We start from the raw sequence: 72089 nt of genomic DNA on the forward strand, positions 1-72089 counted from the left end.
TCGATACTGCTTTCCACAGTGGTTGAAAAAGTTTACACTGCCACCAACAATATAGTAAAGTTCCCTTCTGGGCACACCCCTCCAGCACCTGTTGTTATTAGAGTTCTTGATTATAGCCATTCTAACTGGGGTGAGGTGGTACCTCAATGTTGTTTTTATTTGCAATTCTTTTATGGCTAGAGAGGTTGAGCATTTCTTCTTGTGTTTATTGGACATCCTTCTTTACTCTTCAGAGAAGTTTCTCTTTAAGTCTTTAGCCCACTTATTAATTGGGCATTTGTTTCTTTGAGGATTTGTTGTTGGGAGATTTAATTTTTTGTGTTCCAAGTATATTTTAGATATGAGACCATTGTCCATTGTATGGCTAGTGCAGATCTTCTCCCAATCTTTGGACTTTCTAGTGATCTTGCTAGCTATGTCCTTTGCCATGCAGAAGCTCTGCAATTTCATGCAATCTCATTTGTCCCATTTATCTTTGTTTTGTTTTGTTTTGTTTTTGTATTTCTGGGTCTCTATTAAGAAATTTCGGCCTGTGTCAAGGAGAACTAAGGTTTCTCCTATTCTGTCCCGTAATGTTTTCCGAGTAAGACTTGAAACTTTTAGAGTTTCAAATATTACAGGAAGATCTTGGATTCATGTCGAATGGATGTGAGTAGATTAAGCTCTTGCAAAATTCGTGTGTGGGGAGGGCAGGTTATGTTTATTATTGAAATCAAGGATAAGGAACTTGGTTCCTTTTTCTGAGATATACATTATGGTGTATCTTTGTTGGTGGTAGGCTCTGCTTGCTTGCCTTTTCCTGACGTGTACATTCCAACTCTATTTTTCAATTAAAGTTCTTTAATTATTATTGAACTTATAGTGCTCTGATATTGCTTTGTCTTTAGTCTGCCATCTAGGATCTTCTTTTCCTCTTAAATGTTAACATTCAATATAAATTTTATCTCCTGACTGATTTCCCCCTTTAATCTGCATTTTGCAATAAGTATTATAATACCTTTGATCTCTGTATTCATGAAGAAAAACCGTTTCGAATTCTTTGTTTAATGTGATAACACCTGGACAGAGTTGTTAGCACCAAGACCTTAAATTTTCTTTTGTAGTTTTAGTTTAAAATAACCTTCCTGCATGTTTTTAGCATAGGTAGACAAAGAATTCCCACAATGCCTCACAATTTTTATATTTCACTTTGTCTATGTGTCTTTGTCCCTGCTAAATTTTTCTGGATGCCTGTGTTAGCTACCACAACCCCTGCAAAGCTGTTGCTGCTACACAATTTCCTGCCATTGCAACTCAGCAATTACAGTCACACTTACCCTTTCCCTGGTATTCCCTTTCTCTGGTACTCATTTTGCTACCCATAAATCGTATCACCATGATTCCAGCCACCTGATCCCTGACACCCTTGACTCTGCTACCGCATTCCCAAACAAAGCAAGGCAAGAGTAGGCACAGACAGTCGACTTGGGTACTCCTCTTTCAAGTACAATGGGACGTTATTCCTCAGGTATTTATTATGAGGGACTAACTAGTGGTGAAAAGAGAAGAGGTTACTCAGAGGGGACTAAAATCCAAGGATATCAACTTATAACTTGTTGCTAAGAAAAGCAGACCCTAAGGTGAAAGTTAATGAAAAAAGAAAATTTGACAAAAATATTGGCGATGATATAAAAAGTTTAGCTGAGTCTCTTGTACCAGTGATATGAATTATTTTATGACATAGATATGTAACTACTTTGCATTTTAAAAAGTACATGAAGATGCACATTTATGTGATACTTATATTAATTTATGGAATAGTTGCATATGATCATGTTAATGATATTCAATAGTTTATGCTTTATGATATGCTGATTACTCTGCCTTTAGCAATATGAATTGAGCTCTCTAAAAATAAATGGAATTGCAATGTCAACTACTACAAGGAGATTACTGAGGCTAATACCCAAACGAAAGCTGATAAAGAAAACTGAAAAAAGCTACACGTTTGAAGGGAAGGGACCAGTGCTATATTACTAGCTTTTTAAACATTCTTAGAAAGCAGAACATGATTTTTGATTCTTGCATTTTGGAACCTCTTTAATGAGTAAAACAAACAATTATCGAAATGACTGAAAATCCACTGACATGAATTATTAGATTAACATTATACTCAAAGTTGACTTGAGATGCAGGCAGGCTTTATTCTTTTCCTATTAAATTAATGGAATAAGCTTACTTTTGAATGGTTGGACAGTCCATGACACTTGTTCCAAAACAAGAAAAGATACTGGAGAGAAAAAAAAGAGGAAGGAGACTCAAGGCTTCTGAAATTAGCATATTTCCCATTTGGACTTTAATGGGTTGTTACTACAAAGAATTAGAATTTCATCTTAAGATAATAATTTCAAATGGATGTGCTAAAGGATAGCTTCGAAATGTAATATTTAATGCTGTTGGATTACTTAAAGACAAAGGTTTACAGAAAACTTTAAATTCCAGAAAAACTGTAATGTACCAATAAACACCTAGAATAAACATAATTTAAAAATTCACCTGTTCAAAGCAAACCCTGGCAGAAAAGTCTGCGAGTCACTTATCTCCAAATAAGAAGTGGCTCTGTGCCTCAATTGGGAGAAGGCTCACCTTGAGCTCAAGAATTCAGGGATATGTTAATAACCAGGTCCTTAGTTCAAGCCCCATGGCTGACAAGAAGAAATTTTAAATAATTAAACCTTTAGGGCCGGAAGGAGACTCAGTGGTAGAATGTTTGTCTTGCATGCATGAGGTCCTGGGTTCAATTCCTCAGCACCACATGAGCAGAAAAAACTGGAAGTGGCACTGTGGCTAAAGTGGTAGTGTGCTAGCCTTGAGCTGAACAGCTCAGGGACAGCACCCAGACACAGAGGTCAGGCCCCCCTACCACCACCACAACCACCACCACCAACAACAACAGTTAAAGCATCAAACAGCCTGAAGATGTTGTCCAGAATAATGAATGCAGCATTATCCATTTACATGACTTAGTGAATTGAAACCTAGTTTACCAGTGGAGATGGTGGGCATTTTGTGTGTGTGCCAAAGCCTGCAAAATTATTTTGTACTTTAACAGGGAGGGAGAAAGGAGGAAATGGCGGGGAGGAGTGAGGTGTTTGGTGGACTTGCCTTTTGATTCACTGATTGTTTTCTGGAGTCAAATTCAGAGAAATTCGGCTTGCAATCCTAGTTACATTGGGAATTAAGAAGCCATGTCCTGGAAGTGGTTTTGTCCTGTCCTTGGCCTGGTTCTAACCACCACTGGATAATCCAAGTCCCACTTCAGGAACAAGATGCCTTGAAGACTACTGATCCATTGAGCAGGTGGACCTAACCACAGCCAGAATAGGTAGAAAATGCAATTCCGAGGGCAGCTCTGAAAATCTACAGCAGGTAGAATTTTTTATATATTTTTATTGTAAAAATACTGTACAGAGGGCTCAGAGTACAGGACTAGGTAATGAATACATTTCTTATACAGCATTGTTACCTCCTCCTTTGTTTTTGCCCTGCCATCTTTTCCCTCCCCATATCTCCAACTCCTCGCTCCTCCACCCCTGCCTGACATTGTAAATTCATTTTCGACACAGTGTCTTGTACATCTCATTGTCACAATGGATCAACCTGCATCCCCATTAAAGCATTCTGCCATATCCCTTCCACTCCCCAAATTACAAATATATATATATATATATATATATATATATATATATATATATGATGCAGAACACTTGAATCAAACAGGGGTATACCGTGGGGGGATGAACTTACAAAAGAAAGAAAGGAAAAACGACTTGTGTCTCTGACTTGGAGTACATTTCGCTTAACATCCTCTTGTATGGTCATATGTTCTCAGCCTTTGATCTTCTCTGCTTGTCCTAGACATGTTCTAATCCTTGCAAACAAAGGTAAAACAAGGTAAACCATGGGTCCTTTTTTTCTTTGGGTCTGCTTACTTCACTTAATATAATTTTTACCAAGTCTTTCCATTTCCTAATATATGGAGCAATGTCATTTTTTCTGATGGAAGCATAGAATTCCAGTGTGTGTGTGTGTGTGTGTGTGTGTGTGTGTGTGTGTGTGTGTGTGTGTGTGTGTGTATACCACATTTTCTTGATCCATTCATCTCCTGAGGTGCATCAGGGTTGGTTCCATATCATAGCTATGGTGAATAATACTGCAATAAACATGGTTTTGTTGGTAGCTTTGTGATCATTTGGGTAAGTGCCCAAAAGTGGGGTTGCTGGGTCATTGGGGAGCTCTAATGGAGTTTTTGAAGAAATTCCCTACTGCTTTCCAAAATGGTTAAACAAGTTTACTCTCCTACCAATAATGCAGTAGGGTTCCCTTTTCGCCACATCCCAACCAGCATCTGTCATTATTACATTTATTGATTATAGCCATTCTAACTGGAGTGAGGTGCAATCTCAATGTTTTGATTTGCATTTCTTTTATGACTAGAAAAGTTGAGAATTTCTTCATGTGTCTAATGGACATTTTTTATTTCATCTTCAAAGAAGTCTCTCTTTAAGTCTTCAGCCCACTTAGTTATTGGGCAGTTGTTCCTTTGAGGATTTGTTGTTGTGGGATTTATGATTTTGAGTCCTAAGTATATTTTAGATATAAGACTTTGTCTGTATTATGACTCATGAATAACTTCTCCCAATAAGTGGGCTTTTAATTGATCTTGCTCTCTTTGAGCTTCACCTTGCAGATGCTCTGCTTGTTACATGCAATCCCATTTCAACAACCTTTCTTTGATTTGTTGTTTCTTGTTCTCTATTAAGAACATTTTGGCATGTGCTAAATAGCCCTGGAGTTTCTCTTATCCTTCATGTAATGTTTTCACGGTGTCTGCTTTTATTTTGAGGACTTTGATCCATTTGGACTTGATTCTCATGCAGGCTGATATATATATATAGATAGATAGATAGATAGATAGATAGATAGATAGATAGATAGATAGATAGATAGATATAGATATAGATATAGATATCCATAGATAGATAGATAGATAGATAGATAGATAGATAGATAGATAGATAGATAGATAGATAGATGGATCTAGCTTTAGTTTTCTACAGGTGTTTAACCAATTTTGCCAACACCATTTACTGAAAAGGCTGTCTTTCTTCCAGTCTATTTTATTAGCTCCCTTGTCAAAGATCAGGTGGCTATAGGTCACTTGGTTCATTTCTGAGTCTTCAGTCCTATTCCATTGGTCCTCAGGTCTGTTCTTGAGCCAGTACAAAGATGTTCTTATTACTATGGCGTTTCACTATAGTTTGAAATTTGGAACTGATAATGCTCCAGTGCTGTTCTTTTGGCTAAGGACTGACGAATCTACAGCCAGCATTATACTTAATGGTGAAAAGTTAAAGTCATTTCTTATAAATTCAGGAAAGAGATAAGGATGTCTTCTCTCTCCACTCCTCTTCAACTTAGTATAAGAGTGTTAGCTGGGACAATAAGACAAGATGGAAAATTAAAGGGAATCCAAATAGGGAAAGATGAAGTAAAACATACAAGATGACCAATGGAGTAGAATTGAAAACCCAGAAATGAATCTACAGTCCCATAGGCATCTAATTTTCGATAAGGAAGATAAAAAATAGAATGGAAGAAAGACAGCCTCTTCAGTAAATGGTGCTGGCAAAATTGGTTAACTACTTGTAGAAAAATAAAGCTAGATCTTTATCACTCTGAACCAGAATCAACTCCAAATGTATTAAAGACGTATGAATCAAAGCAGACACTCTGAAATTTTTACAGGATGGAATAGCAGAAACCCTAGGTCTCCTTGGCACAGGCTGAAATTTTCTTAATAGAGATCCAGAAATACAAAAACAAATCAAAGACAAATGGGAAAAATGGGATTGCATGAAATTGCAGAGCTTCTGCATGGCAAAGGACATAGCTAGCAAGATCACTAGAAAGCCCATGGATTGGGAGAAGATCTGCACTAGCCATACAATGGACAAGGATTTCATATCTAAAATATACTTGGAACTCAAAAAATTAAACCCCTCAACAACAAATCTTCAAAGGAACAACTGCCCAATAAATAAGTGGCCTAAAGACTTAACGAGAAACTTCTCTGAAGAGGAAAGAAGGATAGCCAATAAACACATGAAGAAATGCTCTTTAGTAATGAAAGAAATGCAAATCAAAACAGCATTGAAATACCATCTAACCCCAGTTAGAATGGCTATAATCAAGAACTCTAATAACAACAGATGCTGGAGGGGATGTGGACAGAAGGGAACCTTACAGTACTATTGGTGGTAGTGTAAACTTGTTCAACCAGTTTGGAAAGCAATATGGAGGTTCCTCAAAAAACTGCATATAGAGCTCTCCTATGACCCAGCAATCTCACTTTTGGGCATTTACCCAAATGTTCACAAACAAGTCCACAGTAAAACTTCCAGCACGACTATGTTTATTTCATCATTATTTACCATAGCTAAGATATGGAACCAACGCAGATGCCCCTCAGTAGATGAATGGATCAAGAAAATGTGGTATATATACAAAATGGAATCTATGCTTCCATCAGAAAGAATGACATTGCCCCATTTGTTAGGAAATGGAAAGACTTGGAAAAAATTATATTAAGTGAAGTAAGCCAGACCCAAAGAAACACAGCTCCCATGGTCTTCCTTATTTGCAGTAACTAGAATATGTCTGAGTCAAGCAGAATAGGTCAAATAAGTTGATGTCAGGTCAATGAACCCTAAGATATGTATTCAAATGTTTTTTTTTTCTTTCATGGGATTGTTTCTAACACATTTATAAGATTATTTCTTTGTCTGTTTGTATGTCCCTCCCCCATGTTATAACCCCTGATATGGTATAATTTCTGGAGAGGAATGGCAAAGACAAATCATTTAACTAGGGATACAGGTGGACCCATTGCAACAATAAGATGTACAAGTCATTATGTCGAAATCGAACTTTACATCTTTGGTGGTGGGGAGCAGGATTGGGTGGCGACGCAAGGGGAGGATGGGAATGGATGGATCGGGGAAACAAAGTAGGAGGCTACAACGCTTCAGAAGAAATGTACTCATTATCTTGCCCAGGTAATTTTAACACCTCTGTACAGTATTTTCACAAGAAAAAAAATAATAAATTTAAAAAAAGAAAACAAAACCGGAAGATGACATGATTTTGTATTTAATGGACTCCAAGGACTCCATTCCCAAGTTACTTGAGCTGATCAGAAACTTTGGCCAACTAGCAGAATATAATTTTGTCTCAATGAAACCAACCAAGAAAGGAATAAATAATAAACAACAAAAGAATACACAGTTGGAAATTGGGGCTAATTTTGTCATTATGTTTTGAGAAGTCAAGTTCCCTATACAAATGCAACTCATATATAATGATCAGTTGTGTTTTAAATTTTGTCTTAATTACAGAATATTTCTAGATGAAAAAGAGCTCATGATTCCCAACCAAAAATTGTAAAAAGTAAGCATCATTCTGTTAGATTCCAAAGAAATGATGAAGGATTAAAAAGTTTAAGCCTGGAAAAATAGGAAAGTTCATTTAATGTAGGACTTTGTAGACCTAGCTAAATTAGAATTTAGATTTAAAATAGATATTTTTTGTTTGTAATTTAATATTCTATAGGATACTACAAAATTCTTTTCAAGTAAAATTTTAATTTACAAATTCACAAATGATTCTGGCATTCTAATTGGCTAGAGTAGTCTTTCAAGTGAGGTATAATTAGAACTTAGTTAATAGATAATCCCAACAGTTCATCTGTAAAATGATAATGTGAAAAATCTAGACAAATTGCCAACAAATTGATGATATTAATTTATAAATATAGAAAAAGAGCAATCTTTTGAGACTTTGGTGTAACATGGTATGAGGAGAGTAATTGTGTGACATCTTTTTTTCTACCTATACATAACACAGGAAGAAATTTCCTTAGTTATGTACCTCTGTACACAATGAGAAAAATGCTGGGTTAGAGGTTTGTTTTTATTTTGTTTTTGTTGTTTCGTTTGTCCTAGGACTTAACCTCTGGGTTTGGGCACTGTCCCTGAACCTGATTTTGCTCAAGGCTACTGCTCTACCACTTGAACCTCAGTGCCACTTGTATCTGGCTTTTCCTTATCATAAGGATAATAGATAAGAATCTAAGGAACTTTTCTGCCTGGGTGAGCTTTCAATCATAATCTTAAAATCTTAATATTAAGATATACAGATCTCCTGAATATCTATGAGAGATAATATATATATATATATATGTAATAGAAAACATAAAATAAAAATAAAAATAAATAATATTTGCAAGTGTTCTGATCTCAAGAATACCACTGTGGGGAAAATGATGTAGCAAAGTGTAGTGTAGTATTCTTTCCACAATAGGAAGTACATCACATTAGCAGAATTGTAGTATATTTTCGCAATAGTGATAAGCTAGTCATGAATTTAGGTAATTTTAAGTTGCACCTTACAAGTTGGAAACTGTTGGGCTAGGATGATTTTACGGCATAAAAACTTGGGATTGATTGTCATAGAAATAATAGCTTAATCTGATGAACAAACGTTTACTCTTACGGAATTATTTATTGGAAGTGGCGCTGTAGCTCAAGCGGTAGAGCACTCACCTTGAGCTGCAGAGCGCAGGGACAGCTCCCAAGCCCAGAGTCCAAGCCCCACGACTGACCAAAAAAAAAAAAAAGGAATTATTATAGATACTTCATAATTTTATCATCTACAAGAACGTGTCTATTTTTTCTGTTGACTTTTAAGTATGTAATGCCTCATTGAAAAATGCATCTATTGCAGAATCAAATAAAATGCAAAGAGGTACTATTTTGAATGTCTCTGGTATGGCATTTTCAGAATTTGAAAATGAGTAGTTAGTAGTCATAGGAATGTTGAGGAACAGATATATTCTGTCCTCTTAGCAATTAGTCAGCTTTCAAAGTTAGGAGTTTCCATAGATGTGAACTGTTTTCTGTTTTAGTATGAGACAATACTAAAATAATGTTTTTTCCAAAGAATGGCAAGTATATTTTGAAAATATTGTATAGTTTGATAACAGTTGATGTGCCTCTGATAAAGAAAGAGCTAATTCAAATTAGCAGCCAAAATGTTCATTTTTTAAAAGGTAATATACATAGAATAATATTTACTATACCATTACAGTGAAATTATATATTATGTAGCTATTTATTAACTTAATTTTAATGTCAAGGTGATATATAGAAGGGATTACATTAACTGTAAGATATTGAATACATGACATGTCAAAATTTTTACCCCCTCCCTCATTTTTCTCACACTTTTCTTCACCCCAATACCCCTCACAAGTTGTAATGTAAATTTTCAACATGTTGTCCTGTGAGTATTGCTATTGCATTGGTTTGCTTTTGTCCTTTGTCTCGACATTTTATTGTTATTCTTCCCTTGCCAAATGAAGATAAATATATATACAATACACAGGATACTGAAATAAAATACAACACTGGACATACCAAAGGGGAAAACACAAAAGAAAAAAAGAAATCACATCGTACCTTAAAAACAACAACCACAAAGAAAAACCGCTCTTTCCATATCTAGCAGTTTATTTTGCTCAGCATCATTTTATATGGTCATTTATACATAGCTATGGAGCCATTCTGCTCATCTGCTAGGACTATCTTAGATATTTCCTAGTTATTACAAATGAGGGAAACCATGGAATCTGTTTCTTTGTGTCTTGCTTATTTTTCTTCGTAAGATTTTTCCAAGTCTTTCCATTTCCTTATGTATTGGAAGCATAGACTTACTCTGTACATATATAAACCACATTTTGTCAATTCGTTCATTTACTGAGTGGCATATTGCTTTAAAACATGATTGCATGTAAGTATCACTTAAGACCATTCAAAAATGACAGATGCAAATCGTCATGTCAAAAACGAGCTTTACAATGTCAGTGGAGGGGAGCGGGGGGAAGGATTGGGTGGGGCAGAGTGGGGAGGCTGGGAAGGGAGGTGAAGGGTAAACAAAGGAGGAGGCTGCAATGCTGGGTAAGAAATGTACGCATTATCCTGCCCATGTAATTGTAGCCCCTCGTACATTATGTTCACAAATAAAATAAAAAAGTGACAGATGCCACCTCACTAGATATACTAATATCATGATTTCTAAGTAAGATAGTATTTTATGGTGGTACAAGTGTTGAGATATAGGATGAGTCTAAGGTATATATTGCACTGAATTAGACAGGAAGATATCCAATATCATGTAGGATAAAAATGGTAGTGACAAAATATTTCCCTTGAGAAAGATATAGGAGGCTGCCAGAGGTATGAAGTAGTTCAGATAATTTTGAAGAACTTAGAAATTCAAACTCAATTATGTCTCTTTAAATAATAGTTAGGTAAGTGGAAGGGCAAAAGAAGGGTAAGAGAAGAAAATAACTGACAGTAGATCATTGTCCCAAGTTAAAGTATAAAAAGACATAATCTATAACTTCTAAGTTAAAGTGAGACCAATATAATATGTCCCACTTAATTTAGGTACATGCAAAATATTTACTTGGCTTTTCCCTACTTATATGCTCCAAAATAAATGAAAACTTATAAGAAAATTTATGTGATTGCCATTGCTTCAACTTGAACACTGTGATCAGCCCTCTTTTTCTCACTTTGCACTTGGAAAATAGTCCCTAAGTTGATGATGTTGTGGCTGATTAGAGTCAGGGTTAGGGCCTTCTACTTGTACAATTATCCCATAATAGGTTAAAGCAGTTTCCCCCCAAGATATCCAACTACATTGTCTGAAACTGTACTTTGAACATACCTTCACACCTGAGCACATTATTTGAAATTATACTTCAGCTTTTCTTGGCACATTCTACTTTGTGCCCTTGTCTTCTTTGCACATTCCTTTTCAGTTCATAGTTGCTCTATTTCCATTTCATCTGTACAAATTGCTAAGAACATTGTTCAACTACCACTTCTTGTTTGTACACGCCCAGTCTATGAATGAAGGTACTTTGTCCATGTTAAGCAATAGGGTAATACTCACTCTCTGAGGAGAAAAGTTCCACAATATAACCCTATGCCCACATTAAAGGATGTAGAATTTAAAGCATTTTGAGACAAACAGTGATATTAGAATTGAAAGGCTTCTTAGGGACATTTTCCTGGAGTTCATTAGTTTACCCAGGAGAAATATATATATCCACAAAATTTGGAGCTATTTAGTAAGTATCCGAATTAACATAAGATCCTAGATGTTGTGTTAATACAAGTCACGATTGTATTATTTTTAAATCAGAATCCTTCACTACTTGACAATGTGTATGAGAAAATGAAAGAAAGACATTAAAACAAAATGTCTTATCTTTTTAAGAATTTAATCCTAGGGGTGAGAGTAATGTCTGAACTTTTCCATTCAATAAAAGCTTGAAGTTTGTAAGAACATTTTCATACATATAAGAATTATTGTCAGGTTGGTTAACAGGGTTATTTCAGCATGGAGATTTACCTAACAAGAATTAGATTTCAATAGTGTATATGGCAGTTATGATGTGTCAATGGCTATTGAGGCATTTTCTATTCTAAAGAGGAATAAATTCTTGGAGTCTTCCGTCACATCAGTAAAGCTGTATATTCAACCTAATACTTGGTGTTACTTGTCCTACGTTTATACTGAGTAGGCTGATAAGATATCCAAATATATCTAAATATATTTCAATAAAATCCCACTGATATGGATAGATGGGTCACTAATTGGTACTGTAGGACAAATTAGGCCTGTCTGTTCAAGCTAAAATCTCCTGGCTAAATAAAGTTCTCAAAAATATTCACACAATACCAATGAGTAAAGTTGACAGTTATATCTGTATAATATTTCTAAGGTCAGGATTAAAGCATTTATACCCAACATTTAGAATCAACATGATCTGTTGAATTAATGGATCCAGAATTTTTGTCTTCACATTCATATCTCAACATTTTACAAATAAGACTTTCAGCAAAACACTATTCTTATTGAACTTGTCTATGTCCTTTTACTTTCCAAATCCAAACAGTAGATTTCCTTCAATATCTTTCTGAAAATTCTTTCCTTCCATTTCTTCTGTAAATCTGTGTTTATTACTTTTTTGTTTCCTTATTTATCTATTGCCTCCATCTTCTCCACACTGGTACTCACATTGTTCACACTTTAGTCAGAACTTTCCTTTTACTCTTCCCTTTAATAATGTCCCTGATTTCATTATTATTTTTCGTATTTATGTTCATGGATATTTTGATGATGTTCAAACAGACTTGCATCTGTTTAACATAAACCTTAGAACTAGCAGAGAGTTTTTTCCTCTAAATCCATGTTTTCCACCAAGAATGTAGCTAACACAGTTAGGAGACAGAGATGTGGAAACACATTAGATTTCCTCTTACCCTACCTCCATCCATTAGATAAGATGAATGATCAAGATTTTCTCAGTTTCTGTCACTAATGTAATTTCTATGTACTCCTTTGTATGCCCCTGACACAAGCCTATTGCAAATACTCATGACCAGTCACTCAGTCCTAAAACAACTGTTTACAAAGTATGCATTTCTCCCCATAGTCTTTTCATATTGGTCCTCTCCATCACCCAATGACTCTCCTTGTAAACACACAGAGTGAAGAACTCAGACAAAAATTCTAGTATCATTATTTACTAACAACATTGACTGGTGGTCTTACATTTCTCATCTGGAAATGGATGTAATCTACCAGAAATATTGAAGAATATATTTGTTGAATTCTAGAGCAAGGAAAAAGAAAAGTGAAGAGTCTTTACATTTTCTAACTTAGCTTTCAAATAAGGAAAGAGTCAAATTCAGTTTGTTGGTATAAAGTCAGAAATAGATTCATGCTGAAATAAAAATAAATTTTAAATCCTGGCTCTAGAGCCTCTGTCCTTTTATGGTACCTGCAGATATATAAGTAGTATTATGTAAATTTTGTCATGTATTTACAGCTGTAATGAAGAACATACTCAATATATCGTTGTAAAACATTGGTTATTGAATGGTATCCATATGAGAATGTTATTTGAACTAATCACACAAAGTTGGAACCTACATCTTAGTCCATCAAAATGTGGATATAAACGATTTTATTTATAAGAAAATAATACCACCAAGAAAGGTGAGTATACATTAGAAAGACTGCTGGAAAAACATTAGGGTTTTTACTGACTCTACCTGCTTATTTGATTATATTTCCTGATATTCAAACTCTCCTCTTGTTATTCTGTTTTTGTTTTTTATTTTGGTTCGTCATGGGGCCTGGACTCTGGGCATGGCACTGTTCCTCAGCTCTTCAGCTCAATGCACTCTACCCCTTGAGCCACAATGCCACTTCTTTCTTTTTCTGCTTATGTGGTGGTGAGGAATCAAACCCAGAGCCTCATTTACGCAAGGCCAGCACTCTGTCACTGAGCCAAATTCCCAGCCCTCCTCCTTTTATTCTTATTGTATGTAGTCCAACGCTGTTTATAACTATGCATTCAATGTGGGAAATCCAACTTCAAAGATGTCTAAGTTTTTTTTTCCTTTTCAATCACAACATCGTCATTATCAGGCTACACTGTGGCCATCATCCTCTCCATCAAAATTATTATTAGCATTATAAGTGCTAATTATTGAACGTCAGATATGTGTGTATTATTTTATTATTATTTGTCTTTTGATTAATAATTTTAATGTTACCACTGTGCATGCGTCCATATTGAAATTTTGAACAAGTAAACAAAAAACTAAACCATATCATATAGCTTGACTACGTGCTTATAACAAATTATGGAATAGATTTTTTTGAAGCATTGCAAATTCCTAATCAGTATGAATTAACTTCCTCATCCCCTAACTACAATCAAATATTTAAGAATTTGGGCAGAACCTTTTCAAGTAATATACTGTAAATGTTACTACAATATCATGTGTATATCAATAATTCTCTTGAAAGTAATAAACTCTACATTCTATTAAAATATTAGCTTTTTTATTGTAGGAAACTTTTAGAAAAATAGACTGTATATCTTTCAAATGAAAAAGGTCAAAAATAGTAGCATAAATATTTTAGAGGGAGTCTGTCTTCTCTCTCCCTCTCTCTCTGTATATATATATATCTGTCTTCTATATATATGTGTTATGTATACAATAGTACATTTTTAGAGATTATTTGTCCTCAGAAATATATACATATATAAATATTTATGTGTAGAATGATATACATTAAGTGAAACAAGCATCTTAATATATAATTAAAATTAAAAAAAAAAACAAACTTCATGAAACCAAGTGCCTGTAACTGACCCTGATAATAGGAGCTATTCACCGTGTTGAGATCTTAGAATTGGTTTCTAAACTAACCCAGACAGAAAAGTACTTGTTAGATTCTTATCTCCAATTAACCACTAAAAACTACACCCACAACAACAAAATTTATCACATTAATTTCACAAAGGCCTCTTTTAACTGCTGTGAACATTTCTTAGAAACATGAATACATACCCCTGGAAAATGTTAAGTAAAAAGTCTAGAATATTTACGTCTATGTTAAAGGCATGACTATTTAGATTGTTTAAGATATTTAGGTAATGATTAGAAGTTAAGAATAATGATAGATAGGTAATATATTGGGACTGTTTTTTTCATTCTAATTTACAATAGCAATAAAATGATATTTATAATCATTATATAAAATTACTCTTGCTTGGTATTTGAATTATCATAAGTGATAAATATTTTTAAATGATTTCCAAAGCAAAGGAATATCAATTCTTTTGTAATTTCAAAAAGATTAAGAAAATGATTTCAAGGCTGGTTCACTCTAAGTCTATATTTGCTTTCTTGTTCTAGTTTTCATATGTTAGTAGAAATTAAAATTCCAAAAATTTAATGGATATTGGCATTCAGGAACATCTTCACATACACTAATATTGGAGTCCCTTAAGTGGAATTGTTTTATTTCATTTGTTACTCACAGATAAATCAAGATTATTTTGTATTTTGTTCTTTTCACTGCTTTTGGCTCTTATCTTGAGAATATGTTTTTCCTAGCAAAGTAGAGATAAGCAATTGGATTAAGTAAGTAACATATGACTTTCATAAAATGCAGATGCATAGATTTGGGTCTTCTGTCATTTGCTAAAACTTCCTTGCAGAAAAGTTTCTCAATTACTTAGAAGTTTTTCCCCTTCCCCTCCACAAATTATACTGACATCAAATACAGTGAAAGCAGGGGTTATACTGTGGAGGAGGGAGCAACAAAGAAATAATCTTATAAATGTTTTACAAACAATCGTATGAAAGAAAAAATAACATTTGAATACATATCTTAGGGTTCATTTCCCTAACATCACCTTATCTGACCTTTTCTGCTTTACTCAGACATATACTAGATTTTGCAAATAAGGGAAAGCATCGGGGAAAAAATAGGGCTACAGGTGGACCCATTGCAACAATGAGATGTACAAGTCATTATGTCAAAAAGGAATTTACAACTTTGTTGGGGGGGTAGCGGGGAGGATTGTGTGGGGAGGGGGGGAGGGGGGGAAGGGATGGGAAGGGGAAACAAAGGAGGAGGCTACAATGCTTGATAAGAAATGTACTCATTATCTTGTCCATGTAATTGTAACCCCTCTGTACATTATTTTCACAATAAAAAAATAAAAATAATAAAAATATTACTTAGAAGTGATGCATAATTTCTAGGTAGTCCAGTTATCACATATAATTTTGGATTGAGTTATCTCTGTATAAACTCAAACGGACAAAATACCCTCAAAATAAACAGAAATCACATCTTTGTTTTAAATGCAGTAGTTTACAAAGAGTTTTTCGCCAACACCAAAAACATCTTTTTAGCTATTCTGCATTTTGTGTGAAGAAGTTTTAACAATAGTTTTTTTTCCTGACATGCAATTCACTTACAATATATTATCTCTTTTTATTATATACATTTTAGTGCTTTGGAAGTGAATTGTACCTTCATAGTTTTTCAAAGCCTAATTTTCACAAACTTGCATCTTCAAATAGAAATGCTATAAATTTTAGAACAGATATTAAAATAGATGTAAAATTCAGTTACAGGAATTTTTCCAGCATACATCCTCTATAGTGTGTCTTTTCAAAATTTGTTTTGGGGGATTATTTCCAGGGTCTCACAAATACTATTGAATTTCACTGTCAATAAAGTACATTCTCTGTCCAAAAAAGTTTTTTACTTCTGTTTAATACATTCATAGAAGTGTAATGCCTGGATCCTATACAATTCTCTTTCACCTTTTGAAGACTTCAAAACTTGTTTGCTAAAATGATTGCAGTATTATACAAATCGATCACTATGAGAAATATATCAATTTCTCCACAAATGCATTACTATATCTTGTGTCCTCTTTTTATATTATGGTCATACTAGTGAGTTTTCATTTTATTATTCCTTAGACACCAAAGAGTAGCTTATTTCATATGCTCCTCCTATTGACTATTAATTTACATAGGTTATTTAAAGAAATATCCTATTCAGGAAAAAATTTATATAGAATTAGAAGATATAAAAATACTTAAGTTTCAGAATCATTGTAGCATTAACAAATATGTGCCCTCTATCTGTTGGATATGGTTTCATTTCTGTTTTAGTGGCCTTTGAATTATGAAAGGTTATCACTTGATATAATCAAGTTCTTGCTTTTCTTATCAACTAATGTTTTCCATGTCAAATTTTTAGAAACCTTACTGATCCAATGTCATGAATTTTTACATTTATGTTTTATAGGTTTTTACATCTTACATTTAGTTTGATAATCATTCTTCATAAGGATTGAGGTAGGCCAAGTGCTGGTGGCTCACGCCTGTAATCCTAGCTACTCAGGAGGCTGAGATCTGAGGATCGTGGTTTAAGCCAGCCCTGGCAGGAAAGTCCATGAGATTCTTACTCCAATAAACCAATAGAAAACCGGAAGTTTTGCTGTTGCTCAAAGCGGTAGAGTGCTCAACTTGAGCTGAAGAGCACACAAAAAGCGCCCATGCCCAGAGTTCAAACCCCATGACCGGGATACAAACAAACAAACAAAGGATTGAGGTAGTAGTCTAAGATCATTCTTTAAATCTAGAGAGGCAATAGTGCCAATACAACCATTTAAGATTCTGTTTTTATTTCATAAAGTCATAGCATCCTTTTCAAAATCTGTGGACCATAAAACTAAGAATTTTTTTTTGACAAATCTTTTACCTTCTTCTATGTGTCTGTTCTTATAGTAGAACTATGTTATCTTCACTAAACATGGTAATATGATTCAAAGCTAGTATGAAGGCTTAAGCTACACCATTTTACAAGATTTCTCTGACTGACTTGTATTCCTTGAATTTACATACGAGATTATTGAGCAGGTGAACCAATATTCTACAGAGATATCTAGATGTTTGATAGTCATTCATATTTCCCAACTTGTGAAAACACAAACCCCTGATATTATGTATAGAAAAATGTCTTTAGAGATTGCTCAAAGCAACTAAAATTAATTTAGGAATGAGTTAAGATTTAGATAACATGATAGCATAATAAAGTTGAATGATAACTACTTGAGCTGTACTGCAGAAGAGGGGGGGGGAAGAAAGGTGGAACACATAGGAGCTCTATGTCATTGGTATTGTTTCAAAAAACAGAAAGACTTCAGAGAAGAGAAGGAAAAAAATAAACTGTCCTGAATCTAGGTTGTTTTTAATCCACCTGATAGTTTGGACTGAAAGTTCGATAACATGGGGAAAATAAAATAGAAAATAAAGCACTGTATATAGCTGTTACAATGTAAAAAATTTGCAATAGGAATATAATTAATTTTAAAAGAAATAAGAGAAAGAATATCAATAACAATTGCGAAAGTGGATAGAAGATGGATCACATTTTATCATATATAATTTTGAGAAAGCATACTATCAATGAAAATTTAAAAGTCATAACTTAAATACAATTTGTATTACAACAAGACAGTATAGTTCTGTGGGAAAACATTGGCCTAACATATGTGAAGCAATTGTGTGATCTCCCAAGCATTACAAAGTACACACAGAAAAAACCCACATAAACACACACACACACACACCACATACAGATATTTGGAATATTGTTATTATCATATTAAACAGAGGAAATTATCACAAACAATAAAAGTACTTTAATATATAAAATCATAATATTGCTCATACTATTTAAAAGTTTAGTAGAAATAAAATATTCATAAGATACTTGGATTCTTATAGGTTAAGTAAATTGAAAATTAAGATATAAAAGACGTGAAATTTTCAAACAAGTTTTAAATAATAAACATTTTGAAACATGTATCCTTTTATTTTGACAAAAGATTGATGTTACTGTTGTTTTAACTCAAGATTTAGAATATGATAACCAGGTGCTCTATATCTTGCTAGGGATGGCTATATCTCTAATCATTTCACTCTGGAAATTTTATGATAAGTTCTCATAGTTTCCCAGTCTCTCCTGAATTACAAACCTTATTTACACTTCCCACCATAGTTAAAATATGGAAACCACAAATCACTATGCTCAGCTCAAACAGTTTTTTTTTTAATTCAAGTATAAATATTTCCAAAAAGTGACCATGTAATGAAGCCTTTTTAATAAAGTATGTGATTCTTGAAAATACAGTATTTGTTTCCTGGACAAATATGTTTAGAACTATAAGAAAATAAATATATTTAAATTCACCAACCATATAAAATTTAAGAAAATAATTTTTAAATATTCACATGTTAACTATTTTGAAAGCAAAATATATGCCTGAATAATTTACATGTGTTAAAATTATGCAAAACTAAATTAACTAATCCTACAACTCTGAAAAAAGAATTGGCCTAAAGAAACGAAAATAATTAAGTTCAAAATTTGAAATTTAGAAAATTAAATGAAGTAACTTAAGTAAATGTAAGTCCTCTGTATATCAATTTTATAATAAAAAATGCATTAACAAAGAAAGAAAAGTACCCATTGGACAATAGCGACAGGAAAAGTATCAGTAGTTTTATTTTTGAGTGTGCAAAAAAATCAATGGAAAAGATAACAATGTTCTTTCCATAATAAATGTACTCATTACCTTATTTATGTAACTGTATCCCGTCTGTACATTACCTTTACAATAAAATTAAATTGAAATTAAAAATAAACTAAATAATATACCAATTAAGAATTCGTAGAGAGCTAGGAAGGTGACTCAGTGGTAGAGCTCTTGCCTTGCATGTTGAGGCCCTGAGTTCGTTTCCTCAGCATCACATAAACAGGAAAAAAAAAGCCGGAAATGGCGCTGTGGCTCAAGTGGTGGGGTGCTAGCTTTGAACTAGCCTTGAGGAACAGCGCCCAAGCCCAGAGTTCAGGTCCCACGACCGGACCCCCCACCAAAAAAAAAAAAAAGAATTACTAGAAACCATTGGTTAAAAACTTTTAAAAAACTGCCCTAAGTACCCAAGTAATATAATTTGATGATACTATTTAAATAGTTCAAATTCAGTAGAGAAGCCAAAAGTTTAAAAACTGTTACAAAGTAAAGTAATAAATCAGAATATTTACTATTAATAATAATCATAAGATGATTTTATAGTGGTAGTCAAATATGTAAGAAATGAGGCAATTTGCCGTTCGTTTGCACTGAATAAGTGAGAAAGAATTTTCTAGGTCTTTTTAAATATATAATAACTTTAATGAAGAAACTATTCATCATATGATAATTAGATGAAGCTGATATTAGAGTAAAGAGCAGATTATACTAAGTTTTTGGATGTTCAAGTATATACTTATTTTGGTTGTGGGAAATTGTGTTCATCTTGGGGTATTGTTTTTGTTAGACTGGTGTCATATCAGTGATTAATTTTAGGATAGGGGTTCCCTTTCCACAAGAACATGCACCTGATCTGTCTTTTTAGCCTCCCCATTATCAATGGCATAAGAGTTGCACACCAACTTGCCTAGATTCCTAACTTGGCTGGCCTGGATTCTGCAGTCCTTCCAACCTTAACCTGTAGATAGTGCAGGAGGGTGGAAATGATCCAATGCACCCAGCTATAGATTGAGAAAAAATTCTACTAAACTTTTGGCCTGGGTTCTGTTCTCAAGCTTCCTCAGTAGTTAAGAGTTCAGATGGGAGCCCCTGGTGCCAAGCAGTAAGAGTATTTCTTAAAGCAACTAGACGTATATATGACTTAAGCCTGTGAACACCTCAGGACAAGAATAAAAGAGCAGTGAAGCGTAGAGGACAGGCCTAATTTTAACTAGCTACTTGGAGGCTGAATAAGCTTAGCTAGCTACTCTGGAGGCTGAGATATGAAGACCACTAATCAAAGCCAGTCCAATCATGAAAATACATGTGATTATCTCTGAAAAACCAGAAGTAGAACAATGGCTCAAGTGGTAAACCTCTATCCTTGGTCACAGAAGCTTAAGGATGATGAATGAATGAATGAGCACTTGCACATGGGCATGTGTGTATACACATGCATGTGTACACACACATACACACACACACACACACACACATGAGTATTTCAATGCGAAGTTCTTTTTTTTACCTTGCTCTACTCTATTTTCCTGTATTACTTTACAAATTAACAAAATCAACTAAGCACCTATTTATATACAACTCATCATGTTTCTCTAAACACAACTATCTTTTTGGAAGCATGCTTTTATTTGACCCAAATGTAAACTATTCAGGAATTTGATTCATCTCCCTCAATTCTGTAGAATTAGATGATTGTTTAGCTTCCTCCAAGCAATATAATTTTGTGAAATCCTGCGTCAAGCAACATATTTCTTTCACTAGAAGGGAAGCCTCTGTCAAACAATTAATAATAGGTTTTTCTTCTCCTTGCTAGTATCTGTAGTTTTATTATCTTCATATATTTCATGATCTGTCTGTGTATAACAAAGACTGCTGTAAAAATAAAAAGACTCTTCACAGCACTTATCATTTATATACCATCCATAGGTATGAAGGTGTTTCAATATTACTGAAATTGCTTTGGAACAAATCATGTTCACATTGACTATCGTGAAAAATAAGAATTGGTTTCTCAGCACTTTAGGTAAGAACTTGTTTGAAAGAAACAAAAGGAAAAGTAGGAACAACTCAACACATATATTCAAATGAAACAAAACAACTCAAGAAAACAAATTAATTCAGTACTCATGAACCTGCAGGAAATGCAAAGATTTAAAAAAAAATAATATCAGCTATGACAAGCTTATGAAAATCCTGACTACATGGGAGTCTACTCTTGTGAGGATAGAGGTTAAAGCCCAGACTGGACAGAAATATCTGTACACAATGCCATGTACCTGTTATCCTAAATTCCAGGAAGAATAATATAACATGGACTGAGCCCAAGGTCATACACAAGTATCTGAAAAATAATCAGGATGATTTAGGGCTGGGGACATGACAAAGTGGTAAGAACACCCATTTAGGGGACACAAGACACTCAAATCAAACTCTAATATTTGGGTATTATGTAACAAGCTATGATTTTAAATAATTGTAATAATTGTAAGATTTGAGTATTTGAGTGGAAAAATGCATGAGAGAGAAAGAATGAACCCATTGTGCAATACTTTCAACTTAAGTGAAAATGTTTTATGGTACTTCAGACAAAACAGAGTTACCTTGCAAATGAGCATGGTTGTGCATTTGGGTGATGGAAATACTTTACTTACACAGGTGTAAATTAAATAGATTTTTTTAGGTAGATTGTAATTCTTGAACTAAGAGCCTCGATGATGTCCCTGAGATTTTTCTCTCAAGACTACCACTCTACTACTTTGAGCCACAGTTCCAATTCTGATTTTCTGTTGGTTGTTTGGTGATAAGAGGATACTGGACATTCTTGCCCAGGATGGCTTCAAAACATGATTGTCAGATCTCAGCCTCCCGAGTAACCAGGATGCCAGGCATGAGCTGTCGATAGTTTTCATAATTTAGTAAATTGTACAGTTACTGAAGTTGTACATTATCATTATAACCTGTGTAATATATGTGTGTATGTATATATCAATGCATACGGATAGAAATATTTTAACATATTTTTGCATCTACAGTAGATTTATGAAATTATCCATTATAAAATAAAATGGAAACAAAAGTTAATAAGGATCAAAACAAAGGATTTTATCACATGTTTCTTGATGTTTAATGGAATACGAATTGCGAGAATCAGTTTGGGAAAACCATCTCTATGTTAACAAAATGGATAAGAGGTATTAATTCCAATCCATCTATTTGCCCATATTGTGCAACCTCACACATGAGTGTCAAAATCAAACAACACTTTTTGCCTTTGCTTTTAACTCACCTGTTATAATTTACGGGTTAGAAGAAGTAATCAAATAAAGATAAAAATAATGTTATGTGAGGCTATGAATTAGAGCTGAAAATGATTTTAAACATGATAATAGCTAATTAACTTGCATATTTCTTACTTTTACTTTGTCATGTCCCTCATTCCCATATTAGGAAAGTATATAGAAGGTTTTCACTAAATTATATGTACAATTATGAAAAAAATGTATTGAAAGAATATGGGCACATTGTGGTTTTAGCTTATTGAGACCTGTAGGGGGAAGTGTGTTTTTGAGGACTTACAATACATTGTGATGAAGATGAAGGGAGGGATGTGCTTATTCTGGAAAACTGGCTAGGGGATTGCTCCGATAAAGGTAGTGATGAATTCTTCCAAAAGGTTACAGTAAAATCACTTTCACAAGCATGTTCACTGCTGCACAATTCACCGTAGCCAAGTTAGGGAAACAGCCCAGATGCCCTTTGGCGGAGTGATGGTTGGAGAAAGTGTGGCACATATACACAATTGGATTGCACCTATCCATTTTTAAGACTGTTACATTATTTGCAAAGAAATGGATAGATCTAAAAATTTATTAAGTGAACAAAGTCAGAGCCAGACACACAAAGGACCCATGTTCTGTCTCATATTTGGAAGCTAGAAATTTATACAAGTTTACACAAAAATATTAACCAAAGCATGCGATTTGCAGAGGAGTATTTCAAAGGTGTAATTTCTTATAAAATTGAACTTTACTCCAACAAAATTAATAGCAGGAAACTATCATTTGGACGATGTGAGTGGAAGTCAAAAGGAAGGAATAAAGAGAGTTATGGAGGAAGAGAGTGAAGGTATAATATTCAATGCAACTGTATAAAACTAGAAAAAATTGAAGTGGGATGAGGTTTGGAAGGGTGTGGAAAAGTTATATAAAGATCCATTATATTAAAAAAAACTGATTTGTTGAATGGAAATTCCCTTGTACAAGTATTTAAGATAAGAAAATTATAATTAAAAACAATGGAGACATCTGATCTTAAATTCTATTTCCATCTCTTTTAAAAATAAAAATTATTTGTTCTATAATTTGATCAGAGGGATGGATTTTGTGGCTAGTTATATCATTGCACATCTGTCTCTCTCTTCCTCTTTCCCTCTCATGGTTCTCATAGGTAATATGATTACTCCATAATTATCCTAATTTATTTTGCTTTTATATTTTTTTTACATCATTTCACTTTCTGATCTGTCATTTCCCAATTCATTTACATATAAGGCATTATTTCCTATTTTCTCATTTCTAGAATAAGCTGCACATGAAGACACCACTGGTCCTCATTTTCAGTTTGTCCCTTTGAATACAGAGGAAAATCTTTCCTCTGCTCTCTACCAAATCTCTACTCTCCAGTTAGAATAATTTAGAATAGTAAAAATAAAAAAAGAGAAAATAAAAAATAGTGAACAAACAGATGCAGAAAATTCACCGGAATAACGATGAATATACACCTCTTCATCTAGAAGCCTACTGTGGACACTTAGACATTGTCCATGAGTTGGTGGCTCAAAGCAGATATTCATGGAATAACTGTGAATGGCAGGATACCCCTGCACAGTACTTATACATGGAATAATACCAGAGTGGCTTCTTTATTTCATCATGATGCAGACCCAGTAGCCAAACTAAAGGCCTCTTGACCCCCTTGTATCTTGCTGCTGGGTATAGATATAGCAAAGATACGCTGGATCTCCTTCTGTTGAACCATTATATCAAACCAGATCTGAAGCACAACTTAGAAGAAACTGCATTTGATATTACCAAAAGGAGAAGTATGTATCACTACCTCTTTGAAGTTGTGGAAATCTGTACAAATTGTTCTCTTAAGTCCTAATGTTTCCATTAAGTTTCTTAAATTTCAAAATTGCCAGTCCATCCCAAGTGTCCATACAAAATATTTTCACAATAACAAGCAACAGCAATATTTTACTTTAGAAATTCATGGATTCCATGGTATTCTTCCAAGTGAATTGCCTGACTTTGATGTCAAAATATATTCGAGTTGTTTGTATACATCAATAATGATAACTATAGAGTTTGTGATTTTTTTAAATCAGAAATAATTTTTAACTTATCTGTTGAAATGAGTAGTAGAGAAACTAAAGATATTTCTGGTGCTTGTCTGAAAAAAGTATATTTTAAAATATTTATATTCTGTTTGTAAAATGTCCATAATCTATTTCTTTCTCTCCTAGATATAATACTTTGAATTCGACATTACATTATAATATATAGGTCCATTAATAAATGTGTTCTTTCAGATTGCATTCCATATAGGAACAGTTTAATTCCTAGGTCCTTATAGAATTTTATAGAATTTTATTTCTTTGGGATAAAATGACAATATTATCTTATTTCAAAAGTTTTATAAAGGTTATGTTATATAAAGGCCTTTCTAAAAAGGTGAAGATTGAATACACTCATGTCAAACTAACTTTTATTCCTATGAATTATATGTATTATTACACTTGTATATTTGTAATCAACTTTTTCATAACTGTTTTTCATTTCTTGCATCTGAAGAATGAAAAATATGGAATACTTCACAAATTTTCATATCATCCTTGTGCAAAAGCCATATTAATCTCTGTATTGTAATTCAGGTAGACATGCTGCTGAAGCATGTAGTATCTTGTAAATTTACGTAGTTAATGATGCAAACTTAAGATAGGCATATATCCTTGGTTGCCTATTTGCAACAAGGAAACCTATTGTTCCCAAATTTGCTATTCATCTTACTTCTGCAAAATTCTGTGTATGGTGGAAAAAACTTATATTGTTTGTTCAATTGCTCACATTTGCAATTTTTTGTCAATAACTATTTTAAGTCTTTTTCATTTGAAATTTGATCATACTTTGAAGCCTTCATAGCTAGGTCCAAAGGTGATGGATTTTCAAGTACTTATTTATTAACTGATTTAGCTTTGTGGAGCTAATGGATTCAAAGTAAGCCTTGCTTAAGAGCTACTTCTAAACTTCTGCAGCTTAAAATTTCCCAAATGAGGTCTTACTGGCACAAATGTCTGCCTGACCCTTTACCCTCGCTCCATGTAAGAAGAGACCTACCAGAATATCTTACCCTGACAGCATACATTGTCGTATTGGAGCAAAACTAATCTTAGTTACAAAGGATCATAGAGAGATGAACAGTTCAGACAGAATTGTTCAGACTAAGCCGGGCGCTGGTGGCTCACGCCTGTAATCATAGCTACCCAGGAGGCTCCAGGAGAAGTCCATATGTTTCTCTTTGTTATTAGGCATTAAATTGGTAATGTTTTAATCACAGTGTTTCCTCTTGCCTCTAGGCTGTACATCCCCAAATGGTAAAGCTTTAAGTTTAATTCTACCCAACACTGAGGTAGAGGTAATGGAATAATATTTTAAAACAATGGCCTTTGTTACCTTAACCACAACAGAACAATGCAAAGCATTTTCTTATATTACATATACTTATATATTTTATATTTATGTGCTGATTTTATATTTCAAACAGTGAATCTTACTGGAATTAATTGATAATTTGACAAATTAATTGATATTTATTACAATAAATAGATTGGAATATAAATAATCAGGATTAGAATATATATTAGAATATAAAAAGTATCAATGCAATGTTTTCGGTATAAACTTGTGATACCTTCTAATTGTTCTTGGTTTCTGAATTCACATGGTAAAAAAACCAATGTTGTTTTCTTTAATCTATAAGGGATTTTACTCTGCTGTTCTGTTTATTGATTTAACTCGCTGGTCCCAAACTGTTTTTCTCCATATTTCTGAAGCATTCCTACTGATTATACTCAAATTTTGCTGATATGATGTCTAAAAGGTGTTATTCTTCCACAGGATCCACGGGTCCTAGGATCCCAGGTCCCAGTTACCTGCATCATCAGATAACTAGAGCAAGAGATCTCACCGAGGCCCATACAACATGCCAACAGAAAGTAATTGAAGACCCATCTCAATTTCTCATTTCCTATATTTCAGGGTCCCAATTTCTTGAAATGCATGAATTAGCAGTAAGCAATTGTGAAATGCAAGGCAACTTAAAATGCAGGATGAGATCACAAAATGTTAAAGTACAGTAATTCAAATTTTCAATTTTCAGATGACCATCCCATATGAGTGAACAAGACCACAAATGTCACAAGATTATTTGTAATACCCCTATCCTAATGATTAATGAATGATTTCAGTCCAGCATCATCAGGCCAAAAAATAGTTCCTGGAACGATAGATCTATAATTGGTCTACCAAGGCTAGGAAAACTTGACCTAGAGGTCAAATATAATTCAGAAAAACATTAATTGAGAAAATTCTTAGTGCTTCAAAACACTGGTACTTCAGTAAAACTTGGTCCTGTAGTATAAAAATGATGTCATTCTCAAACAAATGATAAACTACATTTAATCTCCTGAAAGTGTATTCCTTTTCAAATAAACTTTGTAAAATCACATTTGCCAAAATAACACTTTAAAAGTAGATAATATTTAGTGGCGTTACAACTTTTACAAGTGTAGAGCAAGGTACAATAGAGTTGATTTATTTACCCAGCACCAATGCCAAAGAGGTTCAACCATTCATTGAAGTGTAGAAAGAGTACCCTCCCATCATTTGTGTTTCTCAGTAGGTGACTTCGAAAATTTGTTAAATAGATCAGCCTCCCATATTTCAAACCAAAACATTAGCTAATAGAGTAAATTTCATCACAAAATAAGTACATTTAAAAAAGTCATGAACATTTGCCTTATCATATGGTGTTTTATGTTTTCCCTATTTGTCTAACATAGTAAGAAATATAACTTTAACTCTTGCATATGGGTACTCATCAGAGATTTGACAAACATAAAATCTGTCTTCTATTTCTATCATATTCCTCAACACTAGTAAATTTTAGTTATCTTCTTTTTCCAAAACTTATTGGTAATAGAAAATATTATGCCATGTAAAATAAAATAATCACAAACCACTGTACAAAGCCATTTATAAAACTGGTAGTTAGGAATACATTCTCAGCCATTTTTAAACTTTCTTGTTGACTACAGATTAATCTTCCAAATGGAGGTGAATAAAATCAGGTCTAGGTGCTTCATGTCTCCAGGCTTGCAAATTGTTACTTCAGATGAATGAATTATGGAAATATAAGCTGACATCAGTTTAAGGATATGCAGAATTTAAACTCCATGGAATGTATATAAACCTTTCAAAGTAGGAGCAGACAGTTTAACAGAATGACTATCAGGAAGTTGAAACCAGAGAGGAATAATTGTAAAGACATAGAATGAATGAAAAATGGAACAAGGGTCAAGTACAGCTAGAATACTCAATGTACACATGTGAGAAAGGAAGTGGTAAATCGGAAATAAATCTTGTAGAAGGGGTTGGTTGAGAAGGATAGAAGGAGTGACTCTGATCCAGGAACATTGGACAATTAGATGGACATACTTAATTGAAACACACTTGCACAACCTTTTGAAATTCAGTGAAAAAATACAACAAAAAACAAAAACACACAAAAAGCACAACCAAACAGCAATCTCTATAGAGTATGATGATGACCTCTCAAAATTTTAAATAGTTAATGAAGGACAATCTTGTGAAAAGCATACAAAGTTGTTTAAAGTGGGCAGTTTGGGGTAGAGGAGGATTTTTCACAGATTTAAATAGATTGTCTTAGGTTATAAATCACCTATATCTGCTGCAAATATTTTCTTCTGCAAGTTCTCTTGGTCTGAACTGGATACTCCAATCCTAAGCCACACTTGATAGCTTGTAAAGATAGAATGGAAGAAACAAGATCAAGAACCCATTCCTCCACCGGAAAGGAAACAGTCCTTTCTGTTTTCTCTCATTTCTATTGACTACTTTCATTCATAAGTTTATGTCAAGTGATTTGCATTATATATTTCCTTCTTTGTTCTGGCAAAGTAATTGTTCAAAGTAATTCACTAAATATTATATTCCATTTCTTTTTCTATCATGCTGTTTAATTATCCAAGCGAGTCCATTAAATTTCCCACTTGCATTTCGGTGCCACGGAAACCCAGCCTCAATGTTAATGAGGACAATCTCTAATGTAAAACTTTGTCTCCAAAATACCACTCCAAGAAGCTGTGATCACAAATATTTAGATATACTTTTTTCTTTTTTCTTTTACCTTGAAAGTCTTCTTATGTCTGAAGTGCCCTCAAAAATCAGTACTCCACCAATTTTTGGTTTAATCACTTCTAACCTCAAAGATATATTTTGCTAACAAGATGCTTAGAGGAAACCGAAGAATACTCCACTTTTTTCTTTTCTCTTAAGCCTCTCCTTAGATACCATATCAGGAATATTGAAGTTATTCTTTGCAAAATTATTTCAATAGATTATTTTTCTCTCCCTCTTGCATTTGCTCAAAAAGATGTATGGAGAAGAATAGAGTTAACTCACCCATACCTTGGATGACAGTGTCTGTTACCAAAGGACAATGCTCCTATGTCTTATTTCTCTGTCCTCCTCTTAGCTCTTGCCTGATTTCCCACTTATCACAGATTCTTGGCTTCAAGCCTAGTGAAGGTGAAGGACTATAAGGGCCTCCCCAATTGCTACATTGTAGGGCTAGATCTCCAGCATGAGGTAAGCATGAACGACGCACACAAGGAACACATGTTGGAAGAATAGACTTAAGCATGTCTGGTTTATTTCTGCACAAGGGTTGGGATTTTATAGCCCCAGCTTTCCCAACCTCCGGAGTCCTTCCCAGCCAATTACTTAGCAGGGAGTTGATGATGGGCACTGCTTGGTGACAGCCACTGTTTGGTCCCCTGGGGGCATGTAGGGAACTTGGACAGCTCATGGCTGGCAAGCTAGGTAGACTTGACTGTGGGTCTCGTCTCTATGAGCAGGAAGTGTGCTTCAATTGCTACTCTAGCTGACTCAACCAGATCTGACCGGCTCTACCCACAAATTTCCCCTTTTCTTTTAAAAGGACCGTCATTATAGTGACCCGTCGTTGGAGGCGTTTTTGACGCCGAGAGTGCAAGCATTAATAATTCCTAGGAGAGAAAGCCCTACAAGTCCAAGGCCTCCCCAGATGACCAGAGAGGATGGCGAAAACCATTGTTGTAACTTTTTAAGCACATCTTCTAAAAAGGAGGCAGTGGGAATAAGCTGTATGGTGGTTTGGTTTAGGCGGGTAACATCATGCAGCAGGTTTGGGGTGAAGTTTAAGTACTTAAGGGACCAAGGGCCTTTGATGTAGTTATTAAGTTCAGTGACATTGGATGCAGGAGTGGAAAGCTGACAGACAGAAGTAGTCATTGCATTATATAGTCCTCCTTGTTGTAATCGAAGAAACGTGATCTGTTCTTGGAGCAAGTCTATTTGTTGTTGGAGCACAAGGAGGCCTCCCTTAAGATGATTGGCAACTTGTAAATGTTGTAATTCTATGGATGAGAGTTGAGGGATGAGCTGGTTTATCTGTTGCACAGTGGACATGCGTTGGGACAGCAATATAGCAGCAGTGGTAGATGAAGCAACTGTAGCGATGATTTCGGACCCGATTGTAATGATCAATCCTACTGCTCTTTTAGTGCGTGGGCGAATCAATTGAACCTGAGAAAACTGAGAGTCATTAGTAGCCAGAACAATAAATGGGGGAACACGTACCAAACCGGCAAAAGGCTATGAGTCATTGGGTTGCCAGTGATTGCTGAGAGTGCAAGTAGTGGAGGATTTGTCTCCTAGACAAAAAAAGAATGAGGCTCTAACCACTACCATTCCTGACACCTGGTTGTATCCATATCGGTTACAGCGATGAGTATTGGCCAATAGGAAAGGGGACAAATCGAAGCAGGGATGTGATGAGCAAACGATTGGCATGGGGGCTCCTAGGTCTCCCAATCGTCCTCCTGAAGAGTCAAAAAACTCATTTAGATTTTGAGGTTTGGGATCTTTTTCAGATTGGTTGTATATAGCCGGGTAGAGGGACAATGTGAGCTCCCCAAACACTTTGCCTTGCCAGGAATTGGCACAAAGGCTAATCACTAATTCCTCAAGAGGAGTGCAAATAGTGCCAAAGCTATCAAACTCCCTGCGTGGGCACAACTGCATGTGAAAATGTATGTCAGTAGCCTGATTTCAATTTTTTTCCAGTGGGACAAATGGGGTAGGGTCCTGTGTAGTTCCACCATACCATCCCATGCGTTACTGTTGTGAGGGGGATGGTACAGCCATCAAATTGCTTTATCATCTCGTTTGAAAAACAAAAAGAGATGGCTCACTTTCATCTAAAAGTAAGGTTTGTTTTTGATGCCATAAGGCATCTGCTGAGAAAGGAAGGCCAACCCTGCCATTGGAAGAAAGCATTTGAGGGAAGGTGGTGGTAACTTCCCCTACCATCATTAAATTTGGGGGCTGGGCACTAAAGTTATCTTACCCTGCCCTGCAGCAGATTGAGAATTGGTTGTAATAATGGCACACAATAGGAAGAATAGAGTACCATGCCCCGGGTCAGGATCTGGGGCCATAACCTGGGCTTGTTCAACCAATATCTTTAGGTCTCCCCAAGTGTTGGCATGGGCTCTACCTCGAGGTTTGTGTCTCCTCCTCCTCGCACTGTTCAAGCGTACCTGATGCATCTTGTGCTTTGGTGGTGACGGTTGGTCAGACAACTCCAGCTGGGATCCAAACAGGTTTATCACTCATGTCTGGAAAGATACAAGCAAATCCTCTCCCTTGTGCCATTAAGGGAGCAGGGCCCTCCCATTTTCTTGTGATGGGGTCCCTCCATCTATCCAAAGGGACCAGAGTAGGTGTTTCATGAATCCCCAGTGCAGGGAAATGGGGGTCCCACATGTGGTGGGTGTGAGTGTTAAAAAGTTTTTTACTATAAGGCAATAATTTAATTGTGTTTGGGGATCTTTAAGCCCTAGCCCCTCCAGTTCCCCCTTTTCTTTTAAAAGAATGGTCTTGATTTCTTTATGACTGTGTTCAACAATGGCTTCGTCTTGTGGGTTATATGGAATACCTGTCTGGTGTGTAATGTTCCAAAAGGTACAGAATTCACAAAAATGTTTGGAGGTGTAAGCAGGGCATTGTCTGTTTTAAGGGTCCTAAGAACACCCATAATTGTAATGGCGTGTAGCAGTGACTTAACAGCGTGCCTTTTTGTTTCACTGTTAAGGCTAAAGCAGTTATAAAGACTGAGAATGTATCTATGCATTCAGGGATGTATTTTTGTTTACCGAATTGGGGGATATGGGTTATGTCCATTTGCCATGTGCTATTGGGTCTAAAGCCTAGTGGATTTGTTCCCATGGGTTGATGTGATCTTAAGGGTAAAAGAGGTGCACAAGAGGAGCAGGACCGAATCATGTGCTTGCATTGTTGGTGTGTTAAATCAGAAAATAACTGTTTGATAGTAGCTGCCGATAAATGAAAATGACCATCTAACGTTCAGGCCTGGTCCATGCACATATTTGTTAGTAGTACAGTTGGTGTGACAGCACGATCAGTGGCTTCATTACCAGCAGCTAGGGGTCTGGGCAGGTTAGTATGAGATCTAAAGTGTTGAATGTACCAGGGTTGGACACGATTGTCTAATATATTTTGTAGTTTACACATTATTTTTGCTACATCATGAACATCATCTTTTAATAAAGCTCCAGGAAGAATGGCAACAGTTTGTACAGTATATAAACTATCAGAAAAATTATTAAGTGGTTCTTTGGGAAAAGATGTGAGGGCGAGCAAAATAGCCAGTAATTTAGCAACTTGAACAGACAGTTAATATTTTTGAAGCATGTATTTTTTTAGTATTGGCATTGTAAAATCCATAGTTTTGTTAACATCTGTAAAAAGTACAATGGCTTGATGGATAGGTTGCCCATTGGGACGAGTACAACATTTCCCTGAAAGTGGGAGTTCTTGGGTAACTTTTAAAACGAGGTTTTTGGGCATATGATTATCAATGTTAAAATAGTAGTGGATGACTTGTAAGGCTAATGCCTCTTCGGTTGTTAGGAAATCAAAGATTGTTTTTGTACTGGGCCATGTAAGATGGTCAGGGAATCGGCCATAAGTTTGACGGCATCATTCCGCACCTTTGATGGCCATATTGCATAGCATGGTAATGGATGTGTGAATTTTTGGTAATTGGGAAGTGGCAAGGTATTCCCATTGTAACACACCATGGGTTTGCGTCAGTGCTGCCATTAGGCCATTATTATTTAATATAATTAGGTTGATTTCTTGGGTGGTATCTAAAAACACCAAGGGTGTTGAACATAATCAATCAGCGATTGTTGTGAAACTTGTTGAGCATCAGGTGAAAGTATAAGAAGGGAAGTTGAGTCAGAGTGTCCTTGAAGCAATTGAAATAACAGTTGGAGTTGTTGGGTGGGGAGACACATAAAATTGCATACCCAGTTGATATGTCCAAATAATTGTCGTAATTCAGTTAAAGTATATTGGGATTTAATGACAATATGAGGCCCATTTGGGATAATTGTTTGATTTAAATGGTATTGAAGATAGGCGTAAGGGGCTTTGAGTTGAATTTTTTCAGGGGCAATATTAAGGCCCAGCACTGTAAAGTTCTCTTTGAGTTGTGTTAAACAGATTTGCATGGTTGTAGCATCTTTATGTGCTATTAAAAAGTCATCCATGTAATGGACACAAATGCATTTGGAAAGCAAAGTCCTAATAGCATGGGCAACATACATCTGACATATAGTAAGGCTATTTTTCATACCTTTAGGGAGAACTTTCCATAGATATCAGTGAGTATGTAGTTGACAATTAGGTTCCCATACTGAGAAGGCAAAATATGCTTTATCTTTGGGGTGTAGGGGGGTGGAAAAAAGCAGTCCTTAATGTCAATAATGGCAATGTGCCAATCTTTGGGTATTGCAGAAGGGTGTGGAAGTCCGGGTTGAAGCGTTCTTATCTTTTGTATATGACTATGGAACGTAGATCATGGAGAAATCTCCACTTTCCTTAAGCCCTTTTTTGGATAATAAAAATGAGGAATTGTGGGGACTGATGCTAGGTTCTATGTGTCCCTTTTTTACTTATTCCTCCACTAGAACCTGGAGATGAAGGAGCTTTTCAGAGGAAATAGGCCACTATTCAACCCAAATGGGTTTGGTGGTGTCCCGTTGGAGTGGAACTGGCTCTGGTCATGCAACAGTGGTCATTAGAATTGGGGGTAGTGTGGGTTATTAATGGCTCGATCGGTTATGATGTCTTCATAAAAAGCCTTATCATCTGTTGTTACCAGAGTACCCATATTGGTGAGGACATCTCTTCCCCAAAGATTGCATGGAAGGCCAGGGCCAACAAGAGGTTTAAAAGCCCCGGTGGCCCCACCACAGTCTTCCCATCTTACAGGCCATTGGACATGGAGGGTATCTGTTTTTCCACCGACACCTTGTATGCAGGTGCCAGGAATTAGGTTCCATCCCAACCCTTCTACTTCATCTTTTCTAAGGACTGTACAGTCAGCTCCTGTATCAATGATGCCCTTAAATTCTGTTCCATTGATTTTAAGTTTCATTCTAGCTTTTCCATTTTGGATAGGAATAATCCATAACACTTGAGGTGGTGGCTGTTGCCTTTGTCCTATTGGGGTCGGGGTTGAGGACTGCCGCTCATTTAGTTGAAAGGCTGAGTCGTAGAGCAGCATTCAGAGGTCCAATGAAAACCCTTTTTGCATTTACGACATACAGAAGGAGGTTGTTTTCTTTTGGGTGAGCCCCAGAGTGATGGGCAATCCTTTATAAAATGACCAGTTCTGCCACATCCCCAACAAGGTTGATTTCCCATTCTGCCATTAGGGGGCGCGCAAGCACTGGCAGTCATAGAGGCGAAAGGCAGCGCAAGGGTACTCACCATGAGTTGATGTCCCCAAATCTTTGGTGGCTAGGATGCAATCAGTGATCTCCATATTTCAGGGGCAATGGCTTTTCTGCATTCCTGTGTTACCCCTTCCCATATTAGGCTCTTGATTAGCGCATCTCAGGCTCCAGCATGGGATACTTTCCAGGCCACTGCTTCTTGAACAAAGGCAACGAAGTCAGTGAAAGGATCATTGGGACGTTGTATGACGGGTTTTAGTTGTTTGTCCCCTTCTTTAGAAGGGACTGAGGAGACAACCCTCAACGCACAGAGGCGTACTTGGTCAAAGTACTGAGGAGGTGCCACTGCTTCTACATCAGGAGATGCATAAGCTGCCTCCCCTTTTAAACAACCAGGGTCCCCCATGGCAGCATCCTGCCCTCTGGTAGTGATATTTTGTGTGCTTTTTTGTTCACATTCATCAGAAAAAGCAGCCATCCATAAAATGAAGACCCTGAAGATAATGCTGTGTTCATTAAGCTCTTCCAATCATGGGGCAGTTAAGATCAATTCTAAGGGTTTCAAGCATCTGTTGAGCATTCGGGGAGTGTAACCCATCTTCCTTGACAGCGGCTCAGTATTTGTCAATTACTTTTGGCTCATAGGGGTACCATTGGTTAGGACATCAAGAAGTTCGGTGGACGTTTACCGAGAATATGAACTGGGGTTCATTTATAGGCTTGGCTGTCATTGCCACGATAGTTGTGGGGCCCATGAACAACTGTTGTATTACATGGGGAACAATGGGTTTTTGTTCTTGGGCAAAGTTGGATATCTCTGCCCAAGGATACAAAGTTTTCTGAGGGGAGTTCCCAGGCTGGCCTAAACAGCCAAAATAAGTGATTAGGCAGGCTTCCTGGGACTGATAGTGTGGGGGAGGCAGTTTTACAAGCATAGCTGGCTAGCCCCCTGTGTCACTTGATAGTAGAAGTTGTTGGTTATCTGTGTTCTTGCTGGAATTGTTTGTTGTGTCACAAGAAGATGGGAGTGCTTGAGCAGCTTCGCCATTTTCCTTTGTTCTGTTTCTTCTTGCAGTGAGGTGTTAAATGCCTGCAGAGTTTCCCCTTCTTCTTTCCCTGATAGACAGGCTTGATTACCTACTATGATGGGGTAAAAGGTTAGGGGCAGCTCAGCACCTTCACGGACTTCCTTTTTATGAGCTGCCTGAAGGACGTGGGTCCACCTGTCTGGATCCCAAATGTCCCCGGAGTCAATCCAGGGACATAATTCACTCACTATTTCCCACGTTAAACTAGCTTCCTTTTGTGATACTTTTATCTGCCTACTCCAGAACAGGGCAACAAGTGCTCATTATTGAGGCTCTCGTGCTGCGGGGGGAAGGTTGCCCATAGAGGCACTAACCTTGCACTAGACCCTAGACCATCTATCTGCCAAAAGCAATCGAGACCGTCGTTAGGCACCACTTGTAGTGCTAGTCTCTGGCAGGAGGTAAGCGTGAATGAAGCACGCAAGGAACACACGTTGGGAGAACAGGCTTAAGCAGGTCTCGTTTATTTCTGCACAAGGTGGTGATTTTAAAGCCCCAGCTTTTCCAACCTCCTGAGTCCTTCCCAGTCAATTACTTAGCAGAGAGTTGCTGTAAGGCACTTGTGATGAGCAATGCTTGGTGACAGGCACAGATTGGTCCCCCGGGGGAATGTCGGGAGTATGGACAGCTCACGGATGGCAAGCTAGGCAGACATGCCTGTGGATCATGTCTCTATGAGCAAGAAGTGTGCTTCAACTGCTACTCTAGCTGACTCAACCAGATCTGACTGGCTCTACCCACCCCACATCTTCATGGCTTTCATTTTACAACTCTTTTTATTGGATGTGGAATTTATTTTCATGTCTTCATTCAATCTGTTCTGCATTGTGGTGATCTAAATAGGCTCTGTAAATTCACTTTAGGAAGCAAAAATATTAAGACAATGTATATCAAAAAGTTTGGCCTCCCTCCACTGCTAAAGCCAATATGCTTAGCTAGGGCTTCTAAGTACTCGTTTTCTTGCCTTTTCAATTTGCTAAATTCATTTCTGATCCCAAAACTTTTTGGCTTATGTAATAAGAAAAGTCTTCTCTATCTCATGTTAATAAGGATATTATATTTTGTGAGCTACTAAGAAATGTGAAATCATTGATTTCAAGTATCCAATCAGATTTTTTTCTGTGGTTCAGGGCTTCACGTGCAAAGACATTGTAGAAAGTGGTACAAACCCAATACCTTCTTTCATTGTTGAGGGCACTTTCTCCCTAAATATTTTGACCCAAATTATCTTTTTCAGAGAATTACTGTTTGGTAATTAAAATCAATTCACAAATTTTGATGTCTTTTTTTAAAAGAAGTTTGAATTTAAATTCCACTACAACCTTGTTTCACACAGTAAGAGTAGATTTCCTGGGTAAGGACAATTCTCAAGGGAACCTACAGGATTTATAGCGAGGTTTCTGAGGTTTGTTTGTTTAGTGTGAAAATGAGCCATCTTCACCCACATTGCTCCCTGTCAGCTAAGTCTTCATGGATTACTTTGCATGAAAGCCTATTTTCCTAGGCAATTTTAACTTTTCATAATAGGCTAAGTTGTTAAAAAGTTTGAACAAATTAAAATTTACCTGTTATAATTTTAAAACTCTTTTGAAATTCCTTTATTAGAATCACGAATTCACCAATCCTAACTCCACCTTTACCATCAAAAACAGTTAACATGTTGTTTTCATGGTATAATAATGAAACTATTATTTTCCAGTGGCTATGTTATGCATATATATAACATTATAAGCTGATTCTGAGAGAAATGAACTCCAAGATATGGAAACAGAGTATTATTTGCGGTTGTTGTTTTTAATGTACTATGTGATTTCTATTTTCTTCTGGGTTTTCCCCATATGCTTTATTCCCTGCTCTATTTGATTTTGGTAGCCTGTGTATTGTGTATATATTTACCTTAATTAGGGAAGGGAAGAGGAACAACAAAGTGGTGAGACAAAGGACAAAGGCAAACCAATGTAATAGCAATACTCACAAGACAATATGTTGGAAATGTACATTACAACTTGTGAGGGATATTGGGGTGAAAGAAAACTGAAGAAAATGAGGGAGGGAGTAACAAGTTTGCAAAGTTATGTATTCACTACCTTAAAGTTGCTGTAACCCCACTGTACATCACTTTGACAATAAAATTAAATTTTAAAAATAAGCTGCATGAAACAAAATTAAACTGTATTGGTATAGTAAATATTATTCTTTATGTAGTAACTTTAAAAAATCAATATTGTTTGGCATCTAATTTGAAGTAATTATCCCTTTTTAATCAGAGGACCATCAACTTGAATGCTATCTGACTAGACAATATTTTCACAATATGATTACCAATATTTTGAAAAAAGAACATAGTACTTTCTCATATTAAAAGCGAAAACACTTTAATTCTATGGAAACCTATAACTTTTAAAAGTAAATAAGTAGTTAAAAAGACAGGATATATGTGTTCTTCAACATTCCAATGACTAATAACTACTCATTTTCAATTCCGGAAGATTCCATACCTGAGAGATTCAAAACAGTACCGGCTTGCATGGTATGTAATTCTGCAATAGATGCATTTTCAAATGGGTTGTTACAGATTGAGATTCAACACAAAAATAAGCACATTCTGGTAGAGGATAAAACTAATTAGCAACGGTATTAATTCTTCAAGAGTAAGCAATTGTTTATCACAGTAAGCTATTATTTTTATGACCACCAATCCCAATATTTATGATATAGAGACATTCTAGCCCTACAGTTTAGAACTTTTAGGGTTCACCTCAAATTTCCCTTAATTCACATCATGAATAGCTTATCTCTATTGTGAAAAAATACAACTCTGCTAATGTGATGCCATACATGTTCTGGAAAGAACACCACAATAAACTGGTTTGCATCATTTTCCCACCACTGATATACTTATGATTGGAACACTTACAAATATTATTTATATTTATACTTTTTTAACTATCATACAAATTGTGGATGCTAAGATCAGAAGATTACAGTTCAAAGCTCACCCAGGCAGGGAGATTCCCTAGATTCTTATCTCCAATAAACTTATCAGCAAAAATCAGACACAAGTGGCATTGAGGTTGAAGTGGTAGAGCATGAGCCTTGAGCATAAACAGGCTCAGAGACAGTGTCCAGGACCAGAGTTCAAGCCCTAGGACAAACCAATAAAACAAAAACAAAAATAAAAACAAACCCCAAACCTAACATTTTTCTCATTGTATACAGTGGCAAATAATTAAGGAAACTGCTTCCTGTGTTACATACAGGTATAAGAAAGAAGATGTCACACGATTATTCTCTTCATACCATGTTATACCAAATCCTCAAAAAATTGCTCTTATTACAATTTATAAATTAATATCATCAATTTTTGGCAACTCTGTCTCCAACATTCACATTATCATTTTATACATGAACTATTTTAATTATCTATTAACTAAATTCTAATTATAACTCTCTTGAAAGAATATTCTAGGCAAGTAGAATGCAAAATCATTTGTGAATTTGTCAATTAAACCCTCTACTTAAAACGAATTTTGTAGTATCCTAAAGAATATGAAATTACAAACAAAATCAAAATATTTATTTTAAATCTAAATTCTAATTTAGCAAGATCCTCATAATCCTACATTAGATGAATGTTATTTTTAGATGAATTATTATTAGATGAATTGCTATTTTTCCAAGCTTAAGATTTTGTAATCCTTCATCATTTCTTTGGGATACAACAGAATGATGATTACTTACTTTTTCAAATTTTGGATGGGAATCATGAGTCATTTTGCATCTGGGAATGTTCTGTAACGAAGAGAGAATTTAAAACACAAGTGAGGATTAAGTATGAGTTGCATTTCAACAGGAAATTTGACTTCTCAAAACATAATGAGAAAATTAGCCAAAACTTACAACTATGTATTCCTTTCTTGTTTGTTTTGTTTTATTAAGACAAAAGTATACTACCTGGTCCAGGGAAGGTATCACTATGTGATTCCACACTCTAATCTCCTGTGGTAATCTCAGTGCTAGAATTCGAGGCTTGTATCACATTGCCTCGCCATAGTTTCTTGGTCTATTTAATCTAGATACAGACTACCAATTCTGAACTTCTCCAGGGATATTATACACCAGAGTGACTGTTCAGACTGTTTATCTACTATTTTCAAAGATGTTCTAACATTTGACACGGATATGAATATTTTCAGATGCACCTGCGGGGTCTCTGATTCATTCCTCCATGGATGCAATCCCTTTAATAATGATTAATTGACTCTCTTACTATCTCTGGTCCCTACCTATGTAATATTCTCAAACTTTTTTGAAGGAAGTTCACTTGAGGACTTTCTAATATTAAAAATTATCACTTGATTCTAGTTTTCTTCAGGATATATATTCTGTTGTTTTCTAACTTTTCTACACATTCTGAGAGTTGTTTCATTTGTTTATTTGTGTGTGCACATATAAATGCCTCTGTGTGTATGTGTATGTTTGTATGTATGTATGCAAAATCCTCAAGCTCTTATTCAGCAATCTTGCTCATAACTGATATTCCATCACCTGAGCCATTCTTCCAATCCAGCTTTTGGTTGCTTTATTATATGTACTGTTGCAAAGACTGTTCTGCCCAGGCTGCATGTAAACTTAACTTCCCAGACTCCTTTACATTTTTAGGTTTTATTTCTCCAGGAGTATCAACTTTTAAACTACAAATATTTTTGTGAGGGTAATGTCTAAGCTGTAGCCTAGATTTTTAACTCAAGAATTCTTTTTTGTTGTTGTTGTTTTGGTGAGTGGTCCAGTCATGGGACCTGAACTCTTGGCCTGGGCGCTGTCCCTCAGCTCTTCAGCTCAAGGCTAGCACTCTACCACTTGAATCAAAGCACCATTTTCCGCTTCTTTCTTTTTTGCTTATGTGGTGCTGAGGAATCGCACCCAGGGCCTCATTCATGCAAGGCAAGCCCTCTACCACTGAGCCACCTTCCCAGCCCCTAACTCAAGAATTCTTATAAATATAAATGAACACACACATTACATATCCTGAGTGTACACTGTTCGAAATGTGATTCTAAGCTGGGTTGTGGTGAGATATGAGGATTGGGGTTCAAAGCCAGGCCAGGTAGGAAAGGCCCAGAGACTCTTTTCTCCAATTAACTAAAAGAAAACTGGAAATGGCACTGTGGATGAAGTGTAGAGCATTATCCTTGAGCTGAATAGCAGAGAGACAGCTCACAGGCCCAGAGTTCAAGTACCAAAACCACGGCCAACAAAAAATATACATATTTAAGTAAAGAAAAATAAAAGAAATGTGATTTTAGCCACCAGTTCATTGCTAGTATAATCCCTGCTCTCACAAGATGAACATTTTTTCCAGTTAAATCCATGCTCTTATATAAGACTTGCTTTGGAAACAGGATTATTCTTCCATTCTACTTTCTACAAAGTTGCATGATTAGCAAGCATGATTTAGAATGAGATTGGTCTCATACTTCATGTTCCACGTATGAGTCTTGATTTCTGTATATCACTCCCATAAATCTACATACTGGAATTGGCTTTATTGTTTCAATGTTGTCTTATTTGTAGTCTTCTATATTGTATTGAACACTTATACTTAAACACAGAACTTCTCTTTCTCCTATTATTGCTATTGTTTCCCTTACTGTCAGCTCATGTCCACTTGGGAAATAATGAACAGCACATACACTCACAAAAAGAATGTTCTGAGAACCTTCTTCCCATTTAAAATTCGCTTTAATTTACAGAGAACTTACAAAATTTGAACTCAATGTTGTCATGTATAATGTATTTATAAGCAATATAAATTTCATATTTTCTCTTTACTAAGTTGTCTCTGAAACACGTGTTACCTCAGGCCAAAGGTGTCATAGAGTTATTTCAATGAAGCCAGAAAACATTCATTATACCTCAAACAGCACTATCGATTGTTACTGGAAGTAACTGTTACTGGATGTGGAAACTGACCCCAGGAGACAATGGAACATAGAGGAATAACAAAGTTCAAGTTTCCTTGTGCTTTCCTTTTTACTGTACAAGAAAAGTATCCCAAGGAAAGTATCCCAAGGAAAGTATCCCAAGAAAGTATCCCAAGAAAGTATCCCAAGAAAGTATCCCAAGGAAAGTATCCCAAGAAAAGTATCCCAAGGAAACTCTGTCCCTGGCTTTTTCGAGTGTGTTCTTTACTCATATAAAATTTTCCTGTTAACTTCTAGTTGAAAGTATTTCAAAAGGAAATAATGTACCATTTGAATGCCAGCATAGAACAAAAGGAAATAACGTTGATTTAAAAGTGTTCTCCTGCAAAGGAACAAAGACATGGAAGTTTTAAAGTGTCGTATGGATGGATATTTCACCCCTGAGATGATTCTCTTGATTCACGAGTCAGTTATCAATTCCTTTGGTCTGGTCCTGAGTTCTCCAGAGCAATAAGGATTCCAAAAAAGCAGGATCCAGTGAGTATGATCAGCAAAAGAAGCCTCTTCTCTGACCAGTACTCCTTTAAGGAGGGGCCCAAAGAAATACCTGTGATTTTTATTTGCTTGTTTGTTTAGTTTGTGCTGGTTCTGGGGCTTGTACCCAGAGGCTGGATCATGTACCTGAACAGTTGTCTTTCCTGCCCACCTGACCCCAAAGCTAATACTGTACTGCTTCAGCCATAACTTCACTTCTGGATTGTTGGTGTTCAATTTGCGATAAGAGTTTGACAGACTCTCCTTCCTGGTTTGGCTTTGAATTAAGTAATAAGAAAGCTAAGTGACATCAACTGTATAGACTTTTCTTTTGAAACAAGAAATATTAGATGAAGTTTATTTTAAAGCTAATGTTTAACAATTTTTAAATTTAATACATTAGTAACTCAGTACAAGTAGGTGCACTGAATCATTTTGAAATTATTTTTTTCTGCTTGAGAAGATTATTGATCTTGTCCTTCTTTTTCGGGAAACTTAAGGTGATATTTGCACTTTTTCTTGGTTGTGGGGCTTGAACTCTTATCCTGGGTGCGCTCCCTCAGCTCTTCAGCTCAAGTTGAGCACTCTACTGCTTAAGCTACAGCACCACTTTTGGGTTTCTCGTGGTTAATTGAATTTAGGGGTCTCATGGACATTCCTGAGCAGGCTGGCTTTGAACCACAATCCTCTGGTCTCCTTATTAGCTAGGATTATAGGCGTGAACCAAAAGCACCCAGCTCATATTTGTGCTTACATGCACTGAATGACACTATGTAGACAAATAATAGAAATTTGAATCAAATGATGGCATTTCAGCTTTTCAGAAAATTTGAAGTAGCAATAAATTTGTCCTCCTTTCCATGTTGTTTCATTAATGACTCATGAGCTATGGGACACTTACATTGGCATCCACTGCCATGTTTGTAGGTGTATTTAGTATCAGGAAATGTTCATAGAGAAATATAGAAAGACTGAAACTTTTAGAAAGCAAAGAATATAAGGTAAGATAAAACAGCACAGAAGGAGATACATTTATTACACAGAGATTAAGAAGTAGTCTAAGAGATTTAGAATGCTAAAGGCAATGAATAATAAGACTAGTTGATAACTACTTGTTCAATAACCAAAAATGGTTCTCTAAAACTATTTCTGGTATACCTTAGTTACTGTCATTTATTAATTAACTCTGGAGTTATTCCTTTTCTTCTGTGAAAACTGTTAATTTGTCTCTGCCGTTTTGGTGCCAAATCTCACTTAGACTACCTTTGTCATTGTGATTAGCAGTGACCACTTAAAAACCTGGAATCTTTGAATTTCCAGAATTAATCTTCACCTGACATATAAGCACATTCAAGCCATTAATTGCTGTGACCTAATGAACAAAACTTTTTCAACACAATAGCCTAATATAAGTAAAGTACATGAATTAGGGACTATTGTCAGGTGTCAGTATGGTAGGAGCATTTATATATTCCAAGTATGGGTTCTTTACTTTTTATTTACTAACTAAATGTTTTTTTGGTTTTGTTTTGTTTTGTTTTGTTTTTCTTTGCTAGTTAAGGGGCTTAAATTCAGGACTAAGGAATAATTCCTGATTTTTTTTTTTTTGTTCAAGTCTATCACTCTACCACTTGAGGCATGGCACCACTTCCAGTGTTTTTCTGTTTATGTGGTATCGAGGAATTGAACTTAGGGTTTCATACATGCTAGGCAATCACCTTATCATGAAGCCACATTCCCAGAGCCCTAAATGACTTTCTTAATTTGACATTACATTTTCATTCCATAACTATGAACCGTAATATTGGCCAATTGCTAGAAAATGATGTAGAAAAGAATACAATAAAATAAATCCAGTAAGGCTACATGGACAATGAATAACCCTCACAGTCTAGCAAGAGCACAGAGGGCTTACCTCATGTAGATGTACCAACACACTGAGTAAGACAGCTCCTGACCCAGTGCCCACCTCCAGAATGAATAGGTGATCTTGGGTTCCAGCCACCTGGGGACATTGGGCCACCTCCAACAGCACCCATTCAACCAGTTCCTGAGGGAAAGAGAGAGACAGAAAGAGAGAGAGAGAGAGAGAGAGAGAGAGAGAGAGAGAGAGAGAGCCAGACATAGAGAGAGAGACAGACAGACAGACAGACGGACGGACAGACGGATGGATGGACGGACAGAGAGACAGACAGACAGACAGACAGACAGAGAAAACCAGAATTAGAGTTAAATCCGGTGCCAGTGGCTTAGAACTCTAATACTAACTAAACAGGAAGCTGAGATATGAGGATCATGGTTCATAGACAGCCCAGTCAGGAACGTCTGTGAGAATTTTATCTCAAAGAGCCACCAGAAAACTGGAAGGGGCACTGTGGGCTCAAGTGATAGAGTGCTAGCCTTGAGCTGAGGAGCTCGGGAACAGTGCCCAATCCTAGAGTTCAAGACACATGACTGAAAAGAAGTGAACTTCCCACCACAAGAAGTGGACTGAATAGCACCCATTGTCCTAGGGAGCATGGTAGAGAAATCAGGCCTAGCTTCCTGTGAACTTGAGGTCATAAGTAGGTCACCTGGCTTCTCTGTGCCTCGGTTTCCCCAGCTGCAAAACTGAACAAATTGAAGGACCTCCTTCCTCATGGTGATTGGGTAATAATGAAAGAGAGCCATGTTTAGGTTCATAATCCCACACCTGTTCAATGATTAATAACAGGCCCCACCTGAGCCCTTTCTGGTATCTTTCTGTCATATGCTCACAGAATTGCCAAAACCTTATCTGAAGACCTCTCCCTCTATGCCTAGCCATTCTCCAGAGATCTCTCTGTATAAATCCCTTGTTACCTCACAACTCTCCTGTGAGGAGACTGAGGTCCAATGGTTGAGGCCCTACCAAGAGCTTCACGTGTGGTCAAGAATCCACTGCTGTGGACTGAGTTTGGAATAATCCATCTAAACCGATAACTGAGCATGACACCACATGTCTACCATCCCAAATACAGATGACCAGGCTTGGTGGAGCATACCTTTCAGAGGAGAACCACCATCCAGTCTAGCCTGAGCATATATTTAGTTTCTATCTCAGAAATGCTCAAGACAGAAAGGTGGCTCATCAGAGCCAGGGAGAGGAAACAAGCAGGGGGGTCATGGTGCTCCCAGAGGGGTGTTTGACTCAGGGTAGGTTGGTGTTGGGACACCCACTACCTGTGATGTTGGGAGAAGCTGTTGGCAGCTGCTCCAAATGGGGCAGCAGCGATGGTGGCAGCATTGTGGACACATGGGCCCAGAGCAGAAGACTCGGGGCAGGGACCAGGTCGGGGATTTAGGCCGGCTGGCAGCATACCATTGCCTGAGGTTTGAAACGTGGCACCGCATAAAGGGCCGGGTTGGGGTGGGACCATCAATTTTCTAATGTACTTCAAAGTCACCTGGAGTCTCTTCCTCACCACTCAGCCACCTCTACCTTCCTCAACTGTTGGTAGTATTGTAAACTAACAGGGAATTGCAGTGCTACCAGGCAGCATGGAATGTGGGCGTGGCCACCATTCTTGTATCCCATTGGTCGGAAAGAAGCATGAAAGAGTGGGGGTGTGGCCAGAATCCTGTGAAGCAAGCAGAATGGGGGGAGTCAATATGGCAGCTGTTCTCAAATCTCTTTTCCCAGGGTATTCTGTCCTATTCAGTTGGGGACAAGAGGGTGACCTGCTTTAGCTGGATGTCTACACAGATTGTTGTGTGTTTCTGTTTGTTGCCAGTCCTAGACCTTGAACTCAGGATCTGGGTACAGTCCATGAGTTGCTTTTATTCGAGGCTTGTCCTCTACACTAGAGCCACAAGGCTTCTGGCTTTGTTGGCAATGAAGTTGGACAGGGGTCTCAAGGATTTTCCTGCTTAGGGTGACTTTGACCATGATAATTGTATCACAGCCTTGTAAGTATCAAGGAGGACTGCTGAGTGCTACTGGTGCTTGCCTAATCACTGCTCTTGTGGATGTTCTTGGACAGACTTGTTAGTTCCCTATCCTCGGGTTGAAGTGGTGGGAGCTGGAGCCCACAATTCCAATCCTGGTCCTGCCACCTCCAAATGGTAGGAGAGCCTAAGAAACTTGTTCCTATCCATATGATTATCAATGGAATGTGATGTAAGTCATGATTGAATGAACAGTTTTTGAAAGATTCTAGGATAAAATTATACACAATTATATTACACGACACTGATCGATTTTAGTTAATATTTTATTAAACATTTAAACAATCACATTCATTAAATGGAGGCATAATGAAGTACCTAAGAATTGGGCCTCACACACCATAAAGATGAAATTTTTTTCTACTAGGACTGGGATTGGAACTAATAGTCTGGGTAACTCTGTTGCACTGTGTGGGAAGTGGAAGCTTGCCTCCTTGAAGTCAAGAAATTCATGTCTGTTCCTAAGGCCTGAAATCAATCCCCAGTACTAGAAAACACCCTATTCATGTACAATTTACATATATGTTTTATATTTATATACATATGTTGACTCCATATTGTGTTCAGTGTAGTTATTTTATTTTTGTTGTATTCATGTATTGACCATTTATTTTATTGACTATTATAGCACATAGAACATTGATTACATAGGCTATAGGTCTACATATGTATTCTACTTCATACCTGACACCCAGAAGATTCACAGTAAAGGAAAACATGTGTCACCATCAGCTTCTTACTGCACGATTCATTGTTTGGCAGCACTGGCAGCAGAACTCAAGGCCTACAAGGCCAAATTCATGAATGAGTGAGTGTAAACACGCCATCCTGGGGCAAATTGAGCTGACAGGTTGTTCCCAGGACCTCAGAACGAGCCCCAGGAGTGAACGAAATAAATACAGATTGACATGCAGATGACAATATGCCAATAAATATATATCTTTATAGAGTTCCACAGATGTCTATACATTATTCAGTTATATAGACTATATTCCTACCAGTTCCTTGGTATTTATTATTCATCCATGTAATTAATGTTATTGTTTTCATCCTGAAAATATTAATGAATGCACTCAGTATCCTGAAATTATTGTGTTCCTGTAAGTAATATTCTTTTAATGCTTCATAAATATTAAATAAAATCAACCAGCCTTCTGAAATGATGCTTTTCAAATTTATAGGGTCATCATTCACGATCAACTCATTCAACTGTGACATTGAAAAAATTCCAGTGTTATTCCATTGGATGGGAGCCAGTTTCTTAGTACCTCCTGCCATTGATTGGTGTCAGGACGGGGATTCGAAATGAGGGCCTATGGTGCCATGTGGGCATATGGCTTCCTTGATAGTCTGCCACCCTTCAGCAATGCAAGGTGAAGTACCCTTTGCAACAGTGTCATTCAGACCCAGAAGGGTCACTGTGCAAAGGAATAAAACATAAAAGGCCACATTTTTTCCTATGCATTGTTTTCCCTGCAACACGAGGGGTCTAGTATCACAGAAGCACCTGTGTGTCAAGTGGCTGCATCCCAACCTAGGTGATCGAAGCTGTGGCAGACTTGCTAAGACCTGAGATCAAGCCCCATGCTGAGAAAAAAAATTAGCTCCCTGGCTTGCAATTCACAGTTTATTCATACAGACTTCGGATTTGAACTCAGGATCTGGGTAAATCTGCAGCAATGTGGATAAAGGGAAAGATCACCTTAGATGAAGATAAAAAATCAGGCCTGTTCACTAGTCCTGAGTTCAAGACCCAGCCCTGGAAACTTACTATTTATATATATTGTAAACGTAGGATTTATACTTACCTATAGATATTCAGTCCATACATGTTTGGTGTGGTTGTTCCTTGTATCTTTTGTTTTATTCATTTATTTACCATTGATTTTACTATGATGAAACCCATTCTGTTTATTACATTGATGACAACCTATCACAGAACATCTAGATTTGTAGAAATCTTCTCCATCATGCCTGACCCCCAGGATTCTCAGAGAAAAGGAAAAAAAAGTTTCAAACTCTCCTTCTTACTCCATGATCCACTTGTTGGTAGTGCTGGGATCTGACCTCAGGGCAGAGCAATACCAATTGGCCAATCAGTCAAGGTGATCATATGAGCCTGTGAGCAACTAAGGAGTGTGGCCATTCCCAGAATCTGACATTGATCCCCAGGGTGGTCCACTATAGTCATAAATTCATAATTTAAACATAGGATCTATATTGACATACATGTGTGGACAGTATCTTGTGTTCACTGCAATTATTCTCTTTATTTTGCCTCTAATTCATGGAGGTATTGTGTGTTTTAATAAGTATGGTGACAGGTATAACTGTGCTGACATGGATGACAACCTTCTCCCATGTTGACAGGGTTGTCTATGCATTCTCCATCGTTTTTGAGACCCAGGACTTTCACAGGAGAGGATAAAAGGCACAACGACTGCCTTCTGACATCAGGATGAATCTTTGGTCAGTGGTGGGATTTGAGCTCAGGTCTGAGTAACTCTGTTGCACTGTGGGGGAAGGGGAAGCTCACCATCTTTGAAGACTAGAATGTGTGGCCTGGTGCAGGGCCTGATTTGAAGCCCCAGCACTGGACAAAATAACAAGCCCACCTTTTTTAAACAGACCTTTTTTACCTACAGATGTGGTATGCATCTTGCATTCAGTGTAGTTATTCGTTCTATTTTTGTCTTATCCATGGATGTATTGTGTATTTTATTGCATATGGTGACAGAAATAACTGTGCTGACATGGATGAAAACCTATTCCCATGGCTAAGAGTTGCCTATATACCATTCTCCATCCTCAATGAGACCCAGCACATTCACAGGATAGGAAAATATGTGCCACCATAGGCTTCTCACATCAGAATGAATCTTTGGTAGTGCAGGAATTTAAACTCAAAGCCTAGCAGGCCCAATTGGTGAATGGGTCATGGTGAGCACACCAGGCTGTGAGCCACTAAGGAACTAGGCCATTCCTGGGACCTGAGATGGAGTCCTGGTGGGTCCAATATAGTCATAAATTCATAATTAAACAGTGGATATATATTTCCAAACATGGATGGGAGTCATCTTGCGTTTCATGTAGTCATTCTCTTTGTTTTGTGTCTTGTTCATTGATGTATTGTGTATTTCCTTGAGTATAGGATGACAGATATAACTGTGGTGAACTGGATGACAACATATTCCCATGAGTATAGAGTTGCGTATACATTCTCCTTCCTAGCTGAAACCCAGAACTTGCACAGTACAGGAAAACAGGTCCAACGACTGGCTTCTCACATCAGGGTGAATATTTGCCGGTGCTGGGATTCGAACTTTGGGCCTAGGAGGCCCAACTGCCCAATGGGTCCACGTGATCACTCCAGACTGTGAGCCACTAAGGAGCTGGGATCGAACCCCAGGGAGGCCAAAGTAGTCTTCAATGATCATTGAAACAGGAGATGTATATTCACATCCGTGTGTGGACTGCATCGTGCATTGAGTGTAGTTATTCTCTTTATTTTGTATGCTATTCATGGGTGTATTATGTATTTTCTTGAGTATATGATGACAGGTATAAGTGGGCTGACATGGATAACAACTTATTCCCATGGCCACAGGGTGGCCCACGCATTCTCCATCCTAGCTGAGATCTTGGACTTGCACAGGAAAGAAAACAGGTGCAATGATTGACTTCTGACATCAAGATGAATCTTTTGGCAGGGCGGGGAATCTGAACTCGAGACCTAGCAGGACCAAGTGGTAAATGAGTCCACATGAGCACACCAGCCTCTGGGACCTGCAATTGAGCACCCTGCCCCCCGAGGGGAGAGCGGGGAGCACAACAGTCATCCATTCATAAGCTGAAAGTAGTATGCAAATAAGTACATATTTGTATAGAGTAGGAGAGATGGTAACCTGTGGTGGAATCCAATCTCTGTGACTACCTATTCTTGGATCTTTCCTGATGCTTCCATTTCATGACTGTGATGATTATTGTCATGCTTCATCAACTGTTCTTTACAAATAATCAATACCCCATGTGTCTTGCCTATCATTTTCTGCTTGTATCCTGCAAGAACTACTCATTCAAGGATGAGATCGATCACATTCCATGACTCATCCCAGGTCCAGGAACAAGTATCTCAGGATCTCCCGCCATTTCCTCTGCATAGGGGGCTGAATTTAAGCCTCAGGCATGGAAAAGATATTCCTTATATGCTTTATTTTTGGTCCACTCGTGGGCCTGAACTCTGGGCCAGGGTACTGTCCCTCAGCTCTTCTCCTCAAGGCTAGCGCTCTACCTCTTGTTCCACAGTGAAACTGCCGGGTTTTTTTTCTGCTTATGTGGTGCTGAGGAATCGGGCCCAGGGCCTCATGCATGCACGGCAAAAGCTCTACCACTGTGCCACCTTCCCAGCCCTCCTTTTAAAGATAGGATTTATACTTCCATAGAGATGTTCAGTCTTTATTGTGTTTGGTGTGGTTACTCATTTTATTTCTTGTGTCATTCATTTATTTAGAATTTATTTTATTGATTCTGATGACACCTATACCATTTATTACATTGTTTACATCCTATTACATCACATCTAGATGTTAGATGTGTTCTCCATCATGCCTGGCAGTGCCAGGATCTGAATTTAGTGCCTAGCAGGCCCAATTCATGATTGGGTGAGTTTGAGCATGGCAGCCTCTAGCCAATGAAAATGTCAGGTAGTTCCCAGGCTCTGAGAACGAACCCCAGGTTTGGCCAAATCAGCGATACATGGATAGGCAGATGGAGGTATACAAATATATATTGCTAAAGGGTTGCATAGCTGACTGTCTATGATAGAATAACACCTACTATGTTCCTACCAACTCTTAGGTATTTATTATACCACAGTTTAAGGAATATTATTCGTTTCATGCTTAATAAACTATTAATGAAGCTCAACCACCCTTCTAGGATTATTGCATCCTATTTTAGCTTCGACCCATGTATAAACTACTCTTTCAATCAGTATTCCTTTGCATAGGAATGAGTCTCTTGTGATCTCCTGCAATTGATGTCAGGGCTGCGATTTGAACCCTGGGCCTATGATGACAGGTTGGCCTATGGCTTCACTGACAGCCCACCAGCCACCAGCAATGGCAGGTCAGGTCCACTTTGCAGCTATGTCATTCAGACCAAGGATGGTCACTGTGCAAAGAAAAAAAATGGTAAAAAACCCGGCTCTCTGCAGCTCACCACTTTTTGTGCTTTCCAACTTTTTTTTCTTCCTGAAAGGACTCTGAGCCCAGGATCCCAGGATCGGCTATGGGTCCAGAGAATGCACCCAGCCAAGGGAGATCCAAGCTGAAGTAGAATTTCCATGACCTGTGTTCAAGCCCCATACTTGGCCCAAAAAAACCAATATACATACATATATATATATATATATATATATATACACACACATACATACATACATACATATATATATACACATACATACACACACACACACACACACACACACACACACACACACACATATATATATATATATATATATATATATATATATATAATTTAACTAAAATAAGAAAAATAAAGCTCCCTGGTTTGGAATTTCTGTCAGTTTTCTTTTCTAGCCTGGGGTTTGAACTCAGGGTCTTGGTAAATCTGTAGCAATGTGAGCAAAGAGTTGCCATTACTTGAGTTCAAACCCCGTGCCAACCAAAAATGAAAAACTAAGTCACTGACCTCGTCAGGAGGAGGTAGCTGTGAAGATGGGAAGGAAGAGATGGTAGGGGAAAAACGCAGGAGGAGTAAACAATGCTAAATTGGAAATGTACTCATTACCTTGCTCCTGAACTGTAACCCCTCTGTAGAACATGTTTACAATAAAAAAAAAAACAGAAAAAGAGAAACAATGTAGTTCTCTGAGAAGCATTTTGCAGGTAAGGAAAGGATGTTTGAATAGCTGTACAAAATTCTAAACTGCTTTTTTTAATGTTCAGTATGGAACTGAATAAACATAACTGCTTCCATTAAAAAAATTAAGTCACTGTCGTGGAACTGGGGCCAGTATTTCTGCCATTGCTAGTTTCTGAGCTCACAATCCAGGTAACTCTTTTGCACCATGGGTGAACACGAAGCTCATTGTCCTTAAGGAAAAGAAATTCAGGATAGAGTTCCTTGGGCCTGAATGAAGGCCCTACAATGGAAAAAATATTTCTATACATGTGTAATACATTATGTATATTTATATATGTATGTTAATTTCATATTATGAATTTTATTATTGATTTTGTATTTTATTTTTCTTTGATTCATTTATTGATTATTGTAGTTAGTATTATTATACACATAATATTATATTTTGCACATTTATTATAAAATTATACACAATAATTTAGGGCATTGACTCATTTTAATTAACATTTTATTAAGTGTTGAAACATGATACATAATTAAATGGAAGCATTTGTCACAGTCTTCACATGTTTAGAGACTCTCCCAAGTATGAGCTTTGAGTTCAAGCACCAAGAATGGCAAAAAAATTGAGCCTGGTGAGACATATTCTTCTGTGACTCAGAGGAGGGCTGAGGTTATAGGTAAGATGGGGGGTGGAGGGCAGGTGCTGGTGGATCACCCCTGTTACCTACTCAGGAGGAAGTGATCTAAGGATCCCAATTGCAAGCAGGAAAGTCAATTTAAGACACTTTTCTCAAATTAAACACCCAAAAAGCCAGAAGTAGAGCTGTGGTTCAAGTAGTACAGTGCTAGCCTGGAGCACAAAACCTCAGGGATAGGACAGCATCCAAGCCCTGAATTCAAACCCCAGGATTGGCACACACACACGCACACACACACACACACACACACACACACACACACACACCAATATAGAGCATTTGCCAGTCAGCCTGCACAAGTTCCATCTCTAACAACTCAATATTAAAAAAAAAAGATGGAAAAGGGAAGCAAAGACTTGTTCCAGGAAGTGATGTACCCAGTGACAAAATTCCACAATATTTCTAATATGTGGGTACAAGGCAGAGAGCCTCAGGCAGAAGATATAGCATGGGCAAAGGTCCTGAGGTGTGCTGTAGAGCAGGTGGTGTGAGTGGTATGAAGGTTCTATGGCTTCAGAAAAGTCTGGCAGTAAATTCAAGGCTGGGTCAAAGTTGACTTGAGTCAAAGAGCAGAGGGTGAGGTCCCAGAATGGCGCCCAGGGGGAAGATTAGCTTGGCTTTTCGCCAGGGACCCAAAGCCATTTCCTGTGGCTAGAAACCTGTTTTCACAGCTCCTGACCCTCCGGCCTCCTTTGCATGGAGGAGTCAGGGCAAATACAGGGAAAAACACTTGCTTTAGAAAAGCTTCTAGCCCAATGCCACCAGTGGCTCAACTCCTGTAAATCCTAGCTACTCAGGAGACTGAGATAGAGATCGAGGGTCAAGCCAGCTCAGTAGAGGAAAGTTAATGAGACTCTTCTTGCCAACTAACTACCAAAATCCAGAAATGGAGCTGTGGCTCAATTGTTAAAGTGGTAACCTTGAAGGAAAAAGTTTAGAGAACAGAGCTCAGACTGTGAGTTCAAGCCCCAATACTAGCACAGGAAAATTAAAGGAAAGATTCCAGGAGCTCCTAGTCCACTGTGGTGTAAGGCCAGATCATCCAGGCACAGGTGGCTCACGCCTGTCCTTCTAACTCCTTAGGAGGATTTTTTTAAAAGACATCCTTTGCCACCCCCTAAGGCCATAAATCCTGATTTTGCTCATCCTAGACCTCACTTCCACTCCTGCCACTTCCACAGTACTACCACAAGTAGCCGGTGTGTGGCCAACACTGGATTAAGAAGTGAAAGTACACAAGGGGGTGCATAGCCAGGTCAACACTAATACCATGAAACAATGAGGTATTGGCCATACCAGTCTCTCATCCTCCAGTTCCCTGGCCCTGGAATGTAAAGTCTGTGCCTCTGTACTCTGAGCATCTGGAATAGTCTAGAAGGACCTGAGACGCCCAGCTGGGGTGGGAAGATAGGCTGTCCTGTGATAAAGTACATTTACATTTCCTAGACACTGATCTATACTTCCAAGCCACCTTGGCCTCACCTCCCATGTAGCCCTAGATCCATCTTGCTTAGCCTTCAGTCAGCTGTCAAGCTGGAGGTGGCCAGAGCCACCAGCAATCCCCCATTCTCCACTCCACTGCCAGCCTGCTGAGAGGGATGTGCACTCAGAGGCCCAGCTGAGGAAAAGGATAAAGCATCGCATGACTGAGGCCCTCCCTCTCAAGCAGAGGAGACCCTATTTCCTACCGTACACACTGCAATGTGGAAAACTCAGCCAACCTCTTTGTTTATTGTTGGTCATGGGGTTTGAACTCTGGGTCAGGGCGCTGTCCTTCAGCTCTTCAGCTGAAAATGAGAATTCTACAATTTGAGCCACAGTGCTGTTTCCTGTTTTCTGGTGGTTCGTTGGATATCAAGACCCACAGACTTTCCTGCCCAAGCTGGCTTTAAACAGTGGTCTTTACATCTCAGCTTTATGAATAGCTATGATGACAGTTGTGAGGCACCGGAGATGCCAGACTTCATCCATCTTCATTTACCCAGAGGAAAACAAATTCATCAGGCCACAAACTTCTTGAAACCCTTCAGACTTTGACACCAAGCATCCAAATCCATCCTTCATTAGGGAGAATACAGACACAACAATCCCACCCATGCAGCCATTTGCCCACTCCCTGCCTGCCATATGCCTCGACCAATTGAGTTCTTGGTAAGGCACCATCCATTCTACTGTGGCTTCAAACTGGTGCAAACTTGGGGAGTTCTTCGAAATGTCTGTAAAGTGAGGCTAGCACCTGGTCTCTCAATCACAGCATCCTCCCATACACAACTCCACATCTTTGCAGCGAAAATGTTTTACTTTCTTTTTTTTGGTCGTGGGCTTGAATGCTGGGCCTGGGTGCTGTCCCTGAGCTCTTAAGCTCTACTACTTGAGCCACAGAACCACTTCCAGTTTTCTGGTGGTTTGTTGGAGATAAGAGTCTCAGGGTCTTTCCTGCCCAGTCTGGCTTTGAACCGTGATTCTCAGATCTCACCTCCTGAGTACCTAGGATGACAGCCATGAGCTACTGGCACCCAGCAAAACATACTTTTCAATGCCTGTCATTTTATCCTCTCAGGAGACTGAGATCTGAGGACTGCAGTTGGATGCCACCCTTGGCAGCAAAGTGCATGAGAACCCTTTATCTCCAATTAAACAGCCCAAAACCTGGAAGTGGAGCTGTGGCTCAAGCAGTAGAGGGCTTGCCTTGAGCTGAAGAGATGAGGGATAGCGCCCAAGCCCAGAGTTCAAGCCCCATGCCTGACCAAAAATAAATTCAGTTTTCAGTAACTACTAGGAGTAAATATGTGAGATTGAATAGTTACTAGAGTATTATCATTATATTTATTTCTCAGTGATCATTCTTGTAATGATTAATGAGAGTTTTCCAGCCAGGTTTAGCTTGAGAGATAGTGTTAAGTAATGGATTAGAAGTTAAGTAAATCTGAAATTGTTTTAGGGTACAGGGGTTCAGGAAAAGGTAGGATCATTGGAAACTACAGTATTTTTCCTGATAAGAGAATTAGAGGACAAATAATATAATACTTCATGTTAGGGAACAAGATAACTTCAGAGGTAGAGTCAGAAAATTTGTGGAAATTAGGGCAAATTGAGACGCATTTCCAGAGTGCAAACTGGAGTATCCATTAGAATGATTAAATACTAGAGTCTTTTTCTTAAACATTAGAATTGGACTATCATTAGAGTGAAAGTTAAGTTTCAGTTTCAGCTGGAGTTAGAGTTAGCCTTAGGAAAATGGAAATTTAGGGTCAAGCTGAAAGTAAATCTTCAGATAACAAGTCTAGTTAGAATTAGGATGAATTTGAAATATGAAACTGCTAATAATATTAAGATTAGGGGATGATTAGTGTGAGGATTAGCCTGAATATTCCAGTTAGGGTTCGGGTTACAAAAATGGCAAGATACTGTGTAAAACTACAAACTATTTTTAGAAAGATGGGTTGAATCAAAGTTAGGATGAATAAAAACTAATGTATTTGTATGGCTTTTAGAATCCAAAGGCTATTAGTTCTAGGGTTAGGGTTACTGTTCTAGTTCAGGTTAGACTTAGGCTTAGGGAAGGGTAAGCTTTATGGTAAGACTGAGTTTTCTGCTAACATTTTCAAATAAAGTAAGTTTGAAATTTAACAAAAACTAAGTTTTCCTAAGTTTCCTATTCAAGGTTGAATAGGGTTAAATTTAGAGTTAGGTTTCTAGTAAGGTTTATATATAGTTAGGGTTAGGTACTAAAGTAGATTTTAAATAAACCTGCAAATTTTTTTTGGAGATATAGGAGTTCAGTAAACGTTAAGATCAATGGAAACTGTGATAGTTTTCATGATATGAAGATTTGAGGTTAATGATTCATAGTAGGGAACGATTTCAGAGTCCAAGTCAGGGAATCTGTAGGATTTGGAGCAAACTGCAAATTATTTCAAAGACAATGAGTATCTGTTAGAATGTGTGTAAACTCGAGTATTTTCCATTAATTTTAGGATTGGGTTACTATTATCATCAAGATTACTCTTAGGGTTCTGTCCAAGATTAGAGATAGAATTAAGGAAATGGAAGGTTGAGAAATTGAGTGACTTACTTTCTTTGTGTATGTATATGCACTATTCTAAGCTTTGAACTCAAGGCGTGGGTTCTGCCCCTGAGCTTTTAGCTGTAGGCTAGCATTCTACCACTGGAACCATGAGTCCACTTCCAGCTTTCTTTGACAGTGAATTGGAGATGAGAGTCTCACAGACGTTCCTATCAAGCTGACATTGAACTGAAATCCCCAGATCTCTGCCTTCTGATTTGAGGTAGGATTAATGCATGAGCTACTAGTGCCCAGGAAAATGCCTGAATTATACTGATTGTTTTTACTTTTGTTCGAGATTGAGACTTGAATTCATTATCTGGCAGCTTTGCTCACTAAGTGGCACTCTGCCACTTGAGCCATATCTTCAAAAATGATTATTTTAAAGAGCTGGAAATCATTAAATTTTCTTCAGATGATATGTATCATTAGTGTTTCTCTAAAACTTAGCCTAACCAAAAAAGATTTACTGACCCTAGAGATTATCTGAGCAGATTCTCATGCTTTGCTTCTAATTGCATAACATTTTAGGGACATGATTTTTTAATTATTATTTTAAGTAGCAAGCAGTTATCATTAAACAAAGCAGTTTATGTGTACAATATACCTTGATCAATGCCAACCCTTTCAAAATTCTCATTCATCCCTCCCCTATACACCTCTTCCTTCACTCTTCTTAATTTTGTAGGATTTACTGGATTCCTCTCTGCATTTCCCCCCTTTTCTTCTATTCAATCTTCTACCTTTTCCCACTTCACTCCTCTTTTGACTACCCACTTCCAGCAACTCTACTCCTGGGCATTTACCCGAAAGATTATAAACCAGGATATATTAATGGTGTTAGCACAACCATGCTTACTGAATCAGCCCAGATACTCCTCAAGAGAGAAATGAATCAAGTAAATGTAACACACACACACACACACACACACACACACACACACACACACACACACACACACACACACACACACACACACTGGAAATTCTACTTACCCATCAGAAAGAATATTGTACCATTTGTATCTCTCATTTCTCATTTCATCTGCCTGGTATCTCATTGCCATCGTATTGTCCCTGTACTGCAGTAACTGATACATGCAAACTGATGTAAAAGTTTTTCAAGGTTATGGGCTAACCATAGATTCCTGGGTATGAGTTCTCTGCTCATTCTCTGTGTCTATTCATGCCCTTAAGTAGTGATTGTACAGATTTATTGGTACCATTTGCTACACAGAAAAGAGATGAGCCATACAAATATATCTGTCTATCTATATATATGTATGATTATATGCATACACACATATATATACATACATGGATATATGCACACATATGGATATATATTAAACACATGAGTAAATTTTATGTTTTCAAGAATTATGGAGCTAACAGAAATCACATGCATTTTCCTACTTTTTCAATTTTTTCAAAACGTGAAGAGCTTTGTCTCTTTTGGATACCTAATTTTTAAGATAATATCACCATCTCTGATATATCAGTTGCCTTGAAATTAGATGTTCAAATACGACAAAGTTATTTTGTCTTTTTGGTGGAAGAATGGAATATTACTAGGGTTCTATTCAGGGGTTCTCTGCTTGCTAGACAGGACTTTGTCTGTATAGTACCAAGCATATCAACTACTTTTGCCATACTTCTAGTCCATTTTATTTACTTAAGGTCTTGAACTTTTGCCTTGGTAGGATCTTAGATTGACTGAGACTTTGCTACCTATGCCTCAAAACATAATTAGCTAGGATTACAGATGTGAAACACTATGGGCAACTCATTTGTTGAGATGGCTGTCTTGGCAATTATTTCTTTGGCCTGGCCTCAGACCAAGATCTTTGTCATTTCTGCTTCCCAATCAGCTGGGATTACAGATGGGGCTACTATACTTGGTGTACATGACACCTTCTGTTTTTTTTTGTGGGTCGTGGGGCTTGAACTCTGGGCTTGGGCGCTGTCCCTGCACTCTTCAGCTCAAGGGGAATGCTCTATCACTTGAGTCACAGCACCAGTATCAGTTTTCTAGTGGTTTTATTGGAGATAAGAGTCTCACGGATTTTCTTTCTCGGGCTGTCTTTGAACCGTGATCCTCAGATCTCAGCATCCTGAGTATCTAGGATTACAGGCGTGAGCCACCAGTGCCCGGCACACCTTTTGATTTTTAAAAGAGGTTTTCATTGTAAAAATGCTGTGTAGAGGGGCTATAGTTACATATTCAAGTTATTGAGTACATTTTCTATGAAACATTGTTACCTCCTCCTTTGTTTTTCCCCTCCCCTCCCCTCCAACCTCCACAATTTCATTCCCCTCTATTCCCTTCCCCTCTTCCCGGCCTATATTGCAAATATCCTTTTTTAACATAGTGTCTTGTGCATCTCATTGGTACAATGGGTCAGCCTATATCACTATTTATCTATTTTGTTTTTTCCCTTCCCCTCCCCAAGCTAGAGAAGGGTGTATACAAGATGTAGGGCACCGACCCTAAATACAGTGAAAACAAGGGTTAAACAATGGGGGAGGAACATAAAAAGAAAAAAAACACACATGGTAGATTATAAACCCTATCTTGGGGTTCATTTCGCTTAACAGCATCTTATCTTGTCGTATGTACATAGCTTTTGAACTTTTATGCTTGTTCCAGACATACAATAGTTATTGTAAATAAGGGAAACCATAGGACCAATTTTTCTTTGCTTTTGGCTTACTTCACCTGATATAATGTTTTCTAAGACCTCACTTAGAGCTTCCTTACAATCCAGCAGTCCCCATTTTTGGGCATTTACCCTAATGATCACACACAAGACCATACTAAGCTACCGGTACAATTATGTTTATTGCAGCATTATTTACCATAGCTAAGATATAGAACCAACCCAGATGCCCCTCAGTAAATGAATGGATCAAGAAAATGTGATACACACACACACACACACACACACACACACACACACACACACACACACACACACACAATGGAATCACAATGGAATTCTTTGCCTCCATCAGAGAGAATGACATCGCCCCATTTGCTAGGAAATGGAAAGACACAGAATCAATTGTATTAAGTGAAATAAGCCAGGCTCATATAACCATAGGTCCCATGGTTAATCTTACTTGAAGTAACTAGTACATGGTACCATATAACCATATAAGAGGATGTTATGTGAAATGAACCCCAAGATAGAGCAAAAATGATTTTTATTCCAAGTGATTCTTATCTCTATATAATCCCCTAAATATAGTTGGAAGGGGAGCTGTCGTTCAAATACACAGCATCACCTTAGAGGGAAAAAGCCTAAGTGACAAGGTAAGATCCTAAGTTTAAACCATAATATCAGCTCTCAAAAAAGTTGATTTCTTTACATTGAGGTTTTTAATAAATTGCTCGGGAAAATAATCGACGTTGTATTTATGTTTAGCATTACTATTAAATTCATGTTATATTTATTTATGTTATTCTTTATTTTCTTAAATTTTACTTACACTTTAATACCCAGTAATGATAAGAGATGATTACTGTTTCACAAGTTTTTATGTCAGTTGAATATATGGATGAGAGGTGCATACAAGGACTTTGGACTGAAAATAGATATTTGCAAGGTCTTCACATAAGAATTGATAGTTGAAGGAGCTGTGGGCATGTATGAAATAAACTAAAGAAACCAGCAAGGAAAGATAAGGTATGATTCTGGAAAGCAAACAATTTTGGAAGAAAAAAAAAAGGAAAATATGTAGCTTTTGGTAAGAACATGGTAACCCACCTACACATTTAATTCCTTATTTATAGTGGAAGGCATTTCAGTTAACCTTATTTTACAAAGTTAAACATGATTGATATTTAATACTAACTGGTTAGTATGTCTGTCTCAGGTAAGCAATTATTCTAGCCAGGTGCAAGGGGCTCATGCTTATAATCCTAGTAATTCAGAGAGCTGAAACCTCTAGATCCTAGTTCAAAGCCATTCTGGAGAGGAAAATTGGTGAGACTTTTCTGTGGCACTGTCGCTCATAGTGGCAGCACTAGTCTTGAGTAATAAATCTCAGAGACAGAACCCAGGCACGGAGTTCAAGCTCTCTGAAATTATTCTTAAAATACTTGTTCTCAGTATTTCTTTAACTTTTCTAGAAGAATGTTCTAAACTTAGGGATTTTTTATTTCATGTTCTCAGAATTGATTTTTAAGATATTCAAAGAAAAATTATTTATAGTAAGAACTAGTTTGTATTGCTTTGTATTACGTTTTGCTTCTACACCTATAGATCAGCTGGAAAGTAGATGGCCAAACCTCTCCTCCTCTCACCAAACTTGTAAAGTTCATTTTTTGACATAATTACTTGCATATCTCATGGTTGCAATGTGTCCATCAGTATATCCCTAGTTAATTTGTTTTTGCCCTTCTCCTCCACAAACTGTACCAACTTAAAATACAGTGAAATCAGGGTGAGGGACATACAAAGCAATATAGAAATCATCTTATAAATATGTTAGAAACATCTGCATGAAAGAAAAAAAATTGAATACTTATCTTGGGGTTCATTGCCCTAGCATCAATTTATCTGACCTTTTATGCTTGACTCAGACATATACTAGTTATTGCAAATAAGGGAAACCATGGGAACTATGTTTCTTTGGGTCTGGCTTACTTCACTTAATATAATTTTTTCCAAGTCTTTCCATTTCCTAACAAATGGGGCAATGTCATTCTTTCTGATGGAGGCATAGAATTCCATTGTGTATATATACCACATTTTCTTGATCCATTCATCTACTGAAGGGCATCTGGGTTGGTTCCATATCATAGCTATGGTAAATAATTCTACAATAAACATAGGTGTGCTTTAGTATGGTCTTGTTTGTGATCATGTGGGTAAATGCCCAAAAGTGGGATTGCTGGGTCATAGGGGAGCTCTATGTGGAGTCTTTTGAGGAACCTCCATACTGCTTTCCACAGTGGTTGAACAAGTTTATACCCCCACCAACAATGTAGTAAGGTTGCCTTCTGTACACATCCCCTCCAGCATCTGTTATTAGAGTTCTTGATTATAGCCATTCTAACTGGTGTGAGGTGGTAACTCAATGTTGTTTTTATTTGCAATTCTTTTATGGCTAGATAGGTTGAGCATTTCTTCATGTGTTTATTTGCCATCCTTCTTTTCTCTTCAGAGAAGTTTCTCTTTAAGTCTTTAGCCCACTTATTTAATGGGCAGTTGTACCTTTGAAGATTTGTTTTTGAGGGATTTCATTTTTTGAATTCCGGGTATATTTTAGATATGAGACCCTTGTCCATTGTATGGCTAGTGCAAATCTTCTCCCAATCGATGGGCTTTCTAGTGATCTTGCTAGCTATGTCCTTTGCCATGCAGACGCTCTGCAATTTTATGCAATCCCATTTGTCCTATTTGTCTTTGTTTTTTTGGATTTCTGGGTCTCTATTAAGAAAATTTCGGCCTCTGCCACGGAGACCTACGGATTCTCCTATTCCATCCTGTAATGTTTTAAGAGTAAGACTTCAAACTTTTAAAGTTTCAAATATTACAGGAAGATCTTTGATTCGTGGTGAATGGATGTGATTAGATTGAGCTGTCTGCATACATTCGTGTGTGTGTGTGTGTGTGTGTGTGTGTGTGTGTGTGTGTGTGTGAGGGGAGTTATATGTATCATTGAAATCAAGGAAAAGGAACTTGGTTCCTTTTTCTGAGCTATATATTATGGTGTTTCTTTGTTGATGGTAGGCTCTCATTGCTTGCCTTTGCTGATGTGCACATTCCAGCTCAATTTTTCAATTAAAATTTAATTATTATTGAACATATAATGCTCTGATATTGCTTTGTCTTTAGTCTGCTATCTAGGATCTTCTTTTACTCTTAAATATTAACATTCAATATGAATTTTATCTCCTAATTTTCCCCTTTAATTTGCATTTGGAAATATGAATTATAATACCTTTGATCTCTGTATTCCTGAAGAAAAACCATTTTAAATTTTCTGTGTAATGTAATAACACCTGGACAGACTTTTTAGCACCAAGACCTTAAATTTTCTTTTGTAATTTTAGTTTAAAATAACCCTCCTCAATGTTTTTTAAAATGGGTTGACAAAGAATTCCCACTATGCCTCACAACTTTTATCTTTCACTTTGTCTGTGCTTCCTTGTCACTGCTAAATTGTTCTGGATGCGTGTATTATCTACCCCAACCCCTGCAAAGCTGTTGCTGCTACCAAATTTCCTGCCACTGCAACTCAGCAATTAGAGTCACAATTACCCTTTTCCTGGTATTCCCTTTCTCTGCTACTCATTTTGCTACCCATAATTCTTAACACCATGGTTCCAGCCACCTGATCCCTGACACCCCTGTCTCTGCTACCACATTCCCAAACAAAGCAAGGCAATAGTAGGCACAGACAGTCGACTTGGGTTCTCCTCTTGCAGGCACAATGGGACGTTATTACTCAGGTATTTATCATGAGAGACTAACTAGTGGTGGAAAGAAAAGAGGTTACTCAGAGGGTACTAAAATCCAAGGATATGAACTTATAACTTGTTACTAGGAAAATCAGGCCCTAAGTTGAAAGTTAATGAGAAAAGAAAATTTGACAAAAATATTGGGGATGATATAAATAAAATTTTAGCTTAATCTCTTCTACCAGTGATCTGAATGATTTTATGACATAGATATGTAACTACTTTACATTTTAAAAAGTATATGAAGATGCACATTTATGTGGTACTTATATTAATTTATAGAATTGTTGCATATGCTCAAGTTAATGATACTCAATAGTTTATGCGTTATGATATGCTCATGAGTCTGCCTTTGGCAATATGTATTGAGCTCTCTAACAATAAATGGAATTTCATTGTCAAATACTACAAGGATATTACTGAGGCTAATACCAAAATGAAAGCTGGAACAAGAAAACTGAACAAAGCTACAAGTTTGAAGGGAAGGGGTCAGTGGTAAGGGCTATGATAAAAGAGAAATTCTTCACCATGGAATCTAGGAAGAATACAATGTGTCTTTTTGACTTACTAGCTTTTCAAATATTCTTAGAAAGCAGAACATGATTTTTTATTCTTGCTTTTTGGGACCTCTTTATTGAGTGGTGACACAAAAAATTATTGAAATGACTGAAATTCCACTGACATGAATTATTAGATTAACATTATACTCAAAGTTGCTTTGAGATGCAGGCAGGTTGGATTCCTTTCCTATTAAATTAATGGAATAAGCTTACTTTTGAATGGTTGGACAGTCAAAGACACTCGTTCCAAACAAGAAAAGATACTGGAGAGGAAAAAAAAGAGCAAGGAGAGTCAAGGCTGCTGAAATTAGCATATTTCCCATTGGGACTTTAATGGTTGTTTCTACAAGTAATTAGAATTTTATTTTAAGATAATAATTTAAAAATGGATGTGCTAAAGGATAGCTTTGAAATGTAATATTTAATGCTGTTGGATTACTTGAAGACAAAGTTTACGGAAAACTTTAAATTCCAGAAAAACTGTAATGTAAAAATAAATACCTAGAAGAAATATAATTTAAAAATTCACTTGTTCAAAGTAAATCCTGGCATGAAAGTCTGTGAATAACTTATCTCAAAACAGGAAGTGCAACTGTGGCTCAATTGGGAAAGGGCTCCCCTTGAGCTGAAGAACTCTGGGATATGTTAATTCTGAAGCCCTGAATTCAAGGACCTTGACTGATAAAAAGAAATTTTAAAGAATTAAATCATTAGGGCGGGAAGAAGACTCAGTGGTAGAGTGCTTGTCTTGCATGCATGAGGTCCTGGGTTCAATTCCTCAGCACCACATAAGCAGAAAAAAACTAGAACAATAAAATTTTGTCTCAATAAAGCCAAACAAGAAAGGAATAAAAAATAATCCAGACAGGAATACACAGTTGGAAATTTGGCTAATTTTGTCATTCTGCTTTGAGAAGTCAAGTTACCTATTGAAATGCAACTCATATATAATCCTCAGTTGTGTTTTAAATGTTGTCTTAATTTTAGAACATTTCTAGATGCAAAAGAGCTCATGATTCCCAACCAAATATTTGAAAAAGTAAGTATCATTCTGTTAGAGTCCCAAGAAATGATGAATGATTACAAAAGTTTAAGCCTGATGAAATAGGAACGTTCATTTAATGTAGGACTTTGTAGACCTGGCTAAATTAGAATTCAGATTTAAAATAGATATTTTTTGTTTATAATTTAATATTCTATAGGATACTACAAAATTCTTTTCAAGTAAAAGATTTAATTTACAAATTCCCTAATGAATCTGGTATTCTAATTGTCTAGAATATTCTTTCAAGTGAGGTATAATAAGAACTTAGTTAATAGATAATTCCACCAGTTCATGTGTAAGATGATAATGTAAATAATCTAGACAAATTGTCAACAAATTGATGATATTAATTTATAAATATAGAAAAGGAGCCATCTTTTGAGACATAGGTGTAACGTGGTATGAAGAGAGTAATTGTGTGACATCTGTTTTTTTTCTACCTATACATAACACAGGAAGAAATTTCCTTAATTATGTACCTCTGTATACAATGAGAAAAATGGTACGTTTGAGGTTTGTTTTTATTTTGTTTTCGTTGTTTGGTTTGTCCTAGGGCTTAACCTCTGGGCTTGGGCACTGTCCCTGAGCCTGTTTTTGCTCAAGGCTACTGCTTTACCTCTTGAACCTCACTTGGGTCTGGCTTTTCATTATGAGTTTATTGGAGATAAGAATATAGGGATCCTTCCTGTCTGGATGGGCTTTCAACCATAATCTTCAAATCTTAATATTAAGATATACAGATCTCCTGAATATCTATGATAGATAAAATATATAATAAAAATAAAAATAAATAATATTTTCAAGTGTTCTGATCTCAAGAACACCACTGCGGGGAAAATGATGTAGCAAAGTTTAGTGTAGTATTCTTTCCACAATAGGAAGGGTATTACATTAGCAGAAGTGTAATATTTTTTGACAATGGTGATAAAGTTGTGATGATGTGAATTTAGGAAATTTTAACGTGCACCTTACAAGTTGGAAATTGTTGGGCTAGGATGACTTTACGGCATAAAATCTTGGGATTGATTGTCATAGAAAAAATAGCTTACTCTGATGAACTAATGTTTACTCTTAAGGAATTAATTGTTATAGACTTCATAGTTTTAACCTCTACCAGAACGTGTCCTTTTTTTCTGTTGACTTTTAAATATGTAACGCCTCATTGGAAACTGCATCAATTGCTGAATTAATTAAAATGCAAACAGGTACTGTTTTGAATGTCTCTGGTATGGCATGTTCAGAATTTGAAAATGAGTAGTTAGTAGTCATAGAATGTTGAGGAACAGATATATTCTCTCCTCTTAACTATTAGTCAGCTTTCAAAGTTAGGAGTTTCCATAGAATTGAACTGCTTTTTGTTTTAGTATGAGGCAATACTAAAATAATGTTTTTTTCAAAATAATGGCAATTACATTCTGAAAATATTGTATAGTTTCATAACATTCCAGTTGATGTCCCTCTGATAAAGAAAGAGGTCATTCAAATTAGCAGGCAAAATGTTCATTTTTTAAAATGTAATACACATAGAATAATATTTACTGTACCAATACAGTGAAATTATATTTTATGTAACTCATTTTTAACTTAATTTTATAGTCAAGCTGATATTTAGAAGGGGTTGCAGTAATTGTTAGCTAGTGGATACATAACATGTCAAAAATTTTACCCCCTCCTTCATTTTTCTCACACTTTTCCTTCACCCCAATACTCCTCACAAGTTCTAATGTAAATTTCTAACATGTCTTGTGAGTATTGCTATTGCATTGGTTTGCCTTTTGTCCTTTGTCTTTCCATTTTATTGTTCTGCTTCCCTTGCCAAATGAAGATAAATGTATATACAATACACAGGATACTGAAATCAAATACAACAGTGCACAAACCATAGGGGAAAACACAAAAGAAAAAAGAAATCACATAGTACATTAAAAATAACAACCACAAAGAAAAACCTCTATTTTCATATCTAGGAGTTTAGTTTGCTCAACATCATTTTATACGGTCATTTATAGATGGTTATTGAGCCATTTTACTCATCTGCTAGGACTATCCTAGATATTTCCTAGTTATTACAAATAGGGGAAACCATGGAATCTGTTTCTTTGTGTCTTGCTTATTTTTCTTAGTAGGATTTTTCCAAGTCTTTCCATTACCTTATGAATTGGAAGCATAGAATTCCTCTGTAAATATATAAACCACATTTTGTCAATTCGTTCATCTACTGAGTGGTATTTTGGTTTAAAATATGATTGCATGTAAGTATCACTTAAAGATATTCAAAAATGAGAGATGCCAACTCACCAGATATACTAATATCATGATTTCCAAGTAAGATAGTATTTTATGGTGGTACAAGTGTTGAGATATCTGGATGAGTCTAATATATATCTTGCACTGAATTAGGCAGGAAGATATCCAATATCATATAGGAATAAAATGGTAGTGACAAAATATTTCCCTTGAGAAAGATATAGGAGGCTGCCAAAAGTATGAAGTAGTTCAGATAATTTTGAAGAATTTAGAAATGCAAGCTTAATTATATCTCTTTAAATAATAATTGTGTAAGTGGAAGGGCAAAAAAAGGTAAGAGAAGAAAATAACTGACAGGAGATCATTGTCCCAAGTTAGAGTATAAAAAGACATAATCTATAATTTCCAAGTTAAAGAGAGACCAATATAATATGTCCCACTTAATTTAGGTACATGCAAAATATTTACTTGGCTTTTCCCTACTTAAATGCTCCAAAATAAATGAAAACTTATAAGAAAATTTATGTGATTGCCATTGCTTCAACTTGAACACTGTGATCAGCCCTCTTTTTCTCACTTTGCACTTGGAAAATAGTCCCTAAGTTGATGATGTTGTGGCTGATTAGCGTCAGAGGTAGGGGCTTCTACTTGTACAATTATCCCAGAATGGTTTAAAACAGTTTTCTCCCAAGATATCCAACTACATTTTCTGAAACTGTACTTTGAACACACCCTCACACCTGAGCACATTATTTGAAATTATACTTCAGCTTTTCTTGGCACATTCTACTTTGTGCCTTTGTCTTCTTTGCACATTCCTTTTGAGTTCATAGTTGCTCTATTTCCATTTCATCTGTACAAACTGCTAAGTACATTGTTCAACTACCACTTCTTGTTTGCACACGCCCAGTCTATGTATTAAATTACTTTGTCCATGATAAGCAATAGAGTAATACTCACTCTCTGAGGAGAAAAGTTCCACAATATAACCCTATGCCCACATTAGAGCATGTAGAATTTAAAGCATTTTGAGGGAACAGTGATATTAGAATTGAAAGGTTCTTTAGGGAAATTTTCTTGAAGTTCATTAGTTTACGCAGGAGAAATATAAATATCCACAAAATTTGGAGCTAATTAGTAAGTATCCAAAATAACATTAGATTCTAGATTTGTGTTAATACAGTCACGATTGTATTATTGTTACATCTGAAACCTTCACAACCTGACAATGCATATGAGAAAATTAAAGAAAGGCATTAAACAAAATGTCTTATTTTTTAAAGAATTTAATCCTAGTAGTGAGAGTAATGTCTGAATTTTCCCATTCAATAAAAGCTTGAAGTTTATAAGAAAATTTTTCTACATATAAGGATTTGTGTCAGGTTGATTGACAGGATTATTTAAGCATGGAGATATACCTTAGAAGAATTAGATTTCAATAGAATATTTGGCAGTTATGATTTGTTAATGTCTATTGAGGCATTTTCTGTTCTAAAGAAGAATCAATTCAAGGAGTCGTCAGTCACTTCATTAAAACTGTATGTTCAATCTAATACTTGGTGTTAATTGTCCTACATTTATAATGAGTAGGCTGATAAGTTATCCAAACATATCTAAATATATTTCAATAAAATCCCAAACTGATATGGATAGATGGGTCACTAATTGGAACTGTAGGACAAATTAGGCTTGTTTGTGCTTTAGTTCAATCTATAATCTCCTGGCTAAATAAAGTTTTCAAAAATTTTCACAGACTACCTCTAAGAAAAACTACCTCTAAGAAAAGTTCATGACAGTTATATCTTTATAATATTTCTAAGGTCAGGATTAAAGCATTTGTTCCCAACATTTAGAATCAACAGGACCTGTTGAATTTATGGATCCAGAATTTTATGTCTTCACATTCATATCTCAACATTTTATCAATATGACTTTGACCAAAACACTGTTCTTATCGAACTTGTCTATGTCCTTTTACTTTTCAAATGCAAATAGTAGATTTCCTTTAATATCTTCCTGAAAATTCTTTCCATCCTTTTCTTCTGAAAATCTGTTTATTACTTTTTTGTTTCCTTATTTATCTCTTTCCTCCAATCTTATCCACACTCGTACTGACATTATTCACACTTTTGTCAGAACTTTCCTTTTCCTCTTCCCTTTAATAATTTCCCTGATTTTATTATTATTTTTCATATTCATGTTCATGGATATTTTGATGATGTTCAAAAAGAACTATCTTTGCATCTGTTTAACATAAACCTTAGAACTAGCAGAGAGTTTTTTCTCTCTAAATTCATCTTTTCCACCTGTAGTCCTTATCACCAAGAATGTAACTAACACAGTTAGGAGATTGAGATGTGGAAACATTTTAGATTTCTTCTTACCCTACCTCCATCCATTAGAAAACATGAATGATCAAGATTTTCTCAGTTTCTATCACTAATGTAATATCTATGTACTCCTTTTTATGCCCCTGAAACCAGCCTATTGCAAATACTCATCACCAGTCATTCAGTCCTAAAACAACTGTTTACAAAGTATGCATTTTTCCCCATGGTCTTTTCATATTGGTCCTCTCCATCAACCAATGACTCTCCTTGTAAGCACACAGGGTGAAGAACTCAGACAAAAATTCTAGTACTATTATTTACTCACAACATGGACTTTGGTCTTACATTTCTCATCTGTAAATGGATGTAATCTGCCAGAAATATTGAAGAATATATTTGTTGATTTCTAGAGCAAGGAAAAAGAAAGCAAACAGTCCTTACATTTTCTACCTAAGCTTACAAATAAGGAAAGAGTCAAATTCAGTTTGTTGGTATAAAGTCAGAAATAGTTTCATGCAGAAATAAACATAAATTTTAACACCTGGCTCTGTAGCTTGTGTCATTTTATGGTAACTACATATATGTAAGTGATATTATTTAAATTGTGTCATGTATTTACAGCTGTAATGAAGAAAATACTCTTAATATATCATTATAAAACATTCGTTATTGAATAGTATCTATATGAGAATGTTATTTGAACTAATCAATCTAAGTTGAAATCTACATCTTAGTCCACCAAAATATGGAAATAAATGATTTTATTTATAAGTAAATAATAACACCAATTACAGTGAATATACATTAGAAAGACTACCTGTTTATGTGAATTTATTTCTTGTTATTGAAACTCTCCTGTTTTTATTCTGTTTTTTTTTTTTTTTTTTTTGGTTCGTCATGGGGCCTGGACTCTGGGCCTGGCACTGTCCCTCAGCTCTTCAGCTCAATGCACTCTACCACTTGAGCCACAGTGTCACTTCCCACTTTTTCTGCTTATTTGGTGCTGAGGCATCTAACCCAGAGCCTCATGTAGGCAAGGCCAGCACTCTGCCACTGAGCCACCTTCTTAGCCTTCCTCTTTTTATTGTTATTGTATGTAATCCAATGATGTTTATAACTATGCATTTAGCTTCAAAGATATCTAAAGTTTTTATTTTTCCTTTTCAATCACAACATCTTCATTATCAGGCTACACTGTGGTCATCATCCTCTCCGTTCAAATTATTATTAGCATCATAAGTGCTAATTATTGAATGTCGGATATCTGTCTATGATTTTACTATTGTCTTTTGATTAATAATTTTAATGTTACCGCTGTGCATGCATCCATATTGAAATTTTGAACAAATAAACAAAAAAACTAAACCATGTCAAGTAACTTGACTATGTGCTTATAACAAATTATGGAGCTGGGCGCTGGTGGCTCACGCCTGTAATCCTAGCTACTCAGGAGGCTGAGATCTGAGTATCGCGGTTCAAAGCCAGCCCGGGCAGGAAAGACTGTGAGACTCCTATCTCTAATAAACCACTAGAAAACCGGAAGTGGCGCTGTAGCTCAAGTGCTAGAGCGCTTGCCTTGAGCTGAAGAGCTGAGGGACAGAGCCCAGGCCCAGAGTTCAAGCCCCACGACCGACAAAAAAAAAAAAAAAAAAAAAAAATTATGGAATAGATTTTTGAAGCATTGCAAATTCCTAATGAGTATGAATTAACTTTCTCTCTCTCCTTAACTACAAACAAATATTAAAGAATTTGGGCAGAACCTTTTCAAGTAATATACTGTAAATATTCCTACAATATCATGTGTATATCTAAAATTCCCTTGAAAGTAATAAACTCTACTTTCTATTGAATATAGTTATTTTATTCTAGGAAACTTTTAGAAAAATACACGTATATCTTTGAAATGAAAAAGGTCAAAAATAGTAACATAAAATATTAGAGGGAGTCTGTCATATATATATATATATATATATATATATATATGTATATATATATATAAATGTTATGAGTAGAATAGTACATTTTTAGACATTATTTGTCATCAGAAATAAAAACATATATCTAAATTTATTTGCAGAATGATATACATCATAGTGAAACAAACATCTTAAAACATAATTAAAATTAAAAAAACAAAACTTCGTGAAACCAAGTGCCGGGTGCTGAGATCTTAGAATTGTTTTTGAAACTAGCCAAGATAGAAAAGTACTTCTTAGATTCTTATCTCCAATTAACCACTAAAAATAGGAATTAGCTCTTTTCCTCAAGTTGTAGAGTGCTGTCTTTGAGCATAAAAAGGTTTGGGACAATGCCCAGGCCTTGCAAAAACACCCACAACAACAAATTGCATCACATTAATTTCACAAAAGCATCTTTTAACTGCTGTGAACATTTCTTAGAAACATGAATACATACCCCTGGAAAATATTAAGTAAAAAGTATAGAACATTTACGTCTATGTTAAAGACATGAGTATTTAGATTGTTTAAGAAATTTAGGTAATGATTAGAAGTTAAGAATAATGACAGGTAGGTCATATATTGGGACTGGTTTTTTATTCTATTTTACAATAGTAATAAAATGATATTTATAATGATTATATAAAATTACTTTTGCTTGGTATTTGAATTATCATAAATGATAAATATTTTTAAATGATTTCCAAAGCAAAGGAGTATCAATTCTTTTGTAATTTCAAAACAATTAAGAAAATGATTTCAAGGCTGATTCACTCTAAGTCTATATTTGTTTTCTTGTTCTAGTTTTCATATGTCAGTAGAATTTAAAATTCCAAAAATTTAATGGATATTGGCATTCAGGAACATTTTCACATGCCCTAATATTGGAGTCCCTTAAGTGGAATTGTTTTATTTCATTTGTACTATCCCAAATAAATCAAGATGATTGTGTATTTTCTTCTTTCACTGCTTTTGGCTCTTACCTTGAGAATACGTTTTTCCTAGCAAAGTAGAGATAAGCAATTGGATTGAGCAAGT

The 72089-nt window shown here is 36.4% G+C and overlaps 1 pseudogene; it reads right to left on the minus strand.

Annotated features, from left to right (window-relative positions):
• Positions 1-24955: 24955 nt before the first annotated feature.
• Positions 24956-25052, minus strand: LOC122095172 (annotated as a pseudogene).
• Positions 25053-72089: the final 47037 nt, after the last annotated feature.

Source organism: Dipodomys spectabilis, unplaced genomic scaffold, assembly GCF_019054845.1.
Source record: "Dipodomys spectabilis isolate Male_0828 unplaced genomic scaffold, ASM1905484v1 ptg000012l, whole genome shotgun sequence".
In the NCBI taxonomy this organism is placed as follows: domain Eukaryota; kingdom Metazoa; phylum Chordata; class Mammalia; order Rodentia; family Heteromyidae; genus Dipodomys; species Dipodomys spectabilis.